The 60,071-nt window shown below is 41.0% G+C and overlaps 2 protein-coding genes across 2 annotated transcripts; both read right to left on the bottom strand.

The window, feature by feature from the left end:
• Nucleotides 1-5,550: 5,550 nt before the first annotated feature.
• Nucleotides 5,551-6,489, bottom strand: LOC101693470 (putative olfactory receptor 2B8). Its single transcript, XM_004781529.1, has one exon. It carries the CDS (start codon nt 6,487-6,489, stop codon nt 5,551-5,553), a length of 939 nt encoding a protein of 312 aa, XP_004781586.1.
• A 34,107-nt stretch (nt 6,490-40,596) lies between these two features.
• Nucleotides 40,597-41,535, bottom strand: LOC101693951 (putative olfactory receptor 2B8). Its single transcript, XM_004779987.3, has one exon. The coding sequence runs from the start codon at nt 41,533-41,535 to the stop codon at nt 40,597-40,599; it is 939 nt and encodes a 312-aa protein (XP_004780044.2).
• Between the last annotated feature and the right edge of the window lie 18,536 nt (nt 41,536-60,071).

Genomic DNA, 60,071 nt, shown 5'->3' with positions numbered 1-60,071 from the left:
CTTACATGCTCAAGTCACTTTGACAATCATGAGGCATTATCTAGAGATGCTAACCCACACTCACATTCCTGGATCCAGTATGATCTAGGACCGTGCTCCATCGCATGGCCCAAGACACACATATAAGACACTCCATAGCAGTGTCATTGGTATTAACCAAAACCTGGATGAATCCAAAGAGACCCATGCACACAGTAAACTGGTAAACTGTGACCTATTCATACAGGAGTACTTTTCCAACAGTATGAATAAAACTCCAACTAAAACAAATCGGAACACTCTTTCTCACATAAAGTGCTGAGGAAAGGATGCAAGTTACAAAGTAAACAATCCCATGCCTGCATAAGTTCAAAAACAGGTAAAAACAAAACTGCTGTTCATGAACTCATACATGTGGGGTAAGGCTATAATTACAGCACAAAATTATAGTCACGACTAAAAATGGTATCAAAGGGCTGATTTATAACAAAGTCAAGAGCAAAGGAGAGAGAAAGGTATGCAGTTGGGTGGAGGCCAGCGGAAGTTCTCTCCAGGTCTAGTTAGCAAGGGAGGCAGTATCATAACCATTCACTTCTTTTTTCTTTAAGATTTTATTTATTTATTTGAGAGAGAAAAAAGCAGGGCAGGGAAAGGAGCAAAGGGATAGAGAGAGAGCAGACTTCCAGCTAAGCAGGAAGCCAGATGCAGGGCTCAATCCTAGAATGTGGGATCATGATCTGAGCCAAAAGCAGGACACTTAACTCACTGAGCCACCCATGTGCCCCTCAGTGAGGGCAATCTTTCCTCTGTAAGATCTAAATTGCCACCAGCTCAGTACATTCTCCAACAGGCTGTCTCTGAACTCTTCCCAGCTCTCTGGTCCTCTTCCTCACTACTTGTCCTCCCTCTGAAAACAGCCCAACCTTCCTGCTAAGTGAGATGTCACCACCCTGCACTGCTGCCCTGTGTTGGGATTCATGGTTACCACTGGATAAAACAGATGAAGAGCCTAAGTGGGAAAGGGAAAATGAAATGCCTCCCAAAAAAGGGAGAGAAAGAGAAGACAAATCCAGAGGGACAAATGACAGAAGCAGAGACAGGCCCACACAGAGAGAGAGTTCCAGTTACACAGAGAAAACAGACATCCGAATGCCCTAACAGGCACATTAAAAAAAAAAAAAAAAAAAAAAAAAAAAAAAGCTCAATGTCACTCGGCATCAGGGAAATACATATCAAAACCACAATGAGATATCATGTCCCAAGTGTCAAAATGGCTAAAAATTAACAACAGAGGAAAACATCAGATATGGGGGAGGAAGCAGAGAAAGGGGAACCCTCCTACACTGTTGGGGGGAATGCAAGCTGGTGTAGCCGCTCTGGAAAAATGGTATGGAGGTTCCTCAAATAATTATAAACATGAGCTATCCTACACTCAACATTTGCACACTACCAGGAATTTATTCAAAGAATACAAAAACACAGTGTCAAGGGGATATATGCACCCCAATATTTACAGCAGCATCATCAACAATAGCTGAATTATGGAAAGATCCAAATGTCCATCGACTGAAGAATGGATGAACAAGGTGTGGAACACTACTCGGCCATCCCAAAGAAGGAAGTCCTGTCATTTGCAAAATGTAGATGGAGCTGGAGTGTGTTAAGCTGAGTGACATAACGCAGTCAGGGAAAGACAAATATGATATGATTTCACTCATATGTGGCTTTAAGAAAAAAGAAACACACGAACATCCGAGAAGGGGAAAAAGAGAAAAAGAAGAGAGGGAATGTAGCCATAGGAGAGTCTTCATGACAGAGAACACACTGAGCACTGACGGAGGGAGGTGGGTAGGGGTGGGGTTAAATGGGGGCGAAAGCTATTAAGGAGGGCTCTTGGGAAGAGCACTGGGTGTTTCATGTAAGTGAAGAATCACTGAATTCTGCTCCAGAAACTAATATTGTACTGTATGTTAACCACCTAAAGTTTAAATTTTTAAGAAAACATTAAAACAAGACACATTTTCCCTCATGGTCCTGGAAGCCAGTCCAAAAATCCGGGGTGCCACCTACCTGGGTACCCTTTTTTCTGAAGGTTCTAAAGGAGAATGTGTTTCATGTCTTTCTTTTAGCTTCCTGTTGCCAGAAATCCTTGGTCTTCCTTGGTTTGTAGATTCCTCATTCTCCAAATTTGCCTCTGTAGTCACATGGCATTCTCCCTGTATCTGTGTCTGTGTCTCTGAGCTGGCTTCTCGTAAGGACATTGGCCATTCTGGATTAAAGCCACCTTCATCACATATGACCTCCTCTTCATTTGATTACATCCGCAAAGACTTTCTCTTCAAACAGGTCTCATTCATATGCACAAGGTGTTAGGATATGACCACAGTTCTTGCTGGGACACAGTTCAATCCAAAGTAGGAGCATTGCCTCTTGGCCTCTCTCTTCTAACAAAGGGATCATCCAACCTCTCAGTCACCAAGACTGGCGTCCTTAATGATGCTGTGGATAGCTTGATAATTCCCTTCCAGTCACTCCTTATATGCTGTCCTATCTCACGCTGCCCTCGAGCTCCATATGCTGATCCAGAACTAAAGGAGAATTGATAGACCATATTGCATATTTGAAAATTGCTAAGAGAATAAGTCATAAACGCTCTCATCTCTAGATGAAAAGGGGTGACTGCGTGCAGCAGTGGATGTTAACCAGACTCACCGGGGGGTGATGACTCCACTTCATACACCAGTACGGAACTGTTACATTGTATGCCTAAAAAACCTATTACAATGTTATGTGAATAATGTGTCTCAAATTGTAAAAGGAATTTAAACACTAGCAAAAAATATTGTAGCCACTACTATTAAATGGGATTGGTAAACAGAAGTTAAATGGAGACATAGTTTCACTCCCAATCAATCTGGCAGCCAGAGATTGACGACCTGTTGATGTCCCCTCTCCAGAGCCTTCCTCCTTGGCTGTCTCGGGGAGCCAAACTCTGAATACTGCAACTGAGGCTAATGAGTTACATGGGATGGGACACTCCTGGGAACACTAAAAACACATCCATTTTCAGTCCCTAAACATGGATTTTCACGCTGGTGACATAAAAAACATCCCTCAGAGGCAATACTAGTCCCGCAGACTCCGTTGTCCACTCTAATTTACCCTTGCTACCCTTTTTGGATTGAACCATATTTTGCCTAATAGCAGGATATCTACTCTTTTCACTCCCAATCATTTAAGAACTAGCATCATTAAGAACATTTAAGAACTGGGGCACCTCGGTTGTTCAGTGGGTTAAGCCTCTGCCTTCAGCTCAGGTCATGATCTCAGGGTCCTCGGATCGAGCCCCGCATAGGGTTCTCTGCTCAGCGGGGAGCCTGCTTCCCCCTCTTCCTCTCTGCCTTCCTCTTCCTACTTGGTGATCTCTGTGTGTCAAATGAATAAATAAAATCTTTTTTAAAAAAATTTAAGAACAATCATCTAAGAACTGCACCTCGCTGGTGCAGTCAGTTAAGCTGCTGCCTTTGGGTCAGGTTATGATTCCAGGGTCCTGGGATCGAGCTCTGTGTTGGACTCCTTGCTTGGTGGGGAGTCCATGTTTCCTTCTTCCTCTAGTATGCCCCTGCTTGTGCTTTCTCTCCCTCTCTGCCAAATATATAAATAAACCTCTGAAAAAAATATTAGCAAACAAAATTCAACACTAGATTAAGAGGTTCATACACCATCATCAAGAGCAATGTGTAACAGGACACAGGATAAGCCAACATACTAAATCTATCGATGTGCAGCACCACATTAGTAGAATGAAAGAGAAAAATCATATGATTATCTCAATAGAGGCCAAAAAAAAGCATTTAACAAAAACACAATGTCTTTTCATGTTAAACACATTCAACAAATTAGGTGTAGAAAGAATATGTCTCAATGTAATAGTAGCCATATATGAAAAACCCCATGGCTAACATACTCAACGGCAGAAAGTTGGAAGCTTTTCCTGTAAGATCAGAAACAAGAGAAAGATGCCACCTTCAAGGCCCTGGGGAGGCCCGTTAGCTGTCAGGATAGGAACAGGAGAGTTGTTATGTGCATGTGTCCACCCCAAGACACAAACACATCTACCTGCACTCGGCTGTGTGCAGAATTCAGAACTGTGTGACGCTTACTTCATAAAGAGATGGTGATCTATAAAGCTTAGACACACAGAAATCTTTAATAGCTCACATGCATTTTATTTCTTCTTTAAGTTTTCTCCTGGTAATAATGAGTAAGCTCCACAGAACATGGGATTTCCTGGGAAACCGAGGTCATTTCTCTTACTTTATGTGTCCCTGCATTCAAATTGCCTGGGGCCTCAGGCAGATGTGAGATACAAAGCATACATAGATCAGTTGATGGCTGGATCAAAAAATTTACAAAATGGTATGAAGAGAAGATCTAAATGTTTCCCCCTTTGAAATTTTGCTGCATTACTGTAGATAGAATATATAGAATATTGACTAGGAACTGAGTTATATACTTTCAGATACAATAATGTCCTAAAACTCATTTTGAATGCAGGGGGTGGCTCCCAGGCTGCGTAGCCGGCTTACAGACCTCACATGGGCACTCCTCTGCCTGCACCACAACGTGACTCGTAAGCACTGTCTGGGGCTCGGCAGCTGCTGTATCGGCAGCAACGCACCAGGCCCTGCCCCTGTGTGACAGGAACGCCTCACACAGGCTACATAGAACCACTGTCATACTGCTCAGATCATACCTGCACTGATATCTGAATGGCTGTATCAGAAGTGATGTTACCAAATTTCTCGTTCACATAAAAGTATGCTGTTCCCACAGATGCCCACCTAATTCTGTGAAAAAGCAATGATACAGTCAACCTATGGACCTGGTAATTTGGCCATGATCCAAGTGCAAGAATAAGTGATGTTCCTCCAACAGTTGCTACGAAATGCTAAAATGTTAACATTTTTTACATTTTTTACAGCACGTTAGTGGCCCCTATTCTTATTTTGCCTATGCCTTCATATTATGTGCATAAATGTCCTTTTGCACTTAGAAATGGAATAGGATTCCCAAATGGGAGTGAAATAAGAAACCCTGTAGAGCTCTCTAAATACGAATGTGAGGAAGAGCTCGGGCAGCCAGGTGGGTGCACGTGGTGACTGCCCGACACGTGATTTCAGCTCAGGTTGTGATCTCAGGGTTGTGGGACCAATCCCAGCATCAGGCTCTGCACTCAGGATACAGTTTGCTTGAGATTCTTTCTCCCTCTCCCTGTACCCCTGCTGCTCATGCTCTCTCTTTCTCAATTTAAATAATAAATCTATATCTATCTATCTATCTATATATACATACATATATATGCATATGATCTGGTAACAAAAATCAGCATCTCAGGAAGTTTTGTGAATGAGTGAACTTGGGTTTTGAGCACTCATTTGCATAAAATAATGAAGTAAGTAAATTCCCTTGAAACTTCTCACAGGAAATTTTAGATGATCCACGTGGGTCACAAACATCTTAATCACTCTGGTATTCAATGTGTTCCATATATGGGACTTTCCCACCCAGTCATCTGGAGTCCTGGCCCATCCAAAGCACCTTCTTCATTGCCCCCATAACATTCTTGTTCCTCAGTGTATATACAACAGGGTTGACCATGGGGGTGACGATGGCGTAGAACAGAGAAATGAACTTGCCTTGATCCTGGGAGTAGTTGTTGCTGGGCTGGAGGTAAGCATAGATGGCCGTGCCATAGAACAGGGAGACCACTGTGATGTGGGACCCACATGTGCCAAACGCTTTCCTCTGCCCTGCAGATGACTTTATTCTTAAGACCGCCCTGACAATCCGACCATAGGAGAAGATGATTAACGTCACAGGTAAGAGGAGAATGATCACACTGGCAAAGAACATCTCTGACTCATACACAGTGGTATCAACACAGGCAAGCTTGAGCAGTGCGGGGATCTCACAAAGGAAGTGGTCTATTTTATTTCTCCCACAAAGTGGTACAATGAAGATGAGCGTTGTTTGCAATGAAGAGTTGGCAAAACCAATGAACCATGACGCAGAAGCCATGAGGGCACAGAGACGGGGGTGCATGATCACGGTGTACTGCAGGGGCTTGCAGATAGCTGCATAGCGGTCAAACGCCATGACCCCTAACAGAATGCATTCCGTGCATCCCAGCCCTAAGAAGACAAACAGTTGAACTACACAGCCACTAAAGGAGATGGCCTTTTCTGCTGTCCTGAGATGAACCAGGAGCTGAGGGACAGTGCTGGTCGTGTAACACAGGTCCAGAAAGCTTAGGTTGGAGAGGAAAAAATACATGGGAGTATGTAGATGTGGGTCGAGGTAAGACAAGGCAATGATGGTGGTGTTTCCCAGCAGAGTGAACAGGTAGAAGATGAGGAGAACCACAAAGAGGACTAGCTCCAGTTGAGGCCGGTCAGAGAACCCCAGCAGGATAAACCCCGTGAAAGAGCTGCCATTCTTCTGTTCCATCCTCTGTTAGCACATGTTTCCTGTCAGGAGCAAGCATTTAGCAACTTTTAAAAGAAACCTTCAAATAATAAAAAAAAAAAAAACTGGTGCCAGGTGAGGTGGATCTCTCATGTTATAAAACATGGCCACGTGATACAAAAAGTAACTATTTCAATAAATGATTGAAATTGACATAACTTATACCAGTTTACTTCCACATTATCCAAAAAAGTAAATCTTTAATATGTAAAATAGGAAAAATGAAATAATGGACTCCGTGTTGGCATCAGTCATAGGTATGAAAAGTCTTTTGGTCTGAACTTAATGGGACTCAAAGGACTGTAAGTATGTACATACATTTTAGAGATAATAAGGATGAAGGAAGTAGAGGGAGAACAATCAGAAAGAATCAGAAGGAGATGCAGACAGAGGGAGGACATTATTGTAAATATGTATCTTGTGCTTTACACAACTGGATTTGTACACACCTCACCTGCAATAGAATATAATACAAAAGAAACTAAAAAATGTGTTCAGATATAGGAATTTAGGAGTTAGAATGTACATATACAAATAATTCAATTACATTCAAAATATCTATAATAGTTCTACGTATAAACATTGTGTCAGAATTACCTAAGATACTATACTTATGAAAGCTACATGTTTGGAATTTGTTTCCTTAGAGTAGTAAAACAACTAAACACACAACCAGAGAGAACCTGAAAACACCACCATTTAAATACAGTGCTTAACTTTCCTTAAAGATGCCTAAAATTACTGTATCAATTTTCAGGAACTCTGAGCATACCTTGGTTGTGCATCGTCATGTGGAATCAGAGCCCTAAAATTCAGTGCCCACAACTTTCCTCTTCCTTCTGCACATTTGTGCTTCACACATTGCCAACCAAAGTACATGAAATTCCTGAAAAAGGTTGGAGTATTCACCATCCACATTCTAATCAGAATAAATACTTTAAAAAGTTACACAGCTGTATAATCCACATATAAAGTGCAATGCTTTACACCACTTCTATGATGAAGTAATCAACTAGATAAATATATACAGATAAAGACCGATTTATTCTCAAAGCAATGACAGGTAAATACCTATAATGGAAACGTTTGAGTACTACACAGAAAGTCATAGAAAAGGGTATTATATAAAATCTCAGATATCTGTCAACATTAGGTTAGTACCTTCTCGAAGTTGTCTTGCAGAGTTAATGATGCTGAATCAGACCCGTAACCAGCGCTCGGGTGAGTCTGATGACCGTATACTTCCAGCTGCTTAGTACTGAAGAAGCAGTTATAAACCAACCAAAGAGGCATCAGAAAATGAGTGTTTCAGTTCTTTCATGTTCAAATGCTTAGGCATACAGATCATTTCTTGTTCTTCTGAGACTAAATATCTGAATCAGGTTTCAGGGCAGACCCACTAGTGTGTGAAAGAAACTGGTACAAAACTGGCATTAAATAAGTTTTATGAAATCAGACTAGAGGATATAGTATGTCACATTATTTTATACTTCCTTGGATTTCCTGCAGAGATGCATTCAGTTGTATCCACAGAAAAGAAAATCTATCCACAAAAACTTTCTTAATGGAATTAGTTATAAAGGTATCTGAGACAGTGTAAATGTGCAACAACAGGGAATGTGCCCAGACTCACACCTGCTCAGAAGAGCAAATAAACCACAGTCAGTTTCATGCACACACGCACAAATACAGATAAATTATCTGAAAGAAATTGCTGGCATTTTCAAGGTGTCTAATGAAGGCATTACTCACCAAAGTAAGGAGGACAAAAGGGAAATGTTAACTCATCCAAGGAAAACACCAGTATCATATTGTACCGTCACAATACATAGTGATCTATTTTAACGTTATCTTATCAATAAGGACTAAGAAGGAAGGAACGAAAAGCCAAAACTCTGGTGACCTGAACTTGTACTAAATCGTTTCCTTCTTTATAGATAATATATATATGTGTATGTGTATATACATATATCTAAATGCTGAATGACTTCTAACTGATGGGTACAAAAAGGATTATGGTTTTCAGTTGAAAAAGTAAAGCATCAGGCAAAGGAGATGCCCACTAAAAGAGACAAAAAGAATGGGATTGTCTGGAGGTTACAATTGCTTCTAGTGCCTTCCTGGAGAGAATCCTGGGAGGGAACAGGAATACTCTTGTCATAGTCCACCGTCTTTTTTTCTTTTTCTTTTTTTTTTTTTTCCACATTACATCTAGGAAAACCATTCCCCTTGAGCAGCACTGGGCGTGAGAAAGAGCAGCCTGCATACTGCATTCTTCGGATCTCAACAGCTTGAGCTGCTGATCCGGCTCACTTTCCTCCCTCCACCTCCCCCGCTCAGCCTCCGTCCCTCGCCAATCTCTGTGCACCACCACAGAACACATCTTCCCAGAGAAAGGACGTGTAGCCTAAGGTTAAATGAAAAACTTCATTTCATCTACTTCTTATCATGTTAAAGACCTGTGTGAGTAGACTAAAAACCATCATCTCTATGGAGGTAGGTATCAAATGCCTGAATGAATTAAGAGACATTCACTCCTCTTGGACAAACTAAGTAAATAATCCTGGCTGGAAAAGTAAGCACACCCATCCTATGTAAGGAACACAAAACACCATCTCTAGCAATTATCATGATGTGATACGGTAGAGGCAACTCCAGCTATAAATCCACACATAAATTATAATTTTGCCCCCAGTTTTATTTTTATTTTTCAACATTTCCTTAGTGATTTGGGGTCTATTCTGATTCTATACAAATTTTTGGATTATTTGCTCCAGCTCTTTGAAAAATACTGGTGGAATTTTGATCAGAATGGCATTAAAAGTATAGATTGCTCTAGGCAGTATAGACATTTTAACAATGTTTATTCTTCCACTCCAAGAGCACGGAATGGTCTTCCATCTTTTTGTGTCTTCTTCAATTTCTTTCATGAGTGTTCTGTAGTTCCTTGAGTACAGATCCTTTACCTCTTTGGTTAGGTTTATTCCAAAGTATCTTATGGTTCTTGGTGCTATAGTAAATGGAATCAATTCTCTAATTTCCCTTTCTGTATTTTCATTGTTAGTGTATAAGAAAGCCACTGATTTCTGTACATTGACTTTGTATCCTGCCACGTTGCAGAATTGCTATATGAGTTCTAGTAGTTTGGGGGTGGAATCTTTTGGGTTTTCCACGTAAAGAATCATGTCATCTGCGAAGAGATAGAGTTTGACTTCTTCATACCTATTTGGATACCTTTTATTTCTCTTTGTTGTCTGATTGCTGTTGCTAGGACTTCTAATACTATGTTGAACAAGAGTGGTGAGAGTGGGCATCCTTGTCGTGTTCCTGTTCTCAACGGGAAGGCTGCAAGCTTTTTCCCATAGAAGATGATATTTGCTGTGGGTCTTTCATAGACAGATTTTATGAAGTTCAGGAATGTTCCCTCTATCCCTATACATTGAAGTGTTTTAATCAGGAACAGATGCTGGATTTTGTCAAATGCTTTTTCTGCATCAATTGAGAGGACCATGTGGTTCTTCTCTCTTCTCATATTAATTTGTTGTATCACATTGATTGATTTGCGAATGTTGAACCATCCTTGTAGCCCAGGGATGAATCCCACCTGGTCATCGCGGATAATCTTTTTAATATGCTATTGGATCCTGTTTGCTAGGATCTTGTTGAGAATCTTAGCATCCATATTCATCAGTTATATTGGTCTGAAATTCTCCTTTTTGGTAGGGTCTTTGCCTGGTTTGGGGATCAGGGTAATGCTGGCTTCATAGAAAGAGTCTGGAAGTTTTCCTTCTGCTTCAATTTTTTGAAACAGCTTCAGGAGAATAGGTGTTATTTCTTCTTTGAAAGTTTGGTAGAATTCTCAGGGGGATCCATCAGGTCCTGGGTTCTTGTTTTTTGGGAGGTTTTTGATCACTGCTTCAATCTCATTACTAGATATCGGTCTATTCAGGTTGTCAATTTCTTCCTGGTTCAATTTTGGGAGTTTATAGTTTTCCAGGAATGCATCCATTTCATCTAGGTTGCTTAGCTTATTGGCATATAACTGTTGATAATAACTTGTGATGATTGTTTCTATTTCTTTGGTGTTAGTTGTGATCTCTCCCTTTTCATTCATAATTTTATTAATTTGTTACCTGACTTCAAGCTTTACTACAAAGCTGTGATCACCAAGACAGCATAGTACTGGCATAAAAACAGACACATAGACCAGTGTAACAGAGGAGAGAGCCCAAATATGGACCCTCAACTCTATGGTCAAATAATCTTCGACAAAACAGGGAAAAATATACAGTGGATAAAAGACAGTCTCTTCAATAAATGGGTGCTAGGAAAACTGGACAGCTATATGTAAAAGAATGAAACTCGACCATTCTCTTACACCATACACAAAGATAAGCTCGAAATGGATAAAGGACCTCAACATGAGACAGGAATCCATCAGAATCCTAGAGGAGAACATAGGCAGTAATCTCTTCGATATCAGCCACAGCAACTTCTTTCAAGATATGTCTCCAAAGGCAAAGGAAACAAAAGCGAAAATAAACTTTTGGGACTTCATCAAAATCAAAAGCTTCTGCACAGCAAAGGAAACAGTCAAGAAAACAAAAAGGCAACCCACGGAATGGGAGAAGATATTTGCAAATGACAATACAGACAAAAGATTGATATCCCGGATCTATAAAGAACGCCTCAAACTCAACACACACCAAACATAGAATCATATCAAAAAATGGACAGAAGATATGAACAGACACTTCTCCAATGAAGACATACAAATGGCTATCAGACACATGAAAAACTGTTCATCATCACTAGCCATCAGGGAGATTCAAATTAAAACCACATTGAGACGGGCGCCTGGGTGGCTCAGTGGGTTAAAGCCTCTCCCTTTGGCTCAGGTCATGATCTCAGGGTCCTGGGATCGAGCCCCGCATCAGGCTCTCTGCTCAGCAGGGAGCCTGCTTCCCTCTCTCTCTGCCTGCCTCTCCATCTACTTGTGATTTCTCTCTGTCAAATAAATAAATAAAATCTTTAAAAAAAAAAAGAAATTAAAAATAGAGCTTCCCTATGACCCTGCAATTGCACTCCTGGGTATTTACCCCAAAGATACAGATGTACTGAAAAGAAGGGCCATCTGTACCCTGATGTTTATAGCAGCAATGGCCACAGTCTCCAAACTGTGGAAAGAACCAAGATGCCCTTCAACAGACGAATGGATAAGGAAGATGTGGTCCATATACACAATGGAGTATTATGCCTCCATCAGAAAGGATGAATCCCCAACTTTTGTAGCAACATGGATGGGACTGGAAGAGATTATCCTGAGGTAAATAAGTCAAGCAGAGAGAGTCAATTGTTATATGATTTCACTTATTTGTGGAGCATAACAAATAGCATGAAGGACATGGGGATTTAGAGAGAAGCGAGTTGGGGGAAATTGGAAGGGGAGGTGAACCATGAGAGACTATGGACTCTGAAAAACAACCTGAGGGGTTTGAAGTGGGGGGTGGGAGGTTGGGGGAAACCAGGTGGTAGGTATTAGTGAGGGCACGGTTTGCTAGGAGCACTGAGTGTAGTGCAAAAACAATGAATACTGTTATGCTGAAAATAAATTTAAAAAAAAATTATTGTCTTGCATACAAAACCATACATCCTTGAAAAGCACAGGTTTTACATTGAGAGAGAAAAGAGTTATTAGGTGAAATAAAAATAAATAGATTCTACAAACAGAAACAATGGCATCTTATGTAATAATCACCATCTAAAAACAATAAAGTTGGAAATGACATCTCAGAAAATACAATTGTACAATAATAATTAAGAAAAAGGGCATTATGAAGAGGTTAAATGTTTAATACCAGGACATCAAAGCTGATAGAGCCATTAAACATGTTCTGTGCTGAAACAAAGGTCTAAAAGTTTAAGTGGAAGAATCCATATTTCTTGAAAATCACATACTCAGTATGCAAATTACATATTTTAAAGACCAAAAATCTCATGAAAAATGTCTGTATTGAAGGTATTCCAAGCATATAACAGTTACTGGCATAACTGACATACAAACTCTGACCTATGTAGTTCCTGAATGAATCCTGAAGTAGTGTTGACAGTGATAGAATGAATCACTATTACTTTAATAAAGCTTCTGTTTCATAGGTCTGAACTGACCCCACATATTCTACAACAGGCCTCCAAGGTGAATGCGGGATGAGCTAGTGAGAGGGAAGGCAGCTTTCACAACACTGGAAATGACAGGTCTCATGAACACGGACGATGCTTTCCACCAGGTTCCATGGGAGAAGAGGATCAAGTAGGATTTCCACTGCACGTGGTTTGTTCAGGGAGTGCTCTCAGGATAAAGGGGAAGAGGGAAGCAAAACAGAGCAGAGAATATGGATAAGGAAAGATGTGGTCTTAAATGGAAGACAAAATGAGCCTGACCCTGTAAGAAAGTGAACACGTCTCCCATACAAGTATGCATCTGTGCTGAGAGAAATACTCAGCCCTCGCGGCCTAATGCAATAGCCACTATCCACATGTCATTACCTGAGCATTTAAATGGCCTCACTGAGAAATGGAATTGTGTATTCTATTTAATTTTAATAAATTTAAATTTAAATGATTTCCTGTGACTTCTTACTCCAGTATTGGACAGCACAGTTCTGGAGTATGAATTGCACCAGATTTAGTCTTGCCTTGGTGTTGGCAGACTTTTGCCTCTCCCATGAGGCTGTCACTGGCTAAGAGTTGCCCACACTCTGTTCTTGAGACCCCCTGGCAAAGCAGATCCCTCTCAGCTGAGGGCAAATCTCTGAAGAAGAGAACGGCTGTGCACCTGGCAGCCCATATTCCTAACATATAGAGTTAGGATTGGAGCAGCAGCCAGGTAAAGAGCGTCTGAGCAGGGCACCACTCACACAAGACTCCATTCATGATCCTGCGCAAGGATAGAAGGATGGAACCCAGTGTCCGAATAGAACTGCACTGACACAATATTCACAAAATGCAACTCCCCTGTTGTGATCTTCAATATAGCATTCTTAAAACTCCGAACATATTTTAGATATTTTAGAAACTCTGAAGGGAGAAAATGACCATTTAGGAACTATAAATAATGACAATGAGCTTTATGCATACAGAATAAATACTGCTTAATTTCACGAACAGTAATAACCATAAAGAAAGCATGGAGGTATATGGTCTACTATTTTTACACTTCTGCATATTCTCTTCTTCTATTACTGAAGGTCATATTTTACTACCACTATATATGCATATTTAAGTATTTTCCACATTTGCATAAGCAGAGATAATAAATGTATCTCAGTAGAAAGAAATGTCTAAGAATGACTTGGTGGAGTCTATAATGAACAACTAAATTTACTTCTTATATGTGGTGAATTGCCATAGGCTGTTCCTTTAGGCAGTGGAACATACAAGCAACAGCTCTTCTGTTTCAAGAACAATTGCACAAAATTAACTTGCAAATTCCTAAAGCAACACAGACACTGAGTTCCATTCCACTCACCTTTGCTCACCATCTCTGTGGGTTCAAAGCTATTTTCCTACCTCCTTTCCAAGTCACTGCCTAAAGACGGTATCACGGATTGGCACCTGGACATGCAGCATCAGTCGTGTGTGGTAAATGTGGAAGTTGACTACAGCAGCACTGGCTTATCCATAAACTTTTCCTAAGCAAAGGACACTTGCTCACAATAAGAGATCTGCACTTTGCCTCTAGGAGATAGGAAATGAAGGCAATTGCAAACTCTCACTATGGTTTCCTGAAAGCAATGACCTGCCTGTATGACAGCTGTGACTAGGCTGGCACTGAGAACCAAATGTGTTCCCTGGCTGACGTCCCTGGGGAGCAGATGCACCACACTGTTAATGAGCCCCTGTCACTGAGCTATCCAGAGGTGGCCGTCCTCAGGAGAATGATGATCAAGGATCACACCAGAGGAGACCTCACCTGTCTCTTATTATTTCACATGATTTCACAGAGGACAAACCATTCCTTTGGTTCTCATCTGTGAATGACCTACATGTTTTACAAAACACGTAAGACTTTTCAAAACAATTATCCAAAATATTTACATATATAATTAAGAACCATTTAGTACCTGCACCCCTGAAACAAATAATACATTATATGTTAATTTTTAAAAAGGAATCCATTCAGTTAGTTAACTTTAAGTATAAATATGTGGGACCCCAGTGTGACTTAGTCCCTTACGCTTCACACTCAGTTTCAGCTCAGGACATGATGCTAGGGTGTTGGAATGGAGCCAAATTTAGGCATCCATCTCCTGCCCAGAGGAGAGTCTGCTTCCCCTCTCTGTCTCCCTCTGCCTCACCCCCCGCTCACCCACACTCTCTCTATTTTTTAAAATTTTTTACTATGGTCAGTTAGCCTACATATCATTAGGTTTTGATGTAGCGCTAAGTGATTCATTAGTTGCATGTAATACCCAGTGCTCATCACAACACGTGGCCTCCTTAATACCCATCATCCGGCTACCCCTCCCCTCCACCCCCCTCCCTTCAACACCCTCAGTTTGTTTCCTGAAGTCCAGAGTCTCTCACGGTTCGTCTGCCTCTCTGATTTCTTCCCATTCAGTTTTCCCTCCCTTCCCCTATGGTCCTCCGCTTTATTTCTTAAGTTCCACATATGAGTGAAAGTATATGATAACTGACTTTCTCTGCCTGACTTATTTCCCTCATCGTAATCCCCACCAGTTCCATCCATATGCAAATGATAGGTATTCACCCTTTCTGAAGGCTGAGTAGTATTCCATTGTATGAACCACACCTCCTTTATCCATTCATCTGTTGAAGGACAGCTCAGCTCCTTCCACAGTGTGGCTACTGTGGCCATTGCTGCTATGAACATTGGGGTGCACGTGCCCTTTCTTTTCACTACATCTGTGTCTTGGGGTTAAAACCTAGTGGTGCAATTGCTGGCTCATGAGGTATCTCTATTTTTAACATCTTGGGGAACCTCCATACTGTTTTCCAGACTGGCTCTACCAGCTTGTGTCCCCACCAACAGTGGAATAGGGCTCCCCTTTCTCCACATCCTTGCCAACATTTTTTAGTTCCTGCCTTCTTCATTTTCATCTTTCCAACTTGTGTAAGGTGGCATCTCATTATGGTTTAGGTGTGTGTTTCCCTGATGGCTAGTGATGTTCAACATTTTTTCAAGTGTCTGTTAGCCATTTGTATGTCATCGTTGCAGAACTGTCTGTTCATGTCTTCTGCCCATTTCTTGAATGGATTATTTGTTTTGGGGGTGTTGAGTTTGCAAAGTTCTTTGTAGATGTTGGATACCAGCCCCTGATCTATAATGTCCTCTCCACTCAAAGAGATCCCTTTACTATTTCTTCCAGAACTCCTTTAGTTCTTGTTTGTAGGGGAAACTCTTGATCTCTCCCTCTATTCGGAACGGTGCCCTTCCTGGATAGAGTTTTCTTGGCTGTAGATCTTTCCCATTCAGCGCATGGAAGAGATCAGGCCACTCCTTCTGGCTTGCCAAGTGTCTATGGAGAGATCTCCTTCTTCCATCCTCGAGTTCATTGCATCAAGCCACATGCGATCTCAATTATTGTATTTTTCCCTTCTGACTGATTTTTTTTAATACTTTTATGTCCCCAGTAAAGGCCTCCCTGAAGTCCTCCATTCTTAATTGCAGTGAGTATCCTTAGGATTTTTGCTTTAAATTCTCCATCAAGCATGTTTCTTTTATCTGTCTTGCTTAGCTACCTAGCTGTGATTTCCCCTTGTTCTTTCATCGGGGATGAATTCCTCCCTGTGGGCATTTTGTCTAAGTCTCTGCCTTCTTCTGGGTCCTAGAAAGGTCCATTTGTTTCTCACTTTGGAGAGAAATGGCTGTGTGAAGAGAAGGGTATGTAGTGCCCCGTGTCTGGCACTTGAGCGAGGATGTGTGGGGGGTGTGCTGCACGCTCTCTGCTACTGCGGTTTGGCTGCTCTAGCCTTCAAGGGGGTCATCTGCAGAGGCTCTCCTGGCCTGTTGTGGATAGTGTTTAGTCCCCAGCCTGAATGCGGTGAGTTTTAACAAGCTGTGATCTGCTCTGCTCTGTTCTGCTTGTGAAATGAGACCTGACACCACTACCACTAGAACTGAAGTCCCAAAGAACTCTCTGGTCAGGGGATGTGTTGTGCATGGGGATTTCTGTTTGTCTTCTGGGGAAGGGGCCTGCCACACTGGGACTGAGGGGAGCCTCACTAAGAAGGGCAGCACCGCCAGAGTGCAGGATGTGGCATATGGTGTAAGCAGGTCAGGCAGTGCTTGTTCTGGCTTTGCTGCTCACTGCAGGGGTCGCTGTTGGTACTGATGGGCAAGGTAGGAAAATGACACCTCCTTTGTCCCCAGAGAGCAGACTCCATGTCCCCACCTCTCAGGAAAGCACTCTGAGCAGAGGAAATAATTCCACCCCTAGGTGTCTCAGGCTTTTTTTTTTTTTTTTTTTTTTTTTAAGTTTTACTCATTTGAGAGAGAGAGAGAAAGCATGCATGGTTCAAAGGGCAGTGGAAGAGCGGGAGTCTTAAGCAAACTCTACTGAGCATAGAACCCAATGCAGGGCTTGCTCTCACGACCCTGAGAAAGACCAGGAGCTGAAACCAAGTGTCTATGCTCGACCACCTAAGCTACCCAGGTCCCCACAGACCTTTTCCAGATCTCTGTTTCCACACCATCTAGTTGTTTACCTGCCTCCTCTCAAGGATCTGCCCGGAGCCCTCTGGGTTCTTTCCCAATGAAGTCAGCTAACTTCTCAAACTCCAGTCTTTGGGGATGTGATGTGGGCAGGGGCCCTGGCTGGTCTTCTGGGGGAAGGTCTCACCTTACTGGGACTGAGGCAAACTTGACCTAAAAGGACAGTCTCACCAGACTGCAGGGAAATAGGGTTTGGCAGAAACAAGGGAGGCAGCCTGTGCTACCCCAATGCTGCCTCCTGCTGATGGATCCATGTTTCTGCTGCAGGCTGGGAGACTAATGGCCCCAGAGGGCACCAGGAGGCACAGAGGGGCCTCACCAGCAATACCACCTCCCTGTGATTCCTTCTAGAGGGGCCAATCATCTGCCCTCCATGAGCTGCAGGCTTTCTCCAGATGGCTGTTCCCATGCCCTCTGCCCCCCAGGGGTTTACCTGTCTTCTCCAGGAGCAGGACAGCACCCTCAGGGCTCTAGGCCACCAAGCCCACCAACCTTTCAAACTCCAGGCTTAAGGCCCCACTGGCTGCAAGAACTCACAGTAATTGATTGGCCCTCCCTTTTACATTTCTCCAAGCAAATGGCTTTTGAGAAAATGTTCTCCTTGTGCATTCCCCTGTGTGCTTCTCTCTCTCTCTCTTCCTCTCTCTCTCTCTCTCTTCCACAAGCTTTCCTCTCCTCCAAGGCAGTCATGATCCCCTTCTCCACACACCATATCTCCACCCTTCCTACCCTCTTCCAAGAGACTCATCTCTCCCTGTAGTTGTGGAGTTTGTTCTATCATTCCTCAGGCAGATTTGGAAGTATTTAGGATGATCAGATAGTTATCTTGTTGTGCTCCTCAGACAACACCAGCTTCCCGTTTTCTTCCTCTGTCACCATCTTAGCTACCCCTGAACTGTTTTTTCTTCTTTTTAGTAGTCTTCAGGCCCAGCCCAACTCGGGACCTGAACTCATGACCCTGAGGTCAAGCCTGCAACTGAAACCAGAAGTCAGACACTTAACTAACTGAGCCACCCAGCTGTCCCTGGTTTTGACACTCATAATATTTACCAGCTAGAATGAGCCTTACCCAACTTCCCTCTGATGACCTCAATCAAAGACCATTTGGACCCTGAGCTCTCATCTCTTCTTCATTCCAGGTTGATTTTGCTATTGTTTCTCTGGGCTCTATTTCACTTATCTCTGCTCCGAGCTTTGTTATTTCTTTCCTTCTGCTCACTTTAAGCTTGTTTGGTCTTTTCAGTTCCTTGAAGAGTAAAAGTGGGTTATTTTTTCTTTCCTAGTGTAGGCTTTTATTGCATGCAGTAAACTTTCCTTGTAGAATTGCTTTTCTAGCATCTCATATTTTCATAAGTAGTGTTGATATTTTTATTTTTTCAAAATATGTCTTGATTTCCCTTTGATGTCTTCCTTCACCCATTGGTGCGGGGGGAGTGTGGCTTTTAATTTCCACATATGTGTACATTTTCCATCTTTCCTTTGGTTCTTGATTTTTTGTTTCGTAACACTAGATTTAAAAATGAATTACTAGCATGGCTTCAGTCTTCTTCAACTTCCTGAGTCTTATTTTGTAATTCTCTTCTCATCTATCCTGGACAATGTTCCTGGAGTGCTTCACAAGAATGTGTCTTCTGCTGCAGTTGGATGGTATGTTCCATACATATCCGTTAACATTTTTACTTGAAAGTTTGGCTCAAATCAAATATTTTCATGTTCATATTTTGTCAGAATTATTTATCCATTATTACAATTAAAATAATGAAGTCCCTACCATTATTATGTCATTATCTATTTCTCCCTTCCTATATGTTACCATTTGCTTAATAATTTTGGTCCTCCCTCATCAAGATCAAAGGCTTTTGCACAGCAAAGGAAACAGTTTAAAAAAAAACAAAAGACAACTGACAGAACGGGAGAAGATATTTGTAAATGACATATCAGATAAAGGGCTAGCTAGTATCCAAAATCTATAAAGAGTTTAGCAAATTCAACACCCAAAGAACAATACCCAATCAAAAAATGGAGAGAGGACATGAACAGACATTTCTGCAAAGAAGACATCCAGATGGCCAACAGACACATGAAAAAATATTCCACATCACTGGGCATCAGGGAAATACAAATCAAAACCACAATAAGATCCCACCTCACACCAGTCAGAATGGCTGAAATTAATAAGTCAGGAAATGAAAGATGCTGGCGAGGATGCAGAGAAAGGGGAACACTCCTACACTGCTGGTGGGAATGCAAGCTGGTGCAACCAGCCTGGAAAACAGCATGGAGGTTCCTCAAAAAGTTGAAAGTAAAGCTACCCTACAACCCAGCAATTGCACTTCTGGGTATTTATCCTAAAGATACAAATGTAGTGACCCAAAGGGCCACGTGCACCCGAATGTTTATAGCAGCAATGTTCACAATAGCCAAACTATGGAAAGAACCTAGATATCCAACAACAGATGAATGGATAAAGAATATGTGGTATATATACATACATGTATATATATATACAATGGAACACTATGCAGCCATCAAAAGAAATGAAATCTTGCCATTTGCTACGATGTAGATGGAATGAGAGGGTATTATGCTTAGCAAAGTAAGTCAATCAGAGAAAGACAACTATCATATGATCTCCCTGACATGAGGAAGTAGAGATGCAACGTTGGTGGGTTTGGGAGGTGGGTAAAGAATAAATGAAACAAGATGGGATCGGGAGGGAAACAAACCATAAGAGACTCTTAATGTCACAAAACAAACTGAGGGTTGTCGGGGGAAGGTGGGTAGGGAGAGGATGGTGGGTTTATGGACATTGGGGAGGGTATGTGCTATGGTGAGTACTGTGAAGTGTGTAAACTTGGTGAATCACAGACCTGTATCTCCTGGCTAATAATACATTATATGTTTTTTAAAAATTTAAAAATTATTAAAAAAAAGAAATGTTCAGTAAAAAAATAAATTTAAAAAAATAATAATTTTGGTCCCCCCATATCAGGTCCCATATATCGACAACTGTTACACCTTCTTGAGGAATTGACTCCTTCATTTTTTTTAAAAGATTTTATTTATTTATTTGACATAGAGAGCAAGAGAGTACAAGCAAGCAAAGCAGCAGAGAGAGAGGAGAAGCAGACTCCCCAGTGAACAGGGAACCTGATGTGGGGTTCAATCCCAGGACCCTGGGATCATGACCTGAACAGAAGGCAGTTACTTAACCAACTGAGCCACCCAGGCACCCTGAATTGACTCCTTTATTTAAAGAAGTTTTTTGTCTCTTGTTACCATTATTGGCTTAAAATATATCTACCCCTTCACTCCCAATTATTTAAGAACTAGCAGACATCCTCCTCAAATTCCCTACCTAATTTTACAAGATTAGCATTACCCTGATATCAAACACAGGTGAATACTGCAAAGAAAAAAAAAGAAAGAAACATTTGGACCTAATCCCTGATAAATATAGACACAAAATTCCTCAACAAAATATTTTCAAACCAAATTCAACAGCGAGCGTATGAAGAGGTTCATGCACCACGATTTATAGCAGGGACCCAGGATGAACCAAACTACACAGATCAATAGATGCAGTGCACCCCACTGGTAGAATGAAAGACTAAAACCAAGTGGTTGGTATGGCAGGCAAGATGGCAGAGGAGTAGGGGATCCTGTTTCAACTGGTCCCCAGAATTCAGCTGGATATCTACCGAACCAGTTTGAACACCAACAAAATCATCCTGAGATGCAAGAATACATATCTGGATCTCTACAAGCAGAGAAGCAATTGTGTTTTGCAAGGTAGGACGTGCAGAGTCATGAATCCACAAGGAGATATGGGAAAATATACAGAAAAGGGAGGGAGCCTCCATAAGCCAACTCCTGGAAAGTGACAGGACACCAGAGAGCAAAATCAGAACCCGTAAACATCTGCTCTAAGAGAGACATCCCTCTCTGAAAGGGGCTCTGGAAATGAAAAAGCAGAATTCTAGGTAGGGCACTGTGGTCTCAGGATACGAGGAGCCACAGAGTGGAAGGGGGTGTCTGAACCAGTACACTGCCCCAGCAGAGGAGCCAGGAATCAGGTTGTGTGTCAGTGAGCCCAGGAGGGGAGCTGTCAGCTCAGATCGCCATAAACCTTGAGCTGTGCTGGTGGATAATTGCTCTTTTCCTGACCACTCTGAAAAAGTCTAGAACCTGTGCGCGACAGTGCAAAAACTTGCAGGGTGGTAAGGACATCAGAGCACCAACCAGACAAGATTCAGGATCTTTGGGGGCCTGCACAAGCCATGACTCCCGGCAGTTTTAGAGTCACATAGGACAGGGGCACTCCCAGGTCCCTGGGACTACCTCTGAAAGTTGCTGTCAGTGGGCACCATGGGAGGCTGCCGCTTTCTAGGGCACATATAGAAGTGGAGATTCTTTGTCCTGAAGGATTTTTTATAGAGGGCAGACTGAAAATTTTCGGCTCTGAGCCAGAGGTTTGGGTATAGACATTTTTATTTTTAAGATTTTATTTATTTATTCGACAGATCACAAGTAGGCAAAGAGGCAGGCAGAGGGGTGGGGTAAAGCAGGCTCCCCACTGAGCAGAGAGCCCAATGTGGGGCTCGATCCCAGGACCCTGGGATCATGACCGTAACTGAAGGCAGAGGCTTTAACCCACTGAGCCACCCAGCGCCCCTGGTATAGACATTTTTGCACTGATCCTCTGCAGAGGTGCAGAAAGCCTCCAGGGGAAAAAAAGCCACAAAGAGGACCAGTTTCCACTGAGCACATACCCTGACAGGTGGTAGGACAACTCTACCCAGGAAGGGATACCTGAGAAACAGTGCAGCAGGCCCCTCTCCCAGAAGACAGGCTAGGGCAACAGGTAGATGACAACCCTATGGATCCCATAAGACTGTAAAATCCCAACACTAGGGGAAAATAGTAGATTGAGTTCCGGGTGTTGCTCAACTTGTTTATTTTTCAGATAAAGTACTCGTTTTCTTTTTTTTTTCCTATGCTTTTTCTCTCTTATTTCTTTTTACCTTTTTCTCATTTCAACCACATGTTTATTATATTCACTTACATTTCATAGTCACTTTTTAACTTGTGTATTTTCACACCTTTTTTTATAGACATGTGCTTCATTTTATCCTCTATTCACTCTATTAAACTTTATATATATACATGTTTTACTTTTCTTGCAATTTTCAGATACAGTGCCTTCTCACACACAAAACAAAATTCACCCAGGAACAACTGGAACACCTGCTTTATCCACACTGTGAGATTATATTCATTCCTTCCTCTACCCCACTTTTTCTAAATTTTTTTAGTTTCATTCTTGGCTTTAATTTTCGGCAGTGGCTTCCGACCACTCTGGATTTTGCTACTGTGCATCTTGCTTGGGTCATAGTTGATATTTTGGACTCTGCTCATTTGCTCAACCATCCCTCAATAAAATGACTAGTAGGAGAAAAATCTCAACCAGAAAAGAAATAGAGACAATGTCCTCTGCCACAGAACTAATGGGTATTGATATAAGCACCATGTCAGAAATAAAATTGAGGATAACAATCATAAAGTCAATAACTAGGATGAAAAAAGCATTAGTGACAAGATAGAATCTCTAAGGGCAGAAATGAGATCCAATCAGACCAAACTTAAAAATGCTATGAATGAGATGCTGGCTGGATACTCAAGCCAGGGTAAAAGAGGCAGAAGAGAGAATAAGTGATCTAGACAAGCCGATGGAAAGGAAGGAGGTTGACAAAAACAGAGATAGGCAGCTGAGTACTGCATGAAAACAAGGACTGGAGATAGTAATGATGCCCTGAAATGTTCCAGTGTCAGAATTATCACCCCAAGGGAGTGGAAAGAAAGAAAGGACTAGAAGCTATATTTGAGCAAATCATAGCTGGGAACATCCTTAATCTGGGGCAGGAAACAAGCATTCATATCCAAGAGGCAGAGAAGTCAATAAAGTCAAAGTCAATAAAAGTAGATCAACATCCTGACATATAATAGTTAAGCTTGCAAATCTTACAGCCAAAGAAGCTATCCTGAGAATATCTAGGGAGGGAAGATTCCTTACATATGGAGGGAGGAAAATCAGAATAATGTCAGGCCCTGCCACAGAGACCCGGCAGCCAGAAAGGGCTGGCAAGACATAGTCAGTGTACTAAATGAGGAGAACATGCATCCAAGAATACTTTATTCAGCAAGGCTCTTGTTCAGAACAGATGGAGAGACCAAGACCTTCAGGACAGAGAGAAGCTAAAAGAACATGTGACTACCAGTCCAGACCTGCAAGATATATTAAGGGGGATTCTATAAGTGACGAGAGACCCCAAGAGACCAGAAATTAAGAGACAATCTCCAGAAACAGAGACATTACAGGAAATACAATGGCACTAAATTCATATCTTTCAATAGTTACTCTCAATGTAAATGGTCTGAATACTCCCAAAAGAAGACACAGGGTTTGAAATTGGACAAAAAAGCAAGACCCATCCATATGCTGCCTACACGAGACTCACTTTGAACCTAAGACACCTCCAGACTGAAAGTGAGGGGATGGGGAACCATTTACCATGCTAATCGACATCCAAAGAAAGCTGAGGTAGCATTCCTCATATCACACCAATTTAGATATTAAACCAAAGACTATAGTAAGAGATACAGAGGGACACTATATCATACTTAAAGGGTCTACCCAAATGGAAGATCTAACAATTCTAAGTATCTGTGCCCTGAACATGGTAGAAGCCAATTATATAAACCAATTAATAAGCAAAATAAAGAACCATACTGATTCTCCTACATTAATCATAGGAGACATCAACACTCCAATCACAGTAATGGACAGGTCATCTAAGCAGAAGATCAACAAAGAAACAAGAGTTTTGAATGACATTTGGGCCAAATGGACATCGTAGATATATACAGAACATCCATCCTAAAACAACAGAATGCTCATTCTTCCTGAGTGCACATGGAATATTCTCCAGAATAGATGGCATGCTGTTCACAAACCAGGTGTCAGGCAATGCCAAAAGACTGTGATTATTCCCTGCATATTTTCAGGCCACAACGCTTTGAAACTTGAACTCAACCACAAGAAGAAATTTGGTAGGAACATAAACATATGGAAGTTAAATAGCACCCTGCTAAAGAAGAAATGCGTCAACGAGGAAATTAAAGAACTTAAACAATTTGTGGAAACTATGAAAATGAAAACACATTGGTTCAAAACTGATGAGATCCTGCAAAGGTGGTCCTCCGAGGGAAGTACATAGCCATCCAAGCCTCTCTCAAAATTTTAGAAAAATCCCAAATGCACAACCTAACCTTATACCTAAAGGGTAACCTTATACCTAAAGGACATGGGGGGGGGGGTAAAAAAACCACCAATTAAAGCCTAAACCAAGGAGGAGAAGAGAAATAATAAAGATTAGAGCAGAAGTCAAGGAAACAAAAACCAGAAAAGCAGTAGAACATGTCAATGAAACTAGAAGCTAGTTCCGTGAAAGAATTAATAAGATTGATAAAACTCTAGCCAGACTTATGCAAAAGAAAAGAGAAAGGACTCAAATTAATAAAATTATGAATGAAAGGGAAGAGATAATGACTAATACCAAAGAAATAGAAACAATTATTAGAAAGTATTACAAGCAACTATATGCCAACAAAGTAAGCAATCTGGAAGAAATGGGTGCATTCCTGGAAGCATATAAACTACCAAGACAGGAAGTAAAAGACAATCTGAACAGACCAATAGCCAGCAAGGAAATTGAAACAGTAATCAAAAACCTCCCCAAGGGGAGCCTGGTTGGCTCAGTAGGTTGAGCCTCCACTTTCTGCTCAGGTCGTGATCTCGAGGTCCCGGGATCGAGCCCCACATCAGGCTCTCTGCTCAGTGGGGATCCTGCTTCTCACCCCCACCTGGCTCTCTGCCTACTTGTGATCTCCATCTGTCAAATGAACAAATTAAAAAATCTTTAAAAGTTTTTAAAATAAAAAAAAACAAAAAACAAGAGTTCAGCGCCAGATGGCTTCCCAGGGGAATTCTACCAAACACTGAAAGAAGACATAATACCTATTCCACTGAAGCTATTTCAAAAAATAGAAATGGAAGAAAAACTCCCAAACTCATTCTATGAGACCAGTATTACCCTGATCCCAAAACAAGACAAGTACCCATTCAGAAAGAAGACTTACAGACTTGGACACTGGGGAGGGTATGTGCTACAGTGAGCACTCTGAATTATGCAAGACTGATGAATCACAGACCTGTACTGCTGAAACAAATACATTGTATGTTAATTAAAAAATAAAATAGAATACATTTTTTTAAAAAATAGAGACCAATATCCCTGACAAACATGGATGACAAAATACTCAACAAGATCCTAGCTAATAGGATCCAACAATACATTAAAAAGATTATACACCATGACCAGGTGGGATTAATTACTAGGATAAAAGTGATGTTCAACACTCAGAAATCAATTAAAGTAATAGAGCATATTAAAGAAAAGAAGAAACAAGAATCATATGATCCTTCCAATTGATGCAGGAAAAGTATTTGACAAAATACAACACCTGTTCCTGATTAAAACTCTTCAGAGTGTAGGGATAGAGGGGCCATACCTCAACATCATAAAAGCCTAAGAAAGGCCCACAGCTATTATCATTCCCAATGGAGAAAAAACAAGAGCCTTCCCTGAAGGTCAGGAACACGACAGGGATGCCCACTCTCACCACTTTGCTCAACACAGTACTAGAAGTCCTAGCCTCAGCAATCAGACAACAAAAATAAATAAAAGGCATCCATATTGGCAAAGAAGTTAAACTCTCCCGCTTCACAGATGACATGTTACTTTACATGGAAAATCCAAAAAACTCCAGCCCCAAATGGCTAGAACTCATACAGCAATTCAGCAATGTCACGGGATACAAAATCAATACACACAAACAACTAATAATATAAGTGAAGAAAGAGAAATTAAGTAATTGACTCCATTCACAATAGCACCAAAAACCATAAGATAGCTAGAAATAAACCTACCTAAAGCAGTAAAGTATCTATACTCTACAAACTATAGAACACTCATGAATGAAACAGAGGAAGACACAAAGAAATGAAAAAACATTCCATGCTCAGGAATTGGAAGAACAAATATTGTGAAAATGTCTATGTTGCCTAGGGCAATCTACACTTTCAATCTAATCCCCATCAAAATACCATGGACATTTTTCACAGAACTGAAACAAATAACCCTAAAATTTGTATGGAACCAGAAAAAAACCCTGAATAGCCAGGGGACATGTTGAAAAAGAAAACCAAATCTGGGGATATCACAATACCTGAATTCCAGCTATATTACAAAGCTGTGATCATCAAGACAGCGTGGTACGGGCACAAACACAGACACATAGAATAATGGTATAGAATAGGAAAACCAGATATGGACCCTCAACTCTATGGTCAATTAATCTTTGACAAATCAGGAAAGAATATCCAATGGAAAAAAGACAGTCTCATCCAAACGGCCAACAGACACATGAAAAAGTGTTCCACATCACTCAGCATCAGGGAAATACAAATCAAAAACACAATGAGATCCCACCTCACACCAGTCAGAATGGCTAAAATTAACAAGGCAGGAAATGACAGATGCTGGCAAGGATGTGGAGAAAGGGGAACCCTCCTATCCTGCTGGTGAGAATGCAAGCCAGTGCAACCACTCTGGAAAACAGCATGGAGGTTCCTCAAAAAGTTGAAAATAGAGCCACCCTACAACCCAGCAATTGCACTACTGGGTATTTACCCTAAAGATACAAATGTAGTGACCCCAAGGGGCACATGCACCCAAATGTTTATAGCAGCAATGTCCACAATAGCCAAACTATGGAAAGAACCTAGATGTCCAAAAACAGATGAATGGATAAAGAAGATGTGAGATATATATGGGTGCGTTCCTGGAAACATGTTGAACATCACTAGCCATATATATAATGGAATTATATATATATAATATATATATATATAATGGAATTATATATATATTATATATATATATATAATGGAATACTATATAGAATACATTTTTTTAAAAAATAGAGGCCAATATCCCTGACAAACATGGATGACAAAATACTCAACAAGATCCTAGCTAATAGGATCTTAGAAAGGACTCAAATTAATAAAATTATGAATGAAAGGGAAGAGATAATGACTAATACCAAAGAAATAGAAACAATTATTAGAAAGTATTACAAGCAACTATATGCCAACAAAGTAAGCAATCTGGAAGAAATGGGTGCGTTCCTGGAAACATATAAACTACCAAGACAGGAAGTAAAAGACAATCTGAACAGACCAATAGCCAGCAAGGAAATTGAAACAATAATCAAAAACCAAATATAATATAATATTATAAAAAATCAAATATATATATACCAATATATATATATACACAAATATATATATACCAATAGCCAGCAAGGAAATTGAAACAGTAATCAAAAACCAAATATAATATAATATTATAAAAAAATCAAATATATATATACTACATATATATATATATATATATATATATATATATATATATAATGGAATACTAAGCAGCCATCAAAAGAAATAAAATCTTGACATTTGCGATGACATGGATAGATAGAGAGGGTATTAAGCTGAGCAAAATAAGTCAATCAGAGAAATATAATTATCATATGATCTCCCTGATATGAGGAAGTGGAGATGTAACATGGGGGTTTTGGGGGTGGGAAAAGAATAAATGAAACAAGATGGGATCGAGAGGGAGACAAACCATAAGAGAATGTCACAAAACAAACTGAGGGTTGCTGGTGGGAGGTGGGTAGGGAGAGGGTGGTTGGGTTATGGACATTGGAAAGGGTATGTGCTATGGTCAGTGCTGTGAAGTGTGTAGACTTGGCAATTCACAGACCTGTACCCCTGAGGCTAATAATACATTACATGTTCATAAAAAAATAAAATAAATTAAAAGGCTTATTTGTGGAGCATAACAAATAGCATGGTGGACATGGGGAGTTAGGAGAAGGGAGTTGGGGGAAATTGGAAGGGGAGGTGAACCATGAGTGACTATGGACTCTGAAAAATAATCTGAAGGGTTTTAAGTGGTGGGGGGGTGGGAGGTTGGGGGAACCAGGTGGTGGGTATTAGAGAGGGCACAGATTGCATGGAGCACTGGGTGTGGTACAAAAACAATGAATACTATTATGCTGAAAATAAATTAAAAATAAATTTAAAAAAATAAATAAAATATAATATATATATATATATATAGTTAGTTAAGCATCCGCCTTTGGTTCAGATCATGACCCATGATCCCAGGGTCCTGGCATCAAGTCCCCCATCAGGCTCCTTGATCAGAAGGCAGCCTGCTTCTCCCTCTGACTGCTGCTCCCCCTGCTTGTGCTCTCTCTCTCTTTCTGTTAAATAAATAAATAAAATCTTTTAAAAAGTTAGAATACAGGCAAGGGAAACAAACAAAAATGAAATTTAGGGATTTCATCAAGATAAAAAGCTTCTGCATAGCAATGGAAACAGTCAACAAAACTAAGAGACAACCCACAGAATGGGAGAAGATATTTGCAAATGACATTACAGATCGCGGGCTGGTATCCAACATCTATAAAGAACTTCACAAATTCAACATCCAAAAAACAAATAATCTCATCAAGAAATGGGCAGAAGATATGAACAGACACTTCTCCAAAGAAGATATACAAATGGCCAACAGACACATGAAAACATGTTGAACATCACTAGCCATCAGGGTACAAATCAAAACCCTAATGAGATACCACCTCGTGCCAGTCAGTATGGCAAAAATTAACAATACAGAAAACAAAAAATTGGCAAGAATATGGAGAAAGGGGAACCCTCTTCCACTGCTGATGGGAATGCAAACTGGTACAGCCACTCTGGAAAACAGTATGGAGTTTCCTCAAGACGTTGAACAAAAGCTACATTAAGACCCAGCAATTGTACTACCAGGTATTTACCCAAAGATACAGTTGTAGAGGAAACAATGGGGTACCTGTAGCCCAGTGTTCATAGCAGCAACATCTGCAGTAACAAACTGCGGAAGGAGCTGAGATGTCCTTCACAGATGAATGGGTAAAGAAGATGTGGCTCATATAATCAATGGACAATTACTCAGCCATCGGAAAGGATGAATACCTACTATTTGCATTAACATGGATGGAACTGGAGGGGATTATGCTAAGTGAAATAAGTCAAGCAAAGAAAAACAATTATCACATGGTTTCACTCATATGTGGAACATAAGGAATAAAGCAGAGTACCCTAGGGAAAGGGAGGGAAAACTGAATGGGTGATATCTCAATGTGATATTAATTTGAATCTCCCTGAGGGCTAGTGATGATGAACAGTTTTTCATGTGTCTGATAGCCATTTGTATGTCTTCATTGGAGAAGTGTCTGTTCATATCTTCTGCCCATTTTTTGATATGTTTGCCTGTTTCGTGTGTGTTGAGTTTGAGGAGTTCATTATAGATCCAGGATATAAACCTTTTGTCTCTACTGTCATTTGCAAATATCTTCTCCCATTCCGTGGGTTGCCTCTTTGTTTTTTTGACTGTTTCCTTTGCTGTGCAGAAGCTTTTGATTTTGATGAAGTCCCAAAAGTTTATTTTCGCTTTTGTTTCCTTTGCCTTTGGAGACATATCTTGAAAGAAGTTGCTGTGGCTGATATCGAAGAGATTACTGCCTATGTTCTCCTCTAGGAGTCTGATGGATTCCTGTCTCATGTTGAGGTCTTTTATCCATTTTGAGTTGATCTTTGTGACTCTGAAAAACAATCTGAGGGGTTTGAAGATGTGGGGGTGTGGGAGGTTGGGGTACCAGGTGGTGGGTATTATAGAGGGCACAGATTGCATGGAGCACTGGTGTGGTAAAAAAAAAATAATGAATACTGTTTTTCTGAAAATAAATTAATTAATTAAAAAAAAAACTGAATGGGAAGAAATCAGAGATGGAGGGCGCCTGGGTGGCTCAGTGGGTTAAGCCGCTGCCTTCGGCTCAGGTCATGATCTCAGGGTCCTGGGATCGAGTCCCGCATCGGGCTCTCTGCTCAGCAGGGAGCCTGCTTCCTCCTCTCTCTCTGCCTGCCTCTCTGTCTACTTGTGATCTCTCTCTGTCAAATAAATAAATAAAATCTTTAAAAAAAAAAAAAAAAAAAAAAAAAAAAAAAGAAATCAGAGATGGAAACAAACCATGATAGACTCTGGACTCTGGGAAACAAACTGAGGGTTACAGAGGGAAGGGGTTGCAGGGATGAAGAAATTAGGTGATGGGTATCAAGGAGGGCACATGTTGTGATGAGCACTTTGTGTTATACACAACTAATGAATCTCTGAACACTACATCAAAAATTAATGATGGCACGGATTGCATGGAGCACTGGGTGTGAGTGCAAAATTAATGAATACTGTTATGCTAAAAATGAAAAATAAATTTTAAAAAATAATGATGTACAATATGTTGGGTAATTGAACATAATAATATAAATTAATAAATAAATATATTTTTTTTTCAAAAAGGAAAAACCTTCTGATGATCTCAATAGATGCAAAAGAAGCATTTAACAAGATTATTTGACCATAAATTTGAGGGTCCATATCTGGGCTCTCTACTCTGTTCCACTGGTCTATGTGTCAGTTTTTATGCCAGTACCATGCTGTCTTGGTGATCACAGCTTTGTAGTAGAGCTTGAAATCAGGTAACGTGATGCCCCCAGTTTTATTTTTGTTTTTCAACATTTCCTTAGCGATTCGGGATCTCTTCTGATTCCCTCCAAATATTTGGATTATTTTCTCCAGCTCTTTGAAGAATACTGGTGGAATTTTGATCAGAATGGCATTAAAAGTATAGATTGCTCTAGGCAGTATAGACATTTTAACATTGTTTATTCTTCCGATCCAAGAGCATGAAATGGTCTTCCATCTTTTTGTGTCTTCTTCAATTTCTTTCATGAGTGTTCTGTAGTTCCTCGAGTACAGATCCTTTATCTATTTGGTTATGTTTATTCCCAGGTATCTTATGGTTCTTTTTTTTTTTTTTTAAAGATTTTATTTATTTACTTGATAGACAGAGAGAGATCACAAGTAGGCAGAGAGGCAGGCAGAGAGAGAGGGGGAAGCAGGCTCCCCACTGAGCAGAAAGCCCGATGTGGGGCTAGATCCCAGGACCCTGAGATCATGACCTGAGCTGAAGGCAGAGGCTTAAACCACTAAGCCACCCAGGTGCCCCTATCTTATGGTTCTTGGTGCTATAGTAAATGGAATTGATTCTCTAATTTCCCTTTCTGTATTTTCATTGTTAGTGTATAAGAAAGCCACTGATTTCTGCACATTGACTTTGTATCCTGCCATGTTATTGAATTGCTGTATAAGTTCTAGTAGTTTGGGGGTGGAGTCTTTTGGGTTTTCCACATAAAAAAACATGTCATCTGCAAAGAAAGAGAGTTTGACTTCTTCACTGCCAATTGGGATACCTTTTATTTCTCTTTGTTGTCTGATTGATTGCTGTTTCTAGGACTTCTAATACTATGTTGAACAAGAGTAGTGAGAGTGGGACATTCTTTTTGTGGAACAGAGTAGAGAGCCCAGATATGGAATCTCAACTCTATGGTCAAATAATCTTCAATAAAACAGGAAAAAATATACAGTGGATAAAAGACAGTCTCTTCAATAAATGCTTCTGGGAAAACTGGACAGCTATATGTAAAAGAATGAAACTCAACCATTCTCTTACACCGTACACAAAGATAAACTCAAAATGGATAAAAGACCTCAACGTGAGACAAGAATTCATCAGAATCCTAGAGGAGAACATAGGCAGTAATCTCTTCAATATCAGCCACAGCAACTTCTTTCAAGATATGTCTCCAAAGGCTAAGGAAACAAAAGCGAAAATAAACTTTTGGGACTTCATCAAAATCAAAAGCTTCTGCACAGCAAAGGAAACAGTCAAGAAAACAAAGAGGCAACCCAAAGAATAGGAGAAGATATTTGCAAATGACCGTACAGACAAAAGGCTGATATCCAGGATCTATAAAGAACTCCTCAAACTCAACACACACAAAACAGATAATCATATCAAAAAATGGGCAGAAGATATGAACAGACACTTCTCCAATGAAGACATACAAATGGCTATCAGACACATGAAAAAATGTTCATCATCACTAGCCATCAGGGAGATTCAAATTAAAGCCATCTTGAGATACCACCTTGCACAAGTTAGAATGGCCAAAATTAGCAAGACAGGAAACAACATGTGTTGGAGGGGATGTGGAGAAAGGGGAACCCTCTTCCACATTTGGTGGGAATGCAAGTTGGGTCAGCCACTTTGGAGAACAGTGTGGAGATTCCTCAAGAAATTAAAAATAGAGCTTCCTTATGACCCTGCAATTGCACTACTGGGTATTTACCCCAAGGATACAGATATACTGAAAAGAAGGGCCATCTGTACTCCAATGTTTATAGCAGCAATGGCCATGGTCGCCTAACTGTGGAAAGAACCAAGATGCCCTTCAACGGAAGAATGGATAAGGAAGATGTGGTCCATATACACGATGGAGTATTATGCCTCCATCAGAAAAGATGAATACCCAACTTTTGTAGTAACATGGACGGGACTGGAAGAGATTATGCTGAGTGAAATAAGTCAAGCAGAGAGAGTCAATTATCATATGGTTTCACTTATTTGTGGAGCATAACAAATAGCATAGAGAACATGCAGAGTTAGGGAGGGAAGGGAGTTGAGGGAAATTGGAAGGGGAGGTGAACATGAGAGACTATGGACTCTGAAAAACAACCTGACGGGTTTGAAGGGTCAGGGGGTAGGAGGTTGGGGGAACCAGGGGGGTTGGTATTATAGAGGGCATGGATTGCATGGAGCACTGGGTGTAATGCAAAAATAATGAATACTGTTATGCTGAAAATAAATTTAAGAAAAAAGAATTTTAAAAAAGCATTTAACAAAACACAACATCTTTCCATGGTAAATAGGCTCAACAAATTAGGGTTAGAAGGAATATATCTTAATGTAATTGAGGCCATATGTGACAAACCCACGCCTAACATACTCAATGGCAAAATGTTGGAAGCTTTTTTTCTAAGATCAAAAACAAGAGAAAGATGCCACCTTCACTACTCTTACAGAACATAGGAAGTGCTAGCCTCAGCAATCTGACAAAAAAAAAAAGAAATATGATGGCAGCCAATTTTTTTTTTAATTATAATCATCTTTGCTTGGAAATGATACAATCTCATATACAGAAAAATCCTAGACACAACCAAAAAACTGTTAGAACATATCAACAAGCTTAGTAAAGTTATAAAACAGAAATTCAACACACAGAAATGAGTTGCCTTTCTATATGATAACAACAAAATAAGTGAAAGGATTTTTTATCTCATACACAACAGCATATAAACTAAAAAACCATTAAAGAATAAACTAATCCAAGGAGGAAAAACATCTGTACACTTCAAACTACAAGATATTCATGAAAGAAATGGAAGAATTAAAATATCTAATGTTCATTAATTGAAAGAACTCAAAAGGCTAAAATGTCCACACTACTTAAAAACATTACAGATTCAATGAAATCCCTATCAATATTTGATTGGCATTTTTCACAGAGAAAAAAAAATTCTAAAATATCTATGGAACTACAAAAGTTCCCAATTGCCAAAGTCACCATGACCGAGAAGAACAAAGCAGGAGGCATCACACATCCTGACTCAAACTACATGTTAAAGCTCTAGTGACGAAGACAGTATGGTACTGGCAGAAGAAAAAGACACACACAGCAAAGGAACTGACTGAAGAGCTCACGCATAAACCCACTCACTATACAGACAACTAACATTTGACAACAGAGTCAAGAATGTTCATGGGGAAACACAGTCTTCTTAAAAAATGCTTCTGAAAACAAAAAATGGGTAAGTACATGCAGAGAATTGAAATTGTAGCACTCTATTATACACCTCAAAAATTAACTTGCAGTGGATTGACATGTAAATACAGGAGCTGAAGTTGTAGAAGGCAACACAGAACTCCTAGAAGAAAACACAGAAGAGAAGATTCATGACATTGGATATGTTCACATTTACCAAATGAGGCTGGTCTAGCATCATCCTATCTACAAAAGGAACGACTCTTTGGGATCTGATTGTAACCCTGAGCCTGAATATGACATCAAAAGCACCAGCAACAAAAGCAAAGAAAGTATTAATAAATAAAATATCAATCCAAAAACTTTCTGCACTATGAAAGAAACAGTCAACAAAATGAAAAGTCAACATATAGAATGGGAGAAATACTTACACATCTTCTACCTGATAAGGGGTTAATATCCAAAATATATAAGGAACTTGTGCAACTCAGTGGCATAAAAAACAACAATTCCATTTTTTCAAAAGGAAAGGGGTACTGAATGGATATTTTTCCGAAGACATAGCAAACGCCAAATAGATACATGAAAGGTATTCCAAATCACTATTTGTCAGGAAATGCAAACCAAAACCACAATCACTCACACCTGCTAGAAAGGCTGTCATAAAAAATACAAAAGATAACAAAAGTTAGTGATGGAAAACTCATGCACAGTTGATGAGAATGTAAACTGATATAGCCTCCATGGAAAGCAGTAAGGAGATTCCTCAAAAAATTAACAAAGGAACTGCTATTGTATCCAGAAACCAACATCTAGGTACCCATCCAAAGGAAATAAAATCAGGAGATCTCATTTGAAATGAAAGAGATTTATGCCTTCCCATATTCACGGCAGCGCTACTCACAATGGCCAAATGTGAAGACAACCTAAGTGCCCACACAGATGAACGGAGAAAGAGGATGTGGCATAAGTATCTAAAGCAATATTATTCTGCCAGGAGAAGGAAGGAAATCCTGCCATTTGTGACAGCATGGATGGACCTTGAGGGCATTACTGGGAGGTGGAACAAGTCAGAAGAGCAAGACAAACACTCTGTGATCCCACACAACTGTGGGATCCAGAAAAGATGAACCTGTAGGTATAGAGAGTAGAAATGTGGTTACCAGGAGTAAGGGAGGGAGAAGTGGGAGATGTTGGGCAAAGGGAACCGACCACCAGTTATCACATGAGAGTCCTGAGGAGCTAAGGCACAGCATGGTCTGTGGTGCACGGAGTTACTGCGATTGTATTACAGACTTGAAAGTGGCTGACAGTAGATCTCAATCGTTCTCACCACAAAGAGGAAAGGGTAACTACGTGATGAGATGGAGCTTTAACTAACCCTAGGGTGGTAACAGTTTTGTTATATGTAGATATTCACATTTTCTACTCCTAAAATTTGCTCAATGCTACATGTCGGTTCTTAGTATATCTGGGGAGAAAATAAATAAATACAAGAGATATCATTCAATTATTTTCATCCCACTTCTTATTCCTCTCTTAAGGTTGGATTTTTCCTGCTATTTCATACAAAAATCTCCCTATGGGGGGTGCCTGAGTGGCGCATTGTTTGAGACTCAGACTCCTGCTTTGGGCTCAGGTTGTGTTCTCAGGGTGCTGAGATCAAACCCCAAGTCAGGCTCCACACACAGGGCAGACTCTGCTTAAGGTTCTCTCTCACTCACTGCCCCTCCCTGCCACTGGGTGGCTCAGTCAGTTAAACACCTGCCTTCCACTCACTCAGGTCATAATCCTGGGGAACTGGGATCAAGTCCAACATCATGTTCCTTGCTTAGTGGGGAGACTGCTTCTCTGTCTTCTGCTTGTGCTGTGTTCTCTCTCTCTCTCTCTCTCTCTCTCTCTCTGACACAAATAAAATCCTTAAGAACAAAAATGTGCAGGATGATCACTGAGACAAAGGACAGAGGTCAAGAACTGAACAACAAACATCATTCAAGAAAGAACTTAAAACGGTCCTCAGAAATCTTGCCTTATCAGAAGAACTTACACTTCTTTTTTTTAATTTTTTATTTTTTATAAACATATAATATATTTTTATCCCCAGGGGTAGAGGTCTGTGAATCGCCAGGTTTACACACTTCACAGCACTCACCAAAGCACATACCCTCCCCAATGTCCATAATCCCACCCCCTTCTCCTAACCCCCCTCCCCCAGCAACCCTCAGTTTGTTTTGTGAGATTAAGAGTCACTTATGGTTTGTCTCCCTCCCAATCCCATCTTGTTTCATTGATTCTTCTTCTACCCACTTAACCCCCCATGTTGTATCACCACTTCCTCATATCAGGGAGATCATATGATAGTTGTCTTTCTCTGCTTGACTTATTTTGCTAAGCATGATACGCTCTAGTTCCATCCATGTTGTCGCAAATGGCAAGATTTCATTTCTTTTGATGGCTACATAGTATTCCATTGTGTATATATACCACATCTTCTTTATCCATTCATCTGTTGATGGACATCTAAGTTCTTTCCATAAGAACTTACACTCTTACACTTCTTAAAGACCCCATGGATTTCTTTTTTATTTGGCTTTCCTTTTTTTAAATTTAATTTTGTTTTTTCAGTGTTCCAAGAGTCATTGTATGTGTACCATACCCAGCACTCAGTTACGAACGGTTAAGATAAATCCACCCACAGTGTAAATCAAGGCAATTATGTTTTTAGAAAGCATCAAGGGTATGACACGTGTAGAGACCCAGGGCAGATTCCAAAATGGGCCTCAAGGTCATACTGACTGTCTTGAATGGAAACAGCAGGTGCAAGGACACCGCACTGTCCTCTGTCCTCCTGAAACAGGAAACAAATCTCCCCACGAAAGACACCTGACCAGGATGAAGAAGTAAAAGACATCCTGACACCACAGGTAGGGACCTTAGAGTTGAGAAAGCTATCAAAACAAACCTTGCTACATTTTTAGGAATTGGCTACCTCAGCCCAAATTCTAATTATAATTCCTTCCTAACTAAAGCTACCAAGCATGTATTTCCTTTCCCTGTCAATTCCGCATGCATTTCTTGTCTCTGTATAAAAGGTGTAAAAACTGCCTGCCTTGGTCATTTCTTTGGATCTCAATTTCATCATTGAGCCTCCATGCTCAATTAATAAACCACCAGTTTTTCTCCTGTTAACTCTGCTCTTATCTATTTAATTCCAGAACAAGTGGAAGAACTGTCTCCCTCCCCAAAGCAAGTGTCCAGTCCCTAGGCCATCTCAGGGAACCCATCCCCTGATCCCTCTGAGCAGCACTCGTTTCTGCACTGACACAGAGCCCACCTTCCCAGCAAACCACACTCCCATGCATAGTGGTTCCAGAGTCTGCAAGACCAGGTCTGAGATACACTCAATACCACAGCCAGGAAAGAACTTCTCACCTGTATTATAAGACAAGCATCCGAAAAGAAGCCACCTGCAAAGGAAAGGGCTCACAGGTTATAGGGACCTATAACCTGTTCCTCCCTCCTCGCTGAGCCTGGACAGAGCAGAATTCTGGCAACCAGTAACTGAAATGCACAGACTCTGAGCGACATGAGGGTCTGACAGGGGTGGCTGTGCTGTGATTTCTGACCTAATAGTGACTGCAGCATGATGCAGAGGGTCTGTTTAGAACCTCCACTCTACACACTGCAGATATGCTACCAAATGACAGTCCTAAAGCCAGGACAGGGCTATGAAGGTAGGGAGACATAATGTGAGAATCCCCCCAAGCCTTCTCTGTGCTGACTCATACCACACTAGCTCTGCCTCACATTTGAGAAGGAAAATGCTTTCCCGTTGCGCAGTGAAGGGGTCTGCCAGGCTGTGTCTGATGGCTCTGGGGCATCCTGCACGTACTCCTGCTACACGGTATCCTTCACTACCTAGTAATGAATCACCTGCTGTTAAAAATTGTGTTTCATGTGAGTCTGACTGACATTCTGGGTCTCTGCTGTCACTACCTGAGCCAATGATGTATGTGCCCTGTGTTCCTCAGAAAGCAGAAGAGCTGGAAGAACCCATGACTTGCTCTAGAGCATCACGATCGTCCTGACCCCCAGGGGCTAAAGACAGATGGAATAAATAATTTAGCCAAGCCTGGGGTACAAGTGCACAGCCATGACACACTTACTCATGAACGCGCAGAAGAAAATGGTCCAAATAATATTGGTCACAATTTACACAACCCTGGAGTCAGTCACAGACAAGGCATGGACACCATGGGGAGCAGATTCAGAACATTACAAAAATGTCACAGAACAATCCTGAACTTGTGTTTGGTCTCTTAACTTATTTCTTTTTTATTTTGGCATGGATACCAGAGAACCTTTCTCTCTATAACTTATTTCCATGAGTTGTAAACATCCAAATGCCACTCACACATTCACTTAAAGGAAATAAATATTTTGCCCCAGGTTCTGTGTGTCCTTAAGAACAGAGAAGGAGTTGTTCACCCACTACAATAGGCTCTGTAACATCATGAGACCTTGAGGGTTTTGCACCAAAGACAGTTCACTTGAGGGACTTTAAAGTGATCGTTTCAGTATAACTGTCAGGATGTGGCTGACATAAGGAAAAGCAGGATGTTTGTCACCATCGGGATAAACAGTGGACAGAAATGTTTTCCTACTGGCATACATGAAGCATCACTATGGAGTCAAGATACATCCCAGGTGTAGATTTCAAGTAAGAATACTGTGATGCTTGTAGTGATACAGAGAGAACCTGACCGTGTGCATAACCTCCCCTGGCTGTCATTTGCAACCTCCACATGCTGTCTCTGCAGCAAGATCACTTGGCACGAGCATGGCCAGCTCAAGGTCCAAGGCCCTGGGGAGGCCCCTTAGCTGTCAGGATAGGAGAGTTGTTATGTGCATGTGTCCACCCCAAGACACAAACACATCTACCTGCACTTGGCTGTGTGCAGAATTCAGAACTGTGTGACACTTACTTCATAATGAGATGGCTATCTATAAAACTTAGACACACAGAGATCTTTAATAGCTCACATGCATTTTATTTCTTCTTTAAGTTTTCTCCTGGTAAAAATGAGTAAGCTCCACGGAACATGGGATTTCCAGGGAAACAGAGGTCATTTCTCTTACTTTCATGTGTCCCTGCATTCAAATTGCCTGGGGTCTTGGGCAGATGTGAGATACAAAGCATAGATCAGTTGATGCCTGGATCAAAAATTTACAAAATGGTACGAAGAGAAGATCTAAATGTTTCCCCTTTGAAATTTTGCTGCATTATTGTAGATAGAACATATAGAATATTGACTAGGAACTGAGTTATGTACTTTCAGATACAATAATGTCCTAAAACTCATTTTGAATGCAGGGGGTGGCTCCCAGGCCATGTAGCCGGCTTGCAGACCTCACACAGATGCTCCTCTGCCTGCAGCACAACGTGACACGTAAGCACTGTCTGGAGCTCCGCAGCTGCTGCTCAGCGTATCGGCAGCAGTACACCAGGCCCTGCCCCTGTGTGACAGGAACGCCTCACACAGGCTGCATAAAGCCACTGTCACACTGCTCACATCACACCTGGACTGATATCTGAACGGGTATATCAGAAGTGATGTTACCAAATTTCTTGTCCATCTAAAAGTATGCTGTTCCCACAGATGCCCACCTAATTCTGTGAAAAAGCAATGATACAGTCAACCAATGGACCTGGTAATCCGGCCATGATCCATATACAAGAATAAGTCACCCTTCTCCAGCAGTTGCTACGAAATGCTAAAATGTTAACATTTCTTACAGCGCGTTAGTGGTTCCTATTCTTATTTTGCCTATGCCTTTCATATCATGTGCATAAATGTCTCTTTGCACTTAGAAATGGAATAGGATTCCCAAATGGAAGTAAAATAAGAAAACCTGTGGAGCTCTCTAAAATATGAATGTGAGGAAGAGCTCGGGCAGCCAGTTGGGTGCACGTGGTGAGTGCCTGACATGTGATTTCAACTCAGGTTATGATCTCAGCATTGTGCGACCAATCCTAGCATCAGGCTCTGTGCTCAGGGTACAGTTTGCTTGAGATTTTTTCTCCCTCTCCCTATACCCCTGATGCTCATACTTTCTATTTCTCAAATTAAATATTAAATAATAAATCCATATATATATATATATATATATATATATATATATATGCAAATGATCTAGGAACAAAAATCAGCCTCTCTGGAAGTTGTGTGAATCCTTGAATTTGGATTTTGAGCACTCATTTACATAAAACAATGGAGTAAGTAAATTCCCTTGAAACTTATCACGGGAAATTTTAGATGATCCACGTAGGTCACAAACATCTTAATCACTGTGGCATTCAATGTGTTCCATCAAAGGGTCTTCCCCCCCCCCCCAGTCATCTGGAGTCCTGGCCCCTACAAAGCACCTTCTTCATTGCCCCCGTCACATCCTTGTTCCTCAGTGTATATATGACGGGGTTGACCGTGGGGGTGATGATGGCATAGAACAGAGAAACAAATTTGCCCTGATCCTGGGAATAGCTGTTGCTGGGCTGGAGGTAAGCATAGATGGCCGTGCCATAGAACAGGGAGACCACTGTGATGTGGGACCCACATGTGCCAAATGCTTTCCTCTGCCCTGCAGATGACTTTATTCTTAAGACCGCCCTGACGATCTGACCATAGGAGAAGATGATTAATGCCACAGGTATGAGGAGAATGATCACACTGGCAAAGAAGAGCTCAGACTGATTCACAGTGGTGTCAACACAGACAAGCTTGAGCAGTACAGGGACCTCACAAAGGAAATGGTCTATTTTATTTCTCCCACAAAGTGGCAAAAGGAAGATGAGCACTGTCTGCAATAAGGAGTTACCAAAACCAAAGAACCAAGACGCAGAAGCCATGAGGGCACAGAGACGGGGGTGCATGATCACGGTGTACTGCAGGGGCTTGCAGATGGCTGCATAGCGGTCAAACGCCATGACCCCTAATAGAATGCATTCCGTGCATCCCAGCCCTAAGAAGACAAATAGCTGAACTACACAGCCACCAAACGAGATGGACTTGTCTGCTGTCCTGAGATGAACCAGGAGCTGAGGGACAGTGCTGGTCGTGTAACACAGGTCCAGGAAGCTTAGGTTGGAGAGGAAAAAGTACATAGGAGTATGTAGATGTGGGTCGAGGTAGGACAAGGCAATGATGGTGGTGTTTCCCAGCAGAGTGAACAGGTAGAAGATCAGGAGAACCACAAAGAGGACTAGCTCCAGTTGAGGCCGGTCAGAGAACCCCAGCAGGATAAACCCCGTGAAAGAACTGCCATTCTTCTGTTCCATCCTCTGTTAGTGCATGTTTCCTGTCAGGACCAAGTATTTAGCAACTTTTAAAAGAAACCTTCAAAGAAAAAAAAAAAAAAGTTGGTGCCTCTGGAGGTGGATCTCTCATGTTGTAAGACCTGGCCATGGCATACTAAAAGTAACTATTTCAATAAATGATTGAAATTGATATAACTTATACCAGCTTACTTCCACATTATCACAAAAAGTAAATCTTTAAAATGTAATATGGGAAAAATGAAATAATGGACTTCATGTTGGCATCGGTTATAGGTATGAAAGTTCTTTTGGTCTGAACTTAATGGGACTCAAAGGACTGTAAGTATGTACATACATTTTAGAGATAATAAGCATGAAGGAAATAGAAGGAGAACAATCAGAAAGAATCAGAAGGAGATGCAGACGGAGGGAGAGATGTTATTGCAAATATGTATCTTGTGTTTTACACAACTGGATTTGTACACACCTCACCTACAATGGAATATAATACAAAAGACACGCAAAAATGTGTTCAGATATAGGAATTTAAGAGCTAGAATGTACATGAAAAAGTGCTCCACATCACTCAGCATCCAGTAAATACAAATCAAAACCACAATGTGATACCACCTCACACCAGTCAGAATGGCCAAAATTAACAAGTCAGGAAATGACAGATGCTGGCGAGGATGTGGAGAAAGGGGAACCCTCCTACACTGTTGGTGGGAATGCAAGCTGGTGCAACCATTCTGGAAAACAGCATGGAGTTTCCTCAAAAAGTTGAAAATAGATGAAAAAGTTGATAATAGAGCTACCGTACGAAACAGCAATTGTACTACTGGGTATTTACCCTGAAGATACAAATGTAGTGATTCACAATCACTACTATATATATATACATATATATATATACATACACCCATACACATTATTACTACTATTATACTGCAATAGAATATAATAAAAAAGAAACTCAAAAATGTGTTCAGATATAGGAATTTAAGATCTAGAATGTACATATACAAATAATTCAATTACATTAAAAATATCAGTAGTAGTTCTGCCTATAAACATTGCATCAGATTAAGAGTCACTTATGGTTTGTCTCTTAATCTCACAAAACAAACTGAGGGTTGCTGGGGGGAGGGGGTTTGGGAGAACGGGGTGGGATTATGGACATTGGGGAGGGTATGTGCTTTGGTGAGTGCTGTGAAGTGTGTAAACCTGGTAATTCACAGACCTGTACCCCTGGGGATAAAAATATATGTTTATAAAAAATTAAAAATTAAAAAAAAAAACATTGCATCAGAATTACCTCTCTAAGATGTTATTTTTATGAAAGCTACATGTTTGGAATTTGTGTTTCCTTAGAGTAGTAAAACAACGAAACAATCAGAGAGAACCTGAAAACACCATTTAAATACAGTGCTTAAGTTTGCCTAAACACTTAAAATTACTATATTAATTTTCAGAAACTCTGAACATACCTTGGTCGGGCATACTCTAGTGGAATCAGAGCCCTAAAATTCAATGCCCACAACTTTCCTCTTCCTTCTGCACACTTTTGTTTTACACATTGCCAACCAGACCACATGAAACTCCTGAAAAGGGTTAGACTATTCACCATCCACATTCTCATCAGAATAAATACTTTAAAAAGTTACACAACTGTATAATCTACATACAAAGGGTAATGCTTTACACCACTTCTATGATGAAGTAATCAACTAGATAAATATAAAAAGACCGATTTATTCTCAAAGCAATGACAGGTAAATACCTATAAAGGAAGCCTTTGAGTAGGACAAAGAAAGTCATAGAAAAGGATATTCGGGTATTATCTAAAATCTCAGATACCCGTCCACATTAGATTAGTACCTTCTCGAAGCTGTCTTGCTGAGTTAATGATGCTGAATCAGACACGTTACCAGCGCTCGGGTGAGTCTGATGACCCTATACTTCCAGCTGCTTAGTACTGAAGAAGCAGTTATAAACCAACCAAAGAGGCTCAGAAAATGAGTGTTTCAGTTTGTTCATCTTCAAATGCTTAGGCATACAGTTCATTTCTTGTTCTTCTGAGACTAAATATCTGAATCAGGTTTCAGGGCAGACCCACTAGTGTGTGAAAGAAATTGGTACAACACTGGCATTAAATAAGTTTTATGGAATCAGAATAGAGGATACAGTATGTCACATTATTTTATGCTTCCTTGGATTTCCTGCAGAGATGCATTCAGTTGTATCCATTAAAAAAAAAAAAATCTATCCACAAAAACTTTCTTAATGGAATTAGTTATAAAGGTATCTGAGACAGTGTAAATGTGCAACAACAGGGAATGTGCCCAGACTCACACCTGCTCAGAAGAGCAAATAAACCACAGTTCAGTTTCATGCACACACGCACAAATACAGATAAATTATCTGAAAGAAATTGCTGGCATTACTCACCAAAGTAAGGCATTACTCACCAAAGTAAGGAGGACAAAAGGGAAATGTTAACTCATCCAAGGAAAACACCAGTATCATATTGTACCGTCACAATACATAGTGATCTATTTTAACATTATCTTATCAATAAGGACTAAGAAGGAAGAGAAGAGAAGACAAAACTGTGGTGAGCTGAACTTGCACAAATGGTTTCCTTCTTTTCTGGATTACATACGCATGTGTATGTATGTATACATATATCTAAAGAATGCTGAATGGCTTCTATCCGAAAGGTACAAAAATGAATATGATTTTCCATTGAAAAACAAAGCATCAGGCAAAGGAGATGCCCACTAAAAGAGACAGAAAGAATGGGATTGTCTGTGGAGGTTACAATTGCTTCCAGTGCCTTCCTGGAGAGAATCCTGAGAGGGAACAGGAATACTCTTGTCATAGTCCACCGTCTTTTTTTCTTTTTCTCTTTTTTCACATTACATCTAGGAAAACCATTCCCCTTGAGCAGCACTGGGCGTGAGAAAGAGCAGCCTGCATACTGCATTCTTCGGATCTCAACAGCTTGAGCTGCTGATCCGGCTCACTTTCCTCCCTCCACCTCCCCCGCTCAGCATCCGCCCCTCGCCAATCTCTGTGCACCACCACAGAACACATCTTCCCAGAGAAAGGACGTGTAGCCTAAGGTTAAATGAAAAACTTCATTTCATCTACCTCTTACCACGTCAAAGACTGTGTGAGTAGACTAAAAACCATCATCTCTACATAGGTAGGTATCAAATGCCTGAATGCAGTAAAAGACATTCATTCCTCTTGGACAAACTATGTAAATAATCCTGGCTGGAACAGTAAACACATCCATCCTATGTAAGGAGCACAGAACGCTGTCTCTAGCAATTATCATGATGTGATATGGTAGAAGAAAATCCACGAACAAATCCACACCAAATTATTATCTTGCATACAAAACAATAAATCCTTGAGAAAAGCACAGGTTATACATTGAGAGAGAAAAGAGTTATTAGGTGAAATAAAAATAAATAGATTCTACATACTAGAAACAATGGCATTTTATGTAATAATCCCCATCTAAAAACAATAAAGTGGGGAATGACATCTCAAAAAAATACAATTCTACAATAATAACTAAGAGAACAGACATCTAATGGAAGAGGTTAAATATTTGGTACCAGCACACAAAAGCTAATAGAGCCATTACTGTCAGTGCTCAATGCTGACATAGAAGTCTACTAATTTTAGTGGAATAATAAATGTTTCCATAAAACCAGATACTCAGTATACAAAGTACATATTTATTTTAAAGGTCAAAGATATCAAGATAATGTCTGTATTGAAGATATTTCAAAAATATAATAGTCACCGACATAATTGACATACAAACCATGCCCTATCCAGTCCCCGAATGAATCCTGAAATAGTGCTGACAGTGCTAGGAATGAAAATCTATAACTTTAATAGAGCATCTGTCCCCTAGGTCTGAGATGACCCCACATATTCTACAACAGGCTTCCATGGGCAATGCGGGATGAGCTAGTGAGGGGGAAGGCAGTTTTCACAACCCTGGAAATGACAGGTCTCACGAACCGGACGGTGCTTTCCACCAGGTTCCATGGGAGAAGGGGATCAGGTAGGATTTCCACTGCATGTGGCTTGTTCAGGGAGTGCTCTCAGGATAAAGGGGATGAGGGAAGCAAAACAGAGCAGAGAATGCTGCTAAGCAAGGATTGGTCTCAGGTGGAAGATGGCATGTGCCTGATCCCGTAAGAAGCTGGACACAAGTCTCCCATACAGTATGCATCTGTGCTGATGGAAATACTCAGCGCTCGCTGTCTAATGCAATAGCCACTATCCTAAAGCACACACAGACCAAGTTCCATTTCACTCACCTTTGCTCACCTTCTCTGTGGCTTCTAAGCTATTTCCCTACCACCATTCCAAGTTATTGTCTAAAGGCAGCACTAGAGATTCGCACTAAGTTGTATGCAGTAAGTGCAAAGCCTAACTACACCAAAACTGGGTTATCCATAGGTTTTTCCTAAGCAAAAGGATGCTTTCTGTGATGACTTCACATGTCTTCATGTGGTACAGAGATCTGCACTTTTCCTCTAGGACGTAGGAGATGAAGGCAATTGCAAACTCCACTATGGTTTCCCGAAAGCAGTGACCTGGCTGTATGACAGGGAGTCCCTTATGAGCACAGGAGAGGTGCTGTGACACTCAGCTGTGGCTGGGCTGGCACCGAAAACCAAATGTGTTTCCCTGGCTGACGTCTTTCGGGAGCAGACGCCCCACACTGTTAATGAGCCCCTGTCACTGAGCTATGTAGAGGTGGCCGTCCTCAGGGAGAACGACAATCAAGGACAAAGCCAGAGGAGACCTCGTCTGTCTCCTTTGTTACTTCACATATTTCACAGAGAAGAAATAACTCCCGTGATCTCCCCAGCCACCTTGGCTATCATCTGTGAATAATCTATAGCTTTTACAAATCACCTAAGATTTTTATCCTCACAGCTAACCAAATATTTACATATAATCAATTCAGCTATATAATTTTTATGTAAATATGTGAACAAATTATTAATTTAATTTCATTCATAACCAATGTAAATGGAATCACAGAGCTAATAATTAGGCACATTCTCATCATTACCATGAATATAAAGGAAGACAACCAAATTCTACCAAACTTCTAATAGAGCAAAGGGAAAACAAAATCTCAAATCATCTAGAACACTGCTCGGTTTATATTGATAGGTTTTAGGGTGGGAGGAGTCAAGATGGCGGAGAAGTAGCAAGCTGAGACTGCTTCAGCTAGCCGGAGATCAGCTAGATAGCTTATCTAAAGATTGCAAACACCTGAAAATCCATCGGCAGATCGAAGAGAAGAAGAACAGCAATTCTGGAAACAGAAAAACAACCACTTTCTGAAAGGTAGGACCGGCGGAGAAGTGAATCCAAAGCGACGGGAAGATAGACCCCGGGGGGAGGGGCCGGCTCCCGGCAAGCGGCGGAGCAACCGCGCACAAAATCAGGACTTTTAAAAGTCTGTTCCGCAGAGGGACATCGCTCCAGAGGCTAAACCGGGGCGAAGCCCACGCGGGGTCAGCGTGGCCTCAGGTCCCGCAGGGTCACAGAAGGATCGGGGGTGTCTGAGTGTCGCAGAGCTTGCGGGTATTGGAACGGGAAAGCCGGCTGCAGAGACAGAGCCGACAGTAAGCTCACAGCTCGGCGTTACCTTGAACCGGTCGCAGGCTCGGTGAGCTCGGAGCGCGGCTGGAGGTCAGGCAGACGGGAGTAACTGGGCGCGGTTCTCTGAGCGCGCACTGAGGAGTGGGGCCCTGGGCTCTCGGCTCCTCTGGGCCGGAGACCAGGAGGCCGCCATTTGCATTCCCGTCCTCCGGAACTCTACGGAAAGCGCTCAGGGAACAAAAGCTCCTGAAAGCAAACCCGAGCGGATTACTCACCCCGGCCCCGGGTAAGGGCGGTGTAATTCCGCCTGGGGCAAAGACACTTGAGAATCACTACAACAGGCCCCTCCCCCAGAAGATCAACAAGAAATCCAGCCGAGACCAAGTTCACCTACCAAGGAGTGCGGTTTCAATACCAAGGAGAGCAGCAGAATTCCAGAGGAGGAGAAAGCCAAGCACGGAACTCATGGCTTTTTTCCTGTGATTTTTTTTAGTCTTGCAGTTAATTTAATTTTTTCTTTTTCATTTTTTTTTTTTCTCGCCTTCGGGTAAAATTTTTTTTTAACTGTTACCTTTTTCTTTTTTAACGATTTTTTACTAGTTTATCTAATATATATATATATTTTTTTTTTTACATTTTTCTTAGGTGTTTTCTTTTTTAAAAAATATTCTTTTCTTTTCTTTTCTTTCTTTTTTTTTTTTTCTTTTTTCTTTCTTCCTTTTTGAACCTCTTTTTATCCCCTTTCTCCCCACTCACGATTTTGGATCTCTTCTAATTTGGTTAAAGCATATTTTCCTGGGGTTGTTGCCACCCTTTTAGTATTTTACTTGCCCCTTCATTTACTCTTATCTGGACAAAATGACAAGACGTAAAAATTCAACACAAAAAAAAGAACAAGAGGCAGTACCGAAGGCTAGGAACCTAATCAATATAGACATCGGTAATATGTCAGATCTAGAGTTCAGAATGACAATTCTCAAGGTTCTAGCCGGGCTCGAAAAAGGCATGGAAGATATTAGAGAAACCCTCTCGAGAGATATAAAAGCCCTTTCTGGAGAAATAAAAGAACTAAAATCTAACCAAGGTGAAATCAAAAAAGCTATTAATGAGGTGCAATCAAAAATGGAGGCTCTCACTGCTAGGATAAATGAGGCAGAAGAAAGAATTAGTGATATAGAAGACCAAATGACAGAGAATAAAGAAGCTGAGCAAAAGAGGGACAAACAGCTACTGGACCACGAGAGGAGAATTCGAGAGATAAGTGACACCATAAGACGAAACAACATTAGAATAATTGGGATTCCAGAAGAAGAAGAAAGTGACAGGGGAGCAGAAGGTATACTGGAGAGAATTATTGGGGAGAATTTCGCCAATATGGCAAAGGGAACAAGCATCAAAATTCAGGAGGTTCAGGGAATGCCCCTCAAAATCAATAAGAATAGGCCCACACCCCGTCACCTAATAGTAAAATTTACAAGTCTCAATGACAAAGAGAAAATCCTGAAAGCAGCCCGGGAAAAGAAGTCTGTAACATACAATGGTAAAAATATTAGATTGGCAGCTGACTTATCCACAGAGACCTGGCAGGCCAGAAAGAGCTGGCATGATATTTTCAGAGCACTAAATGAGAAAAACATGCAGCCAAGAATACTATATCCAGCTAGGCTATCATTGAAAATAGAAGGAGAGATTAAAAGCTTCCAGGACAAACAACAACTGAAAGAATTTGCAAATACCAAACCAGCTCTACAGGAAATATTGAAAGGGGTCCTCTAAGCAAAGAGAGAGCCTACAAGTGGTAGATCAGAAAGGAACAGAGACCATATACAGTAACAGTCACCTTACAGGCAATACAATGGCACTAAATTCATATCTCTCAATAGTTACCCTGAATGTGAATGGGCTAAATGCCCCTGTCAAAAGACACAGGGTATCAGAATGGATAAAAAAACAAAACCCATCCATATGTTGCCTCCAAGAAACACATTTTAAGCCCGAAGACACCTCCAGATTTAAAGTGAGGGGGTGGAAAAGAATTTACCATGCTAATGGACATCAGAAGAAAGCAGGAGTGGCAATCCTTATATCAGATCAATTAGATTTTAAGCCAAAGACTATAATAAGAGATGAGGAAGGACACTATATCATACTCAAAGAGTCTGTCCAACAAGAAGATTTAACAATTTTAAATATCTATGCCCCCAATGTGGGAGCAGCCAACTATATAAACCAATTAATAACAAAATCAAAGAAACACATCAACAATAATACAATAATAGTAGGGGACGTTAACACTCCCCTCACTGAAATGGACAGGTCATCCAAGCAAAAGATCAGCAAGGAAATAAAGGCCTTAAATGACACACTGGACCAGATGGACATCACAGATATATTCAGAATATTTCATCCCAAAGCAACAGAATACACATTCTTCTCTAGTGCACATGGAACATTCTCCAGAATAGATCACATCCTCGGTCCTAAATCAGGACTCAACCGGTATCAAAAGATTGGGATCATTCCCTGCATATTTTCAGACCACAATGCTCCAAAGCTAGAACTCAACCACAAAAGGAAGTTTGGAAAGAACCCAAATACATGGAGACTAAACAGCATCCTTCTAAAGAATGAATGGGTCAACCGGGAAATTAAAGAAGAATTGAAAAAAATCATGGAAACAAATGATAATGAAAATACAACGGTTCAAAATCTGTGGGACACAACAAAGGCAGTCCTGAGAGGAAAATATATAGCGGTACAAGCCTTTCTCAAGAAACAAGAAAGGTCTCAGGTACACAACCTAACCCTACACCTAAAGGAGCTGGAGAAAGAACAAGAAAGAAACCCTAAGCCCAGCAGGAGAAGAGAAATCATAAAGATCAGAGCAGAAATCAATGAAATAGAAACCAAAAAAACAATAGAACAAATCAACGAAACTAGGAGCTGGTTCTTTGAAAGAATTAATAAAATTGATAAACCCCTGGCCCGACTTATCAAAAAGAAAAGAGAAAGGACCCAAATAAATAAAATCATGAATGAAAGAGGAGAGATCACAACTAACACCAAAGAAATACAAACTATTATAAGAACATACTATGAGCAACTCTACGGCAATAAATTTGACAATCTGGAAGAAATGGATGCATTCCTAGAAACATATAAACTACCACAACTGAACCAGGAAGAAATAGAAAGCCTGAACAGACCCATAACCAGTAAGGAGATTGAAACAGTCATTAAAAATCTCCAAACAAACAAAAGCCCAGGGCCAGACGGCTTCCCGGGGGAATTCTACCAAACATTTAAAGAAGAACTAATTCCTATTCTGTTCCAAAAAACTGTTCCAAAAAATAGAAATGGAAGGAAAACTTCCAAACTCATTTTATGAGGCCAGCATCACCTTGATCCCAAAACCAGACAAGGATCCCACCAAAAAAGAGAGCTATAGACCGATATCCTTGATGAACACAGATGCGAAAATACTCAACAAAATACTAGCCAATAGGATTCAACAGTACATTAAAAAGATTATTCACCACGACCAAGTGGGATTTATTCCAGGGCTGCAAGGTTGGTTCAACATCTGCAAATCAGTCAATGTGATACAACACATCAATAAAAGAAAGAACAAGAACCATATGATACTCTCAATAGATGCTGAAAAAGCATTTGACAAAGTACAACATCCCTTCCTGATCAAAACTCTTCAAAGTGTAGGGATAGAGGGCACATACCTCAATATCATCAAAGCCATCTATGAAAAACCCACCCGCAAATATCATTCTCAATGGAGAAAAAACTGAAAGCTTTTCCGCTAAGGTCAGGAACACGGCAGGGATGTCCATTATCACCACTGCTATTCAACATCGTACTAGAGGTCCTAGCCTCAGCAATCAGACAACAAAAGGAAATTAAAGGCATCCAAATCGGCAAAGAAGAAGTCAAATTATCACTCTTCGCAGATGATATGATACTATATGTGGAAAACCCAAAAGACTCCACTCCAAAACTGCTAGAACTTATACAGGAATTCAGTAAAGTGTCAGGATATAAAATCAATGCACAGAAATCAGTTGCATTTCTCTACACCAACAGCAAGACAGAAGAAAGAGAAATTAAGGAGTCAATCCCATTTACAATTGCACCCAAAACCATAAGATACCTAGGAATAAACCTAACCAAAGAGACACAGAATCTATACTCAGAAAACTATAAAGTACTCATGAAAGAAATTGAGGAAGACACAAAGAAATGGAAAAATGTTCCATGCTCCTGGATTGGAAGAATAAATATTGTGAAAATGTCTATGCTACCTAAAGCAATCTACACATTTAATGCAATTCCTATCAAAGTACCATCCATCTTTTTCAAAGAAATGGAACAAATAATTCTAAAATTTATATGGAACCAGAAAAGACCTCGAATAGCCAAAGGGATATTGAAAAAGAAAGCCAACGTTGGTGGCATCACAATTCCGGACTTCAAGCTCTATTACAAAGCTGTCATCATCAAGACAGCATGGTACTGGCACAAAAACAGACACATAGATCAATGGAACAGAATAGAGAGCCCAGAAATAGACCCTCAAATCTATGGTCAACTCATCTTCGACAAAGCAGGAAAGAATGTCCAATGGAAAAAAGACAGCCTTTTCAATAAATGGTGCTGGGAAAATTGGACAGCCACATGCAGAAAAATGAAATTGGACCATTCCCTTACACCACACACAAAAATAGACTCAAAATGGATGAAGGACCTCAATGTACGAAAGGAATCCATCAAAATCCTTGAGGAGAACACGGGCAGCAACCTCGTCGACCTCTGCCGCAGCAACATCTTCCTAGGAACAACGCAAAAGGCAAGGGAAGCAAGGGAAAAAATGAACTACTGGGATTTCATCAAGATCAAAAGCTTTTGCACAGCAAAGGAAACAGTTAACAAAATCAAAAGACAACTGACAGAATGGGAGAAGATATTTGCAAACGACATATCAGATAAAGGACTAGTGTCCAGAATCTATAAAGAACTTAGCAAACTCAACACCCAAAGAACAAATAATCCAATCAAGAAATGGGCAGAAGACATGAACAGACATTTCTGCAAAGAAGACATCCAGATGGCGAACAGACACATGAAAAAAGTGCTCCATATCACTCGGCATCAGGGAAATACAAATCAAAACCACAATGAGATATCACCTCACACCAGTCAGAATGGCTAAAATCAACAAGTCAGGAAATGACAGATGCTGGCGAGGATGCGGAGAAAGGGGAACCCTCCTACACTGTTGCTGGGAATGCAAGCTGGTGCAGCCACTCTGGAAAACAGCATGGAGGTTCCTCAAAATGTTGAAAATAGAACTGCCCTATGACCCAGCAATTGCACTATTGGGTATTTACCCTAAGGATACAAATGTAGTGATCCAAAGGGACACATGCACCCGAATGTTTATAGCAGCAATGTCCACAATAGCCAAACTATGGAAAGAACCTAGATGTCCATCAACAGATGAATGGATCAAGAAGATGTGGTATATATACACAATGGAATACTATGCAGCCATCAAAAGAAATGAAATCTTGCCATTTGCAACAACATGGATGGAACTAGAGCGTATCATGCTTAGCGAAATAAGTCAAGCAGAGAAAGACAACTATCATATGATCACCCTGATATGAGGAAGTGGTGATGCAACATGGAGGCTTAAGTGGGTAGAAGAAGAATAAATGAAACAAGATGGGATTGGGAGGGAGACAAACCATAAGTGACTCTTAATCTCACAAAACAAACTGAGGGTTGCCGGGGGGAGGGGGTTTGGGAGAAGGGGTTGGGATTATGGACATTGGGGAGGGTATGTGATTTGGTGAGTGCTGTGAAGTGTGTAAACCTGGTGATTCACAGACCTGTACCCCTGGGGATAAAAATATATGTTTATAAAAAATAAAAAATTTAATAAAAATAAAAATAAAAATAAAAAATTAAAAAAAAAATAAAAGAAAATATATTGATAGGTTTTAGTGATGTACTCAAACAGTTTTTAAAAAATCATCTCTTTTTAACAAAACACATATGATTTAATTTCAACTAGTCTTTCATTTAAGCTCGAAATTATTTTTACTTTACTGGGATAGTTAAAATAATCACTACAGAAAAATGGAAGGAAGTTGGGTGGTTTGTGGCTGTTTACCTAGATCCGTAAGTTCCAGGTTCATTTACCCTGTTCAACCAAGAGATTAACTACTTCCTGCTAAAAATGTTCTCAGATTTGAATTTTCTCAGTTATCCCTATACCACGTAGATCCCCTCCTGAGAGTCAGGGGGCAACTGGCAGCCACGACAGTGTGGGTGTCCTGACCAGGGAAGGAATCACAGACCTGCTGTTAACCCTTTGTGTCCCAGGCCCCACTCACTGCCAGCCTTACACGCTCAAGTCACTTTGACACTCGTGAAGCATTATCTAGAGACGCTGACTCACACTCACATTCCTGGATCCAATATTATCCAGGACAGTGCTCTGCCGCCTGGCCCAAGACACACATATAAGACATTCCACAGCACTGTCACTGATGTTATCCAAAACCCGGATGAATCCAAAGACCCATGCACAGTAAACTGGTAAACTGTGACCTATTCATACAGGAGTACTTTCCAACAGTATGAATAAAACTCCAACTAAACAAACTGGAACACTCTGCTTCACATAAAGTGCTGAGGATATGATGCAAGTTACAAAGTAAACAATCCCCCTGCATAAGTTCAAAAACAGGTAAAACAAACTGCTGTTCATGAACTCATACATGTGGGGTAAGGCTATAATTACAGCACAAAATTACAGTCACGACTAAAAACGGTATCAAAGGGCTGATTATAACAAAGTCAAGAGCAAAGGAGAGAGAAAGGTATGCAGTTGGGTGGAGGCCAGCGGAAGATCTCTCCAGGTCTAGTTAGCAAAGGAGGCAGTATCATAACCATTCACTTCTTTTTTAAGATTTTATTTATTTATTTGAAAGAGAAAAAAGCAGGGGAAGGAGCAAAGGGATAGAGAGAAGCAGACTTCCAGCTAAGCAGGAAGCCAGATGCAGGGCTCAATCCTAGAACCCTGCGATCATGACCTGAGCCAAAAGCAGACGCTTAACTGACTGAGCCACCCATGTGCCCCTCAGTGAGGACAATCTTTCCTCTGTAAGATCTAAATTGCCACCAGCTCAGTACATTCTCCAACAGGCTCTCTGTAAACTCTTCCCAGTTCTCCGGTCCTCTTCCTCACTACTTGTCCTCCCTCTGAAACAGCCCAACCTTCCTGCTAAGTGAGATGTCACTGCCCTGCACTGCTGCCCTGTGTTGGGATTCGTGGTTACCACTGGATAAACAGATGAAGAGCCTAAGTAGGGAAAGGGAAAATGAAATGCCTCCCAAAAAAGGGAGAGAAAGAGAAGACAAATCCAGAGGGACAAATGACAGAAGCAGAGACAGGCCACACAGAGAGAGGTTCCAGTTACACAGAGAACAGACATCCAAATGCCTAACGGGCACATTAAAAAAAAAAAATGCTCAATGTCACTTGGCATCAGGGAAATACATATCAAAACCACAATGAGATATCACGTTGCCCCTGTCATAATGGCTAAAATTAACAACAGAGGAAACATCAGATATGGGGGAGGAAGCAGAGAAAGGGGAACCCTCCTACACTGTTGCGGGGAATGCAAGCTGGTGCAGCCGCTCTGGAAAATGGTATGGAGGTTCCTCAAATAATTAAACATGAGCTATCCTACACTCAACATTTGCACTATCAGGAATTTATTCAAAGGATACAAAAACACAGTGTCAAGGGATACATGCACCCCAATGTTTACAGCAGCAAAATCAACAATAGCTGAATTATGGAAAGATCCCAAATGTCCATCGACTGAAGAATGGGTAAAGAAGGTGTGGAACACTACTCGGCCATCACAAAGAAGGAAGTTTTGCCATTTGCAACGATGCAGATGGAGCTGGAGTGTGTTATGCTAAGTGAAATAACGCAGTCAGGGAAAGACATATACAATATGATTTCATTCATATGTGGCTTTAAGAAAGAAGAAACACGAACATCCGAGAAGGGGGAAAAGAGAAAAAGAAGAGAGGGAATGTAGCCATAGGAGAGTCTTCATGACAGAGCACAAAGGGAGCATTGACGGAGGGAGGTGGGTAGGGGTGGGGTTAAATGGGCGAAAGCTATTAAGGAGGGCTCTTGGGAAGAGCACTGGGTGTTTCATGTAAGTGACGAATCACTGAATTCTGCTCCCGAAACCAATATTGTACCCTATGTTAACCACCTAAGATTTAAATTTTTAAGAAAATATTAAAACAAGACACATTTTCCCTCATGGTCCTGGAAGCCAGTCTAAAATCCGGTGCCACCTGGGTACCCTTTTTCTGAAGGTTCTAAAGGAGAATGTGTTTCATGTCTTTCTTTTAGCTTCCTGTTGCCAGAAATCCTTGGTCTTCCTTGGTTTGAGGATTCCTCATTCTCCAAATTTGCCTCTGTGGTCACATGGCATTCTCCCTGTATCTGTGTCTGTGTCTCTGAGCTGGCTTCTCGTAAGGACACTGGCCATTCTGGATTAAAGGCCACCTTCATCACATATGACCTCCTCTTCATTTGATTACATCCGCAAAGACTTTCTCTTCAAACAGGTCTCATTCATATGCACAAGGTGTTAGGATATGACCACAGTTCTTGCTGGGACACAGTTCAGCCCAAAGTAGGAGCATTGCCTCTTGGCCTCTCTCTTCTAACAAAGGGATCATCCAACCTCTCAGTCACCAAGACTGGCGTCCTTAATGATGCTGTGGATAGCTTGATAATTCCCTTACAGTCACTCCTTATATGCTGTCCTATCTCACGCTGCCCTCGAGCTCCATATGCTGATCCAGAACTAAAGGAGAATTGATAGACCATATTGCATATTTGAAAATTGCTAAGAGAATAAATCATAAACGCTCTCATCTCTAGATGAAAAGGGGTGACTGCGTGCAGCAGTGGATGTTAACCAGACTCACCGGGGTGATGACTCCACTTCATACACCAGTATGGAACCGTTACATTGTACGCCTAAAACTATTACAATGTTATGTGAATAATGTGTCTCAAATTTAAAAAGGAATTTAAACACTAGCAAAAAATATTGTAGCCACTACTATTAAATGGGATTGGTAAACGGAAGTTAAATGGAGACATAGTTTCACTCCCAATCAATCTGGCAGCCAGAGATTGACGACCTGTTGATGTCCCCTCTCCAGAGCCTTCCTCCTTGGCTGTCTCGGGGAGCCAAACTCTGAATACTGCAACTGAGGCTAATGAGTTACATGGGTCAGGACACTCCTGGGAACACTAAAAACACATCCATTTTCAGTCCCTAAACATGGATTTTCACTCTGGTGACATAAAAACATCCCTCAGAGGCAATACTAGTCCCGCAGACTCTGTTGTCCACTCTAATTTACCCTTGCTACCCTTTTTGGATTGAACCATATTTTGCCTAATAGCAGGATATCTACTCTTTTCACTCCCAATCATTTAAGAACTAGCATCATTAAGAACATTTAAGAACTGGGGCGCCTGGGTGGCTCTGTGGGTTAAGCCTCTGCCTTCAGCTCAGATCATGATCCCAGGGTCCTGGATCGAGCCCAGCATCAAGCTCTCTGCTCAGTGGGGTGCCTGCTTCCCCCTCTCTCTCTGCCTTCCTCTGCCTACTTGTGATCTCTGTCTGTCAAATAAATAAATAAAATCTTAAAAAAAAAAAAAGAAGAAGAAGAAAACATTTAAGAACAATCATCTAAGAACTATACCTGCCTTTGGTTCAGGTCATGGTTCCAGGGTCCTGGGATTGAGCTCTGTGTTGGACTCCTTGCTTGGTGGGGAGTCCGTTTCCCCCTTTCCTTTTAGTACCACCCCCCCCGCTTGTGCTTTCTCTCCCTCTCAGCCAAATATATAAATAATCCTCTGAAAAAATATTAGCAAACAAAATTCAACACCAGATTAAGAGGTTCATACATCATGATCAAGAGCAATGTATAACAGGACACAGGGTAAGCCAACATACAAAATCTATAGATGTGCAGCACCACGTTAGCAGAATGAAAGAGAAAAATCATATGGTTATCTCAATAGAGGCAAAAAAAAAAAAAAAGCATCTAACAAAACACAATGTCTTTTCATGGTAAACACACTTGACAAATCAGGTGGAGAAGGAATATGTCTCAACATAATAGAGGCCCTATGTGACAAACCCATGGCTAACATACTCAATGCCAGAAGGTTGGAAGCTTTTCCTCTAAGATCAGAAACAAGAGAAAGATGCCACCTTTACTACACTTACAGAACACAGACTAGAAGTCCCAGCCTCAGCAATCTTTGGGAAAAATGGAATAAATGGCAGCCAAATTTTTTTTTAAAGTGAAATCATCTTTGTTTGGAAATGATATGATCTTATATAGAAAAATCCATAGACACCACAAACACAGTGTGAGAACTCACCAAGAAGTTTAGTAAAGATGTAGAATAGAAACTCAACATACACAAATTTGTTGTCTTTCTATACAATAACAACCAAATATGGGAAAAGATTTTTTTCATCCCAATGCAATGACATCGTATTGAACATGAGGATCCCAAATAACCCAACCATTAACAATGTCCAGGATGTGGGATGCCTGGGTGGCTCAGTCAGTTAAACATCTGCCTTCCACTCAGGTCATAATCCTGGGGAACTGGGATCAAGTCCAAAATCATGTTCCTTGCTTAGTGGGGAGACTGCTTCTCTGTCTGCTGCTTGTGCTGTGTTCTCTCCCCCTCTCTCTCTCTGACACAAATAAATAAAATCCTTAAAAGCAAAAATCTGCAGGATGCTTCACTGAGACGAAAGACACAGATCAAGAACTGAACAGCAAATATCATTCTCAAAAGAGCTTAAAACTCTCCTCAGAAATTTTGCCTTATCAGAAGAACTTATACTTCTTAAAGACCCCTGTGGATATCTTTTTTATTTGGCTTTCCTTTTTTTTTTTTAAGATTTTATTTATTTATTTGACAGACAGAGATCACAAGTAGGCAGAGAGGCAGGCAGAGAGAGAGAGAGGAGGAAGCAGGCTCCCCGCTGAGCAGAGAACCCGACGCGGGGCTCGATCCCAGGACTCCGGGATCACGACCCGAGCCGAAGGCAGAGGCTTTAACCCACTGAGCCACTCAGGTACCCCTGGCTTTCCTTTTTTTTTTTAATTTAATTTTATTTTTTCAGTGTTCCAACAGTCATTGCTTATGTACCATACCCAGTGCTCAGTTCCAAAAGGTTAAAATAAATCCACCCAACAGTGTAAATCAATGGAATTAAGTTTCTAGAAAGCATCAAGGGTATGGCACGTGCAGAGACCCAGGGCAGATTCCAAAATGGGCCTCAAGGTCATACTGACTGTCTTGAATGGAAACAGCAGGTGCAAGGACACCGCACTGTCCTCTGTCCTCCTGAAACAGGAAACAAATCTCCCCACGAAAGACACCTGACCAGGATGAAAAACTAAAAGACATCCTGACACGGATAGGGACCTTAAAGTTAGAAAGCTATAGAAACAAACCTTGCTACTTTTTTAGGAATCTGCTACCTCAGCCCAAATTCTAATTAGAATCCCTTCTTAACTAAAGCTCCCAAACACGTATTTCCTTTATCCTGTCAATTCCACACACATTTCTTGTCTCTTTATAGGAGGTGTAAAAACTGCCTGCCTTGGTCATTTCTTTGGGTCTCAATTTCATCATTGAGCCTCCATGGTCAAGTAATAAACCATCAGATTTTTTTCTCCTGTTAACTCTGCTCTTACAATTAAATTCCAAAACAAGTGGAAGAACCCTGGGGGGAAGAAGGAACATTCTCCCACCCCAAAGCAAATGTCTAGTCCCTAGACCATATCAGGGAACCCATCCCCTGACCCCTCTGAGCAGCACTCATTTCTGCACTGATACAGAGCCAACCTTCCCAGCAAACCACATTCCCATGCACAGTGGTTCCCAGAGTCTGCAAGACCAGGTCTGAAATACGCTGCAATACCACAGCGAGGAAAGAACTTCTCACCTGTATTACAAAACAAGCATCTGAAAAGAAGCCACCTGCAAAGGAAAGGGCTCACAGGGACCTATAACCTGTTCCTCCCTCCTCACTGAGCCTGGACAGAGCAGAACTCTGGCAAACAGTAACTGAAATGCACAGACTCTGAGCGACATGAGGGTCTGACAGGGGTGGCTGTGCTGTGATTTCTGACCTAATAGTGACTGCAGCATGACACAGAGGGTCTGTTTAGAACCTCCACTCTACACACTGCAGATATGCTACCAAATGACAGTCCTAAAGCCAGGACAGGGCTATGAAGGTAGGGAGACATAATGTGAGAATCCCCCCAGGCCTTCTTGGTGCTGACTCATACCACGGTAGATCTGCCTCACGTATGAGAAGAAAAATGTTTCCCGTTGCAGTGAAGGGGTCTGCCAGGCTGTGCCTGATGGCTCTGGGGCGTCCTGCATGCACTCCTGCTACTTGGTATCCTTCGCTACCTGGTAATGAATCACCTGCTGTTAAAAATTGTGTTTCATGTGAGTCTGACTGACATTCTGGGTCTCTGCTGTCACTATCGGAGCCAATGATGTGTGTGCCCTGTGTCCCTCAGAAAACAGAAGAACTGGAAGGACCCATGACTTGCTCTAGAGAATCACAATCATCCTGACCTCCAGGGGCTAAAGACAGATGAAATAAATAATTTAGCCAAGCCTTGGGTACAAGTGCACAGCCATGTGACACTTACTGGTGAACAGGCAGAAGGAAATGGTCCAAATAATATTGGTCACAATTTACACAACGCTGGAGTCTATTACATAC

This window comes from Mustela putorius, unplaced genomic scaffold, assembly GCF_011764305.1.
Source record: "Mustela putorius furo isolate JIRA1106 unplaced genomic scaffold, ASM1176430v1.1 tig00537295_pilon_pilon_pilon, whole genome shotgun sequence".
Taxonomy (NCBI): domain Eukaryota; kingdom Metazoa; phylum Chordata; class Mammalia; order Carnivora; family Mustelidae; genus Mustela; species Mustela putorius.
Note: the sequence above shows the minus strand (reverse complement) of the source record. Positions and strands in the feature narration are given on the sequence as shown.

What these genes read in the sequence shown, in the direction of transcription:
- LOC101693470 (XM_004781529.1), bottom strand. Translation starts at nt 6,489, where the DNA reads ATGGAACAGAAGAATGGCAGCTCTTTCACGGGGTTTATCCTGCTGGGG.
- LOC101693951 (XM_004779987.3), bottom strand. Translation starts at nt 41,535, where the DNA reads ATGGAACAGAAGAATGGCAGTTCTTTCACGGGGTTTATCCTGCTGGGG.